This window comes from Pinus tabuliformis, chromosome 2_2 (genome assembly GCF_031772625.1).
Source record: "Pinus tabuliformis cultivar Carrire ecotype Pingquan chromosome 2_2, CPIR1, whole genome shotgun sequence".
Lineage (NCBI taxonomy): Eukaryota > Viridiplantae > Streptophyta > Pinopsida > Pinales > Pinaceae > Pinus > Pinus tabuliformis.
In genome coordinates this window covers 1011863089-1011935177 of record NC_142300.1, presented here as the reverse complement: position 1 = coordinate 1011935177, position 72089 = coordinate 1011863089, and positions in this window count along the sequence as shown.

Here is a 72089-nt window from a genome sequence, read left to right as displayed (position 1 = left end):
GACCAAGGCCTCTACAGGAAGCCCGAAAATCGTTGGAGAACAGGCTTCTACAGGAAGCCCAAAAACGGAGACAAAGGCTTCTACAGGAAGCCCGAAAGTGAAACCACAGGCTTCTACAGGAAGCCATAAGACAGAGACAAGGGCTTCTACAGGAAGCCCGAAATTGGAAAAAGGGGCTTCTACAAGAGGCCCGAAAGTCATTGAGAAACAGCCTCCTACAGAGAGTCTGAAGGCAGAGAGAGGGCCTTCTTCAGGAAGCCCGAAATCTGAAGAGGAGGGGCCCTCTACAAGGAGCTCTGAGAGAGCAAAACGCAAGAAAGAGAAGGCTGGCATTCTCGAAAAGGAGGCAGCAGCGGCACTGGCTGCCCTTAGTACACCTCCAAAACCGAAGGAGAAAACGGAGAGGGAGACCTCTCTACCATCTGGAGCCAGGAGAAGCAAGAGGATGACCACGGGCAAGCCACAGCCTCCACCCAGCAGCCAAACCACTTCAGGGGACGTCCCTACTTCACCCAGTGCAAGAACCCCCTCTAAAACATCAGCCACCCCCGAAAAGGGGAGCCCAAAAATAACTTCTTGGACACGAAAGATAGGCCAGTCGCCTTCCGAAGCCCGGCTCAAGGAAATAGGAAAGGGGAAGGAAGCATCACCTTTGTCACCACCAGGGGCAGCAAAGGCAGGGCCGCCAAAAACGGGAAAGGAAGAAGCGCCACCCTCGGCAGAAAATGCAGAACCACCAAAATCAGGGGAGGAAAAGCATGCTCTGGGCTCTAGTTCTCGGCCAAAGACGATGAGCCAGGGCAAAGTTGCTCAAGGATGAGCAAATAGTTTAGCTGGGGGGTCATGATGAGCCCCAATTTTTGGTATAATTTGGGCTCATTTGGCCTACTTGTTTTGCTCAAACCATTCACTTTTTACTGCTTATGCATGCATTTCTTAGTTTATTCGTGTTGTTTGTAGGAAGAAGGGAAGACATTTTATCTACGTGACTAATGCATTATGATTTCAGGTTTTTGCATTAAAAGGGAGAAAAGATCACGTGAAAAGGAGACAAGGAGACAATGAGGTGGCACTGCTGGTTTTTAGGAGAGGATGTCCACAGTCTTGGGACCCTCCTCGTGATTCCCACCATAGCTCCGAGCTCCAATCCATCTCCCCACCGAGCTTAGAAGCAGCCAGCTGTTCTACAGGAATAACAGTTATAACTGTTCTACAGGAACAGCAATTATGACTGTCCTACAGGATCAGCAAGTTAAACTTCAGTTGGACAGCCGAGCTCCTAAAATCAAGGACACCTGTTGGATGATCGTTTTTGCATAAGTATGGAGGCCGTAGCCTTTGATAGGTTGTTGAAACTTTCGCATTACTATTGTAATTTTTGAGCACAGCTCGGTGTAGTTCTTTTTGTGTAAGCCAATTTGGCATGATATCAGATTATGAATAAAGAAGGCAGATTTTGATCTAGTTCTGAGTTTTCTCAAGGAGCTATAGCTCTCAGGTTAGGGCTCAACCTGAGAGCAATAGATCTCCTCAGTGTTGTAATGTGTTTGCATTTCGTTCCAGCACTTTGAGTTTGTTTATTTTCACATGCAACTCGAATTCACAGTTTGGTAATTTAGTTGTTTTCATGAGCATAGATAGGACTAGTTTATGGTGATTTGCTTTCAGTTGCTTAAGCTTGATAGGAGGATAGATATAATCTCTTGGAGCTCCAACAAAAAGGGTTGAGAAAGTCTCCACTGCCATCTCTATTTGGAGATTCGAGTGCAGCCTATACCAGCCACAAAAATACGCAGTTCTTCACTTTATACATGCTGCAACATAGTCTCGTTTATGATAGATCTTTCCATGCACTTCACTCTTGCACCATACACCTTGATCACTGCTTCGTGCACATTCCTCTACACGCTTTATCTTGCTGTTCATTGAGTTCAGGTAGCTTAGGTTAATGAATCTTCATCTTGGTGACAGTCATAAGCCATTTGTTTCATTTACACTGCTTTTCATCATTCTATTACCTCCTTCTTCGTCTTGATCACGCATACAACCACATCCTCGACCTCTGCTCCACTCTGTTATCTCCCAAACTCCTCCACTCCTCACGTAACTCCATCCTTTAGACATTTCGTTGTTATCACCTTTCATCCATCAACCCACTTCATACACTCGTTCTCCATCCTACTTCTCCACTCCTGAGCCATCACCAGCCTTATTCCTACCTTACACATCTTCCCCTACCATTCCATCACTCCTCCATCACTTCAAACACCCACGGTAGGCCATCCTGTAGCAATTTGTAGACTTCCAACCCCTGCGGTTCCTGTAGAATCCCTTGCAGACATCCTGTAGGAGGCCACTCACTCGGTTGCTGAGCCTCTGAACGTGAGGAACCTCTGTGGACTGATGCTAAGGATCTCTGGGGACCTCTCCTAGCCTCCCCAACCTTTCCCAAGCTTTCCTTCCTTCCGCATCACATCTGCACAACCAAACCCTAATAAGCACAAAATCACAATCACTCCGTCCACTTAAAGAAAAAATGCAAAAACATGTCTTTTAAGATGCAAGTAGATTAGATTCATGCATTTTCACTTATTAGAGGTAATGGCATCATTGGTAGAATTTTCCCTCACATTCTTTGCATCATAGAGGTTAGACTAGTTAAATTAGGGTTTCCTAGGGTTTCCATGTTTTAATTTGCTTTCAGTTCATTTTTGCCAAGTAGATTAGTCTTCTTTGAGCTAGCTTTCGTCCATCATTGATAAAGCTTCTTCTGTGAGCCTATAGAAGTTGGCTTGAGCCCTAGCGGACTTGTGCCAGCTGACCAAGCGACAGCTGCGACAAGAGCTAGTACTTGTGCATACAGCACCGTCGCTTCCAAGTTTGTACGAACTACCGGGTTGATAAAATTAAGAGACAGGAAGCCCCAGGAGTTGTAGCATTATTGCTACAATACTGGAGCTCACCAGTAGGTCCATTAGATGATGTAGAGTTATAAAAATTTTCCATTGCTGGCAACATAAGAACCATGCTTTAAATAGCTACCACATCTTATATTATAGTGTACATGCCCGTGTAAACTCCACAATAATAACTTCAGTGCTTTATTGATTAAAGAAACAAATATTTATACAATCATAATCTCATTACTAGACAATTATGTTTGGATGGTACCAAAACAAAATCTACAACTAACTATTTACACTAACAATCCAAAAGGATTAGTTAGCATTCCCCCTTAATCCGAAAGAATGTCTGACATGTTAAGTAACATTCTTAAAAATTGACCGCACCTTAAAAAACTTTGTTCCCAAACTATTTCCAAATTCCTCCTTTACATAGCTGTGAAACTTTGTTTAAATAATGTGGTTCCCAAAAAATATTTCGACCAATGATCAAAAGAAAACATCATATTTATTTAAATTTACATAAACACTTTATGTTGGACACCATTCAAAACAGTGAAAACAGGTTCAAATTCACCTTTTCTATGCTTTGTTCGTTGACCTCCAAGATATTGACGGAGATATTTCGATGGAAAATTCTCCACTTGGGTTATACTTTGATCATCTTGTTATTTCATTTATGTTCCAGAGGCGAAAGCAATGTACCCTACCATTATTGGTCGACGCTATAGGTGTTCTGGTCAATCTATGATTGAAAACCCTCAATTGGTAATCAAAATAGTATTATTCTGCTAGATCAGGATATATAGCACAAAAATACTATGCAGATTGCGCTTATTCGACAACTGTTGAACACTAACCCACAAAACTAGATTCTGACAACACATAGGCAAGGAAGTAGAAAACAGGAACGAGATCAAGAGGCATGTGCGGTTTGCAGAGGGCATAAAGAAAATAGGTTAGTGACATCCATACCTTATTAATGATATTCACACATATTAATTTATGTAGCGCACACATATTAATATGCTCGCACTTTGACTCGATCTTTGCCCACGACGCAATTGGTCATCACAACCTACTCACCCAATGGGAATGTCGCTTCGGCTCTTCAAATTTAACACATTCCAACTTTCCTTCACAAACTTCACACAAAACCTCCTTAGCAAAAAAAAACACCAGACATGGAGTTTGTAATCTTCAACGGGGCTCTGACACCACTGTACAGGGCCATGTAAACTCCGCAACAATAACTTCAGTGCTTTATTGATGAAAGAAACAAATATTTATACAATCCCGAAGGTTTAGTTAACATGTAGGTGACAAGAAGATCTCATTCCTAATAAAAGTGTCTATATGGCACCACGACCTGTTTGATATGTATAGACAAACTACGGGACTCCATGAAGATGGGAAATGCACTGTTTCTGAGTTACTCAACAAATGCATATGTAGAACTTTATGCACTGTGAATGAACCCATGGAAACTCTCTGTGATACATTAAGAAAATATCTCTTTAAGCAAATTATGTCATTAAAAAACTACTATCGAAGCAGCCGATATATAACAATAGTAATATTCTTCTACTTTTTCGTCCTTTGGGTTGAGGTAAAAAATTATAGATAATTTCCTAAATGAGATAATCATCAATAATAGGGAATACAAATGAGAGTAAGAATACAACATACATTTTTAATGCCACTATATTAGAGATAAGCAAAACAATTTATTAAATTCTCTTCATCAAACAACATAGAACTACTAAAATGAGGCAAAAGTAACATGTACCTATTGTTTCCTCTTAGTAGAAATTGCCCATTCTATAAAATCAATATTTCTTCACAATGGTTTTAAATCTTTCATTAGTAAAATTAGTGGTAAGTTATATCTCACTCAACTTTCATCATCTCAATATTTCAATTATTATTTTGATTGTGTATTACCAACTTAACACAAACATAGTAAACAACCTAAATATAATACAACAATTATTATTTGAACTCAAAGTACAACTTTTCCAATTCAAAAAATCCAATTTAACAATATTATCACACTCTCTTTGCACCTTTTGAGGCAATTTCTATTTATTATCTTTTATGATTTCTAATGTATCCATTCTCTATGTGAGTAGATTTTTTTTTTTTTTGTCATATGATACCTATGTTGAGCCATTTACATCAATTGAACCTATGTTGAGCCCATTTACATTAATTTCAATTGGTAGAAATTGTCTTGTAAGAGTGACATATTGGTAGAGTAAGTAGGAGGTCACAAGGGTGAAATCATATTTAGACTAGGTGTGGAATTAAATTGTGTTAGTTACATTTTCTGGGCCAGATTTGCATAGTCATTCCTTCAGCCGAATTGAGTTGTGATGTTTAAAAGGGGGGCTGACCCTAAACTATTCCAACTAAATTAATATGGAATGAGTGCTAACCAAGTCAACTTCCAACCTCGAGTGGGACCCAATCAGTTGGTCGGCTTTGGATCTACTTGGCATGGAAATCAGCGGGCTGGTCCCAACCTCCAACTACTGATTTACCTCTGACCCCTTGTTTATTGGACGAAAGAGAAAATTTCTTTGTGCGTCCATTTGATCATAGTTGGATAAAATTTACTTAATTGGTTATAAAGATCACAAAGGGTCTCTCACTGCCAGATTTGGAAAACAACATGTGACTTCCTCTGCATCAAGATGTCCTTGAAGTATGTTTGGAACATCCCTAACACCTGCTCATAACATCTTAGGGATGGCAAGGAAGTCTCTGAGTCTCCATTAAAGTATCCAACAATTTCTGGATCTTTCTTAAGCATCCACAAATCCCTGGAACACAGGGATACAGGGTAGGCTATGTTTTTAAGGGGACAGTGCCTGTGCAACATAGGTAAATACTAACTTATGTTATTCATAAATATTAATAAAGAGAGTTTGACATCCACTTCATCAGTGGTCATGGAGGAACACTAATGAAGATCACATTCAACATTTTGTTCTCGCCGAGGATCACTGACAAAGAATTCATTTTTTTTCCCTAGTGGATGACATAGGTTAACTCTATAAGAATGAATGGGTAAGTTTGAACAAAGTCCTTCAAAAACTTCCTCGCGCGTTTGTTTCATCATATGGTCCAGCTTACTCATCGAACTTCGCACACCACTTATTTATATGTGAACCTATGTACATTAACCACCTCACAGGCTTTGAGAGACTTTGTAATTAGAGAATGGGAGAAACAGATTTTATTTAGATGATGATGATAATATTAGTGCTTATGTGCATGGATGTCTCCTTTTTGCGTGCCTCCTTTTATTCCGACACCAATATCCAGTAAGTACTCAACTCACAACCCATATTCCCATACCAACCAACGTGCAGATAACGTTCAACATTTGTATTCCCATTCTCATCCTTCATATGACCACATGCCTACTCAATTAACTTTTCTCCATAGTCATTCTGGCATTGAATGCACGGTGGAGGAAGATGAGTTCGTATCATCATCAATGAATCACACATATGATAAAACAAACCTGCATGCTCTCTTGTCCTTCAGACATACCATCACATTTGATCCAGTTGGCTTGCCCTCCAACTGGACGGTAGTAAATTCCCACAACATTTCCTCATTGTATGACATCTTCTGTAGACTACACACCAAAAGGGTAGTTTCCATTGACCTCGTTGCTGATGCTTTTGGTTCGCCATGGTTGGAGGGTTGCCTTTCTCCCTCTCTTGGCAACCTCTAATTTTTTTTATATTTTAAATCTTTTTGGTAATTCTTTCGGTGTGAAAATTCCACCCCAATTTGGAAAAATTAAAGCATTGTAAGTACTTAACTTTTCAGAGAATTCCGATAGAGTTGGGTCAGTTTAAATTGTTAAGAACATTGGGCCTTATCTATAATTTTCTTCTCCGCGATTCAATTACAGTTTATCTGGGCGAGCTTAAAGCGATGAGAATATTTAATCTTTCATGGAATAATCTTTGCAGTTCTATTCCAATCAAATTGGTCTTGATGCAGAAATTGAGCACCTTCTTTTCGATGGAAACTATCTCTCTAGAAATATACTGTGAAATTTGGGTAAGTTGACACACCTTACATGGCTATCAATTTCAATCCTCAACATTTTGGTTCTATTCCTTCTAAAATTCTTCAGCTAACCCTCTTTTACCTTTAAATGCACACAGAGCATACCTAAATTATCTCTTCCTCATATTGGACTAACTACCATAACAAAAGACATTACCAATTTTATTAAGTTGAACTAGATAGATCTCTCCCACAATATACTAATATTGAATGAATTTAAACCTATTGCTAATATCATTAAATTAAGGGAAATGTATCTTTATTCAAATCAATTTAATGGTAGGTTTTCTATAGAAATCACCAATTGTCAAATGGTTTACTTAGATCTTTTCGATATTATTTTATTGATAGGATACCCAATGTCATTATCAATTCAAAGAAGCTTAAATTGCTTTTACTTAATTTTATAAGTGCAATTCCAAAAATCATAAGATAACTTTATTTGTTGGACGACCTACATTTGTATTTAAACCAATTTAGTGGATAAATTAATTATAGCATTGATCAGTTAAAGGTTCTCATTTATATGAGTTTGAGTTTATATATTAATAGATTTTACAGGAGTATCTTGATAATATTAATGGTTTGATTTTAGTTGAGATTTTAGAACTATCTAAAATCAACTCGGACGGGCCTATTCTTACTACTGACATATGCAATGACAATCTTTTGAATACTTTCTTTGCACATTCTAATAAATTTCTAGATTTCAATCCTCATGGTTGGCCAAATTTACAAATCTTGAAATACTAGATGTAAGGATCAAAAGATTTATGGGTGGGCTTCCTTTATACCTGGCAAAACTTAGTAAATTAAATATTTTAAGCGTTGGTTATAATAATCTCCATGGCAAAATTCCTCAATTTAATAAGTTTATTTGATTCAAATTTTCCGATTAGTTTTCCGAGTTGAGTGGGTTCAAGTTGGTTATATTTGAGTTGAGTTGAGAAAACTAGTTATTCATTGGTTATATCCATGGGTAGAGAAAGCTAGAACCAACATGTCTATTTGACTCATTCATTTGGAATTGAGATTAAGTTTTATGTTTTTCTATATCAATACTTTTAAAGCTCTAAAGATGTAATTAAAAAGATCTTATATTGAGTTATTATGAAGTAAGTGTGTCTCCATTATAGTAGATTATGACGTACATAAATGATTTCACTATATGTACATTATGGAAATGATATTACCATCAAATTTTCAAATATAAAAAAAGTTAATTTCACTAAATTTGGTCTATTAAGTACTTTCATTAAATTTGTTCTATAACATACCATTTTAGAGTAATAAATTTTAACTTTTGATTTCAAAAGTAACATTATAGATGTTTTCAAGAGTGTAAACTTTGATTCTAAAAGTGTGAATATTTGTTTCCACAAATAAAAATTTCAATTATAAATGTAACACCCCTCCATTGTATGTAAAACTCTACTAACCTAAGCTAAGAAAAGCTAGGTCTGATGTGTAACAACGAGAGTAAATAATTTATTATTAAATAAAATAATTTAATCACTTGGAAAAACGAGACACCAAGAGATGAGATTCCTGCCAACTCCCATTGGTGAATGGGAAGGGATAATTCTTTCATGATAAGGCTTCTAGATCCAATTCTAGATAAGCTTGATGGGTTGGAGATAAATATCCATTAAGTTACCTACTTGGAGAAAGATGCTATGTTTAAGAAAAACATAAAAGCCTTGCAAAAGAGAAAAGCAACCTTTAATGAGGAAAAGCTTTGCGGGAGAGAAATCCAAGATTTTATGAGAAAAGCCTAGACAAATGGATAAAAAAGATCCATAAAAGTGGGAAGCCACTAATCGAAACCATATCATGAAAGAGTGTATTAAATACCCTTTGAAGAGATCAAAAAGGGGCCATTTCTCCATGGCAAGAACTCTTGGCTTGGGGTGAAATGGAGAAAGCCAGTTCTAGGTTGGGTGGTGGTGCTCAGTTTTTCCAAGTGGCATTTCTTTTAGATAGTCTAGTTTACATGGGATGTTTTGTATGTTGGCTCCTTACTCTTTATGTTTTCAATTCATTTAGCATCTGAGATAATTTTCTTAGGTTTTCTTTGCTTATGAGATGATTGAACAAATTGCATGTGACTACTATGCATGAGTAGAATTGCATGTCTTGTCTTTGTTTCTGAGATGCTTATATAAGGATGCATGTGACAATTATGACCTATAAATGTAATCCAAGTTAAATTTAGTGAAGGAACATAATATGTGGGTTTTATGCAACAATTTTTATGTTGACACATCTTTAAACTTATGTGCTATCTCAATTTTAAATATGGTGAATAATTATGCATGAGACACTATGTATGATGAATAACTATGTTTTAAGCTGTGAAATTGTATAGCGTGTGATTTAGGTGGATTACGTTATGCATTATGCATCATGGGGTGAATTGCATCCACTAAGGCTCATTTAGTTAATAATTCATAATGCTTAAGTTATATGTCAACAATACTTTAGGCTATACCAGTAGGACTATGAGCATGCTAGCTACAATGTATTTATGCTAACATTTCCATTATTGGCTGTATGGTGTTATCAAAGGACTGGAAATATGACTGCATAAGCTTACCATGTTGAATTCCCATGACCGATTCTTTCTTCTGAATTGTAATGTATCCACAACAAATTTTGAATGGTTAATTCTTACTATAGTAAATAAGTATATTAATGGAACCTAAATGTCCAACCGTGGAGCCAATAGGTAGTTAGTGGTGTGGTGCCAAGGGGGTATGTGAAAAATGGTATCAGAGCTCTCAGTTCCAATATTGCGGCCTATGGTCCAATTCACTTATGTAAGATATAAATGAATTGTAGGTCCTAAACTAGTTTTACACAATACAAAATTTTAATGAAGGGTTCTGTTATAAATTTCTATAAGACAAATGTTTCAAAATCCACAATAGTTGAAATTAAAAATGATTTATTGTGACAAATCCAAAAAAAAAATGATTGACCAAGGAGATTCGAGGACAGTTTGAATTAGGTGTGGATAAATTTTAGAGAGATTTCACTACTTAAATTAGTTTCCAGTTAATGTTAATAGTTCCACTGGAAGATGCGTTCTACATCAAGAATCGCAGGGACAACCTAGCTATGTACCCCCTCCAGATTTTGTATTAATCATTAAATGCATAAGCAATGCCCTCGATAAATCCTCCCTTTGTTGGTCGTTGGCGAGGTTGCTGCTGAATTAATGACTCAGGTTGACAATTGATGGGATGAATTGTAAAGCATGTTAGCATGACCATTGATGGGGTAAGGTCAAGAAGATGTGACTCTCCATGCACTAATGAAAAAGTAGTGCCTTTCTCAAGCCAAATCCATGCTCACAAGCTTTACAAAAAGGAAAAAATTGCACCTTTGAGCCTTAAGGAATGCTTTAGAAGCATGTTTTATAGGTAGATCTAAGCAACAACACCTTTTCAATTAAAGGTATGGAGAAAATGAATTAAAGAGTGATGTTTCCCTTTCGATCCACAATATCTCTTGTCTGCATGTCTTATTCGCTGATCTGGAGGCATGAGTTGCCCATAAAAGAAGTCAGTATTGTTAACGTGTCTTCTCGATTGATTGGAAGATTCTCACTCAACTGCTCGATCAATTTGAAGAACCAACAGAGAATAAGTGATTTTCAAAAGCGCTGACATCCGAAATTAATCCCCTCTTGTTTATGTGAGCATGGATTAAGTTTTCTCTCTGTTAAGGCTTCTTCTCAATACAACCTTGTAGTATCTTATAAACATACAAATGAGAGCCAAAGAGTGGCAGTGGCCCAAGACCTCTCCCAAATCCTTTTACATTCTCCCACAATTTTTCTTACCAAGGTGATCGAGATGACCTCTGCTATCTCCAGTTCACTCTACCTCGGCATAGATGTTGGCACTAGCAGTGCACTAGCAAGGATCTTTGATGAATATGGAAATCCTTTAGGTTCAGCCAACAGTCATTTATAGATATGGAAGGAGGGCGACTGTATGGAGGTAAAAAGGTAATAACTACACAGCTCGTTTTTCAACATCAACATATTTAGTACCTTTCTTCCTCTATCTAATCTGATAATAATTTGTTGATGTTAAAATGGTTAATCCTTCTCAACTTGTATAACAAGAAAATTTTCTTGGGTTAGAATCTATAGAAATTTGTTGACAACTAGTAGTTGATATTGTCACCTTGTCCAAATTAGAAATCATCAATAGATATATGGCATGCAATCTCTGCAGAAACTAGAGAAGCATAAAAATTGGAACAAGTGTCTAGTGAAAACATTCCAATGTGGGTGTTTCTGCTATGTGCTCTCTTATTGCTGTGGGTGCAGATGACTCTCCTGTTACTATTTTTGGAGTGGTGATGCAAGATGAAATGTAATAGTTTGGATGGATCATAGAGATATAGAACAGGCAAAGTGAATCAATGCATGAAATTCATCTGTGTTACAGTACGTTGGTGGTGCACTTTCCCTAGAAATGGAACTTGCTAAGGTATCATGCAGTAGAAATTGCATTGAAAGTTAGGAGTAGCTACTCAACTAATCTTCTTCTACTTATACACTTTATGAACATTGAAGCTACAAAATATCATGAGGGTCACAGTCTAATTTACATGGGAATCTTGTGATACATTTATTAAGTCATTTGGTCTCTCCACTAAAGGTCTAGGTAGTGATACGTTTCTAAATCAGTTATCATAAATGTGCTGCTTTGCACATTGGTGTAAAATCCATGACGTTGTTGGAGTGCTTCACGAAAGGGTTTTTTAATCAAAGAGGTTTACCTTTTCTTATTTGAGTCTAGAAATTAGACAAAATTATTCAATTTTTATCTTCATGAAGAGGCATTGAAGTAGTGGATAATTGGTGGAACCTATTATCATACAATTTGGGTGTTGAGGGAATGAGACTATTCTAACACCAAACATGCTATAACAAGCCATTACATTGATTTTTTTTCAACATTGTAGTGAGCATATCAGTTCTAAACGAAAGGTAATCTTCTTTATAATTTGATTGAGAAATATGTTCCTAAACCACTAAATGCAAGCTATCAGGAAAAATTTAAGGATTTTATTTGATAAGGTTGTAAAATATTCCAACCATTTTGTGTACCTCAAATTTTGTCCAGCATCCAAGAAGCCAAAATTAGAGCATAGGCGGTTATGTTTTTGTATACCGTAAGGAGAAAAGAAGAGTTCTAGGGTCTTAAAATAAACTTTTTAAGGTTACAATCAAATCACTCAAGGCTATTAGTATAGATCTAGGCGATTTATGATAGTGGGATTTGATCAACAAAAGAGGGAATAAAAATGTAATTCCTGTATATACACACAAATTTATTGATATTCAGGATCTCAAGATCAATCTAACAACAATCGAGTCAAAATAACTCTTGCAAGTGTAAATACGATACAATGAATTTGAAAGAAACTAATGTAGAGAAGATTTACATAAAATATTTATTGCACGGTGTGACTCAATAGAAAACTATTTAGGTTTTCCTATATTTGTAATGAGATTTCACACTACCCGTGGCATAGATTCACTATGGAAATGACACATGTATGAAACCGAAACTGTGGATTGTTCTTTTAACACTCCTTGATTCACATTGCATGCTATCAGAGGCACATTAAAATATCGGTAGTTCGTATTGAACATATATGAAATTTTTTGTCTCTATACTATCTGGTGTGGCTATATTTTGTGGTGGGATCATTATATAGGGAAATGTCATCGATCTAGATATTAGCAATCACATAGATCATTTTTTCTAGACTAGAGATTCTCATCACTCTTCAATAAACCCATTATGTAGAATTATTGTAATTATAGTAATCGGTATACTCTCCCAATGGTTCGAAGAGAGTCAAGTTTGATAGGTTGGATTTAATCCTTGCACTTTAAATTAAGTCTAAGTATTGTATTTCATACACCATGGTGGATAGCTATAGTAGCGTTGTGGAGAGGAGAAAACTGGAAAGGTTAGATGGGAATAAACAACTCTTCAATCTGGTTATATAAGATAGAAATTTGCAGGGATAGGGTGGAATTGAGAGTAATACAATGAAATAACAAAAATTCACATGTTAATTAATTTCCATAAGTAGAAATGGAAAATTGGTCACTGTTCTATTTTTCCTAATTATTAAGTGTTGTAAATTATGTAGAAGGTAAATTTTTATTTCATTATATGTTCCCCAAAACTTAAGTTATCATTAAATTCTCTTAGGAGGGCACAAGGACTATATACCATGAGCCATGAGGTAAAAGTGGTTTAAAATACTTTACATGATAGACCTTGTTCATATTTGAACTTGATAAATGAACAAATTGTAGTGTATGATTATTGGATTCAAAGTTTGGATGAGAAATTCTAGTGATGTGGTCATCATGGGGAATAAATAGACATGGGAGTGTTGAAAAGAGTAATGGGGAATAAAGAAAGTTGAATACTATGTTTAATTTTGTACCAATAGGTCTCTTCTGTCATACTATCACCATATTACTTTACTCATATTAAAATTAAAATTATGAGTTGCATGATTGCTATGCAAGGACATACCTTAACTAGAATGTAGATGATACTTATAAGAGATCTTAAGGGAAGAAATGTTGAACTCTTATGAGGTAAATGGAAAACAGAAAAGATAAAATGACAAGTACAATTTCCATAGATCATGGACAACACAAAGAAAGATTTCAAATAAAAGTATATATATGGACATAAATACATTAATGGTTAATTAAGTGGGTCCTTTTACTCATGGAAGACAGGTCCTTGTAACCTACCAAGATTAGGTAATTTTATTATTGTGATGATTGGTGCATCTACATGTAATGATGCAATTCATTTTTGATATGGTTTTGACAATAGATGAATCATTTAATTCACCCTTAGTAGGAAAATTCTCCACATATACACTATTAGAGGGAACTAAACCTTAGCAAGGTATTATTCAGATATTCAAAAGAAAAATGCGTAATTAATTGGACATGCATAGTTTGAAACCTACAAGTTCCATTGAGTAAAGAAATATCTCAATAATTATAACTAACGTAGATAAGAGGCCCAAATAATATTCCAATATAGATGGAACTAGGGTCAAAGTTATGAACGAAATGCACAAATGCAGTACAACTCATAGTATGCATGTTGGAGGAGACATCATACATTAATAAATTCTGACTCTAATAAGAAAGTCAATGGGACTGACATCAAAAGTACATCTAGTATAAATAGATAATGGGATTGTGGAAGCAACTCCTAGTGCTTCTTGGTTAATAGTAGAAAGACAATATTAACCTTAAGAGCACATAGCCCAACTCTCACTCAAATTCTAATGTGTAAAAAATTGTAACTTAAAGTGTGAAACCTCAAACTCCACAACCTTAATGTACATATCCGTTCTTTTATAGATAGGGTTCTGTTAACATCTCTCAAATAACAACCTTTCAAAAATATGCTTCCAGTAGAATGATGGAAGATCTTACAAATGTACTTCTCGTAGAAATTGATAAGGTAAAAATGATCAATGTGTTTATGCTTTATAGGAATAAAGTATATTGCAGATTGAATATGATGGTGCTTAATGCATTAGAACAATTCATAGTAGCCTAATGATTAATAGGAATTGTACACTATATTCGGAACATGACATGTCCGAATTGATAAACCAATATTTATTAAACCAAAAGGTGTTGCAGCAATACAAATTATGATAATAAAAAGATCTTAGTCTGGTAGTAAAATAATTCATGCATGAAGTAAAAAGGAACATATAAAATTTTCTAGACGAGGAGGAAGGAGGATAACAAATCATGTAAAATATTGTTTCTAATTTAAGAAGATGATGGCTAAGTGGCACTGGTAATTACGATTGTTGTGCACAAAGATATTGCGTATCTAGCAATCTATTCAAACAATTTGGAAGAGGTCTGTCGGTCAGATTGGATTAATAGCATTGTCTGGTTCTGCATAGGAAAACATAACAAGTATTGTAGAAATGACGTGGGAATTCAAGGTAATTGATAAATGAGTTATATTCTCTTGTAGTCAGGGGGTGATTTAGTGTTTAAGGTGAGGTGTAAACATATAAATGACCTAGGTTCACACCTAGGTACGCATAGTGCCTAAGAACTTGGAGGGTGTGAAATTGAGAATATTTTAACATTCATTTATAACTCATGTATGTGAAATGTATGTATTAGCGTACTGATTGCTCAATTGGTTCTAGGAATATACTAAATTATTCATGGCCAACAAGGTGTTGGAAGAAGTGCAAAAAGAGAAACAGTAAATCATATGACATGATTAGTTAAGTGTGGAGTATTGTGAGTATCAATCACTTATTTTCTTGCTTAAAGACAAAGTTAAGACTATTATTAGGCTTCAAATATAAAATTGAAGTCCATACTAGACTAACTATCATAGTCAATAATTTACTTTATGATTAAGCAAAGGTCATATTTTGTTGTTGTTAAAACCTTGTCTAAGTGACAGATTTAATTGCAAAACTCAAAGTTATGGTATGATAAAGTGGTAGAATGCATGATTACCTCTATGGTACTATTTTATTAGCATTGTATTGCAACCACAAGATACATGAAAAGGATTAGCTAAATAAAATCACTTGAATACTTTGACATAAGAATTATTTACATATGCTCTGGTTGCAAAAATTTAAGAGGTCCATGGATTTCCTTATTCTCAAGTCAACAAACCGATCATGGTTTGATCAGACTTTCCTAAAGATAATATGAATAATTGAAGGAATTATTGACATAATACTAACATCGTTGAAAACAAGTGGATGAAGTATATGCCATGCAGGTGATGCTATGAACATTGATATTGGGTACACGTGTATAGGTGCTAATGTGTACAAGTGATACATATGGTACTGCTATGGATGCACGTATTGCATGATAATATATGACATGTATAGTTGTGTGTGTGTAATGCACACTATGTGCAGGTGCACATGGTAGAAGAGAAAGCACTGGGTGATTTTTTGGTGAGACAACCAATCTAGAGTGTCTATAGAGGCAAGGCAAAGGTGGAAACTAAGAATAGGAAACTAAGGATAAGTATCTATATTTTTCTTCAGTCTTAGTATACATATGACATATGATTTCACTTTATGATGGTTACATATGGGTTATTATTTTGATAGTTATGTTGAGCTAGCTTAATATGATATTTTATACATGTTGATTTGTCAAATGTGTTAGTTTGACTTGTTGTGACTAATGCAGGGAAATTGCTGGAAGCAAGTGTTTGGCAAGAACACAAAGGCATTGGGAGAATGAAATTTAAATACATGCATTTCTTCAAATACTATGAACATGAGGAATTATGTTTAAATGGTGGTAAACATAACCTGTAGTTACTCAAATAATAGTACTGTATATCAAGTTATGATATTAACTGTGGTAAACAAAGTTGAGTTTCTACATCTGAAATATCTCACAAAATTGATTGAAACAAATGTTACAGGTTATAACGGAAGGAAATTTGCTGGCAGAACTCCTTTGTAACCTATATATATATAATAAGATTTGAATCAGATGGCATGGCCATGAGAGCTTGTAAATTCAGAAAATAGCTACTTGTGAATGAAGAAATAATATTGTAAGATGCAATAATACACCGAAGATGGTGTAAATTTAAGGGGCGAGTATGTAACACCCCTACATTGTATGTAAAATTCTTCTAACCTAAGCTAAGAAAATCTAGGTCTGATGTGTAACAAAGAAAGTAAATACTTTGTTATTAAATAAATAAAACAATTTAATCACTTGGAAAAGTGAGACACCACGAGATGAGATTCTTTCCAAATCCCATTGCTGAATGGGAAGCGATAATTCTTTCATAATAAGGCTTCTAGATCCAATTCTAGATAAGCTTTATGGATTGGAGATAAATATACGTTAAGTTAGCTAGAGAAATATGTTAAGTTTAAGAAAAACATAAAATCCTTGCGGAAGAGAAATGAAAGATTTTATGAGGAAAAGCCTCATGGGAGAGAAACACATGCTTTTTAGAGAAAAACCTAGGAAAATGGATAAAAAAGATCCATAAACACGGGACGTCGCCAATGGAAACCATATCATGAAAGAGGTATTAAATACCCATTGAAGAGATCAACAAGGGGCACTTGATCCATGGCAAGAACTCTCGGCTCAGGGGTGAACTAGAGAAAACCAGTTCTAGGTTGGGTGGGGGTTCTCGGTTTTTCCAAGTGACATTTCTTTCAAATAGTCCGGTTTGCATGGGATGTTTTGTATGTTGGCTCCTTACTCTCTATGTTGTCAATTCATTTAGCATCTGAGAGAATCTTCTTGGGTTGTCTTTGCTTATGAGATGATTGAATAAATTGCATGTGACCACTATGCATGGGTAGAATTGCCTGTGTTATCTTTGTTTCTGAGATGCTTATATAAACATGCATGTGACAATCACCAGTAAAAAATGGCTAATTAGTTACTAAAAAATGAGTAAAAATTGCATATAAACAACCATTTTTCAATCGGTAACCAATAGTAGCTAATTTACACTATGTTATAACGCGACCCAATTTTAGTCATTTTTAGCTTAGTCATTAATTGGTTGTCTCAATTTTATCATATAGTAGTATATTTAGTCATAAAGTTGGTTATTAATTTAGTCATTAATTGCCACAATTAATGATCAAGTATACAACAAAATATATTACTACATGATCACCCGAGAAAATCAATTAATGACCAAAGAAATATGACCAAAATATTGGTCGTGTTATAAGAAACTATAAATTAGCTACTAATAGTCATATATATGCAAATTTTAGTCATTGTTCGAAGCCAATTAATGACCAAAGAAATATGACTAAATTTCAATCGTGTTATAAGATACTGTAAATTAGCTACTAATAGTCATATATATGCAAAACTTAGATGTCATTTGTAATCACAAATTTATCATTTGCAGTAGCCATTTATCTTTTTTTGGTAGTTTCATATTCATTATATAAGAGGTTGATTTAGTAGTTTATATTCATTTAATTTATTTTCATTAATAAGCATTAGAAATGACTAATTTAGGCATGTATTCATTTTATTTCTGTTCATTAATCAATATAAACTTTTGTAGTTTTAGAGTGATTTTATGTATTCCTTATTAATCAACATAAATTAATTAGTATGATTTTGAAATTAAATTAAAAAAACTGGCATACAATGTGCATGTTCATCTAGTATGAAAACACAAAGTTACATATGTTAATTATAATACTAAAGTGCTACTATAAATAATTTAAACTATAAATTATATTATATAAAATGTCAAGTATTACAACATGAGTTTCCAACTTAATATTAGTTGAAATACAATTTACACATGAAATATTGTTTCATCACTTCAAAACATTATCACTGTGTTGCCAAGGCATTGTAAGTGAATTCAAAAACTCTTAAGACTTGACCATCAGTGTCTATGTGTGCCTTATGTAGGATATTGGCTCTAAGAGTATCACTAGACCTATTTTCTTCTATCTCCCTTTTTGCATTTGGCGCTCCAATGTTACTGTTCTCCTCTTTCTTCAATTCCTGCGTCTTACAATGAATATTGCTCAGTTCCTCTCTTGAAAACAAAATAAGATACAATGTAGAGTATAAGACATGAAATATGATGAATAATGGAATATAAACTAAAGTAGAATATAACATATTTATACGACATATACCTCAACATCAATAATGTCAATGTGATTTTTCCCCATAAAAGTAAGAAACTCGAACAAGTTTTCTTCACTTAGGTGACAGTGGTCACTTTGTGGCCAGATGACTTGTATAAAAAAAAAAATGTCATCATTGTTATAGACATTTTTGGGCACTGCAACCCCAATCATAAATGTCCATAAACCAAGGGCTCTTAAGTCCCTAAAAGTGTTGTTCCAACCTCTAAAAGAACAAGGTCAACTGATTACATCTTCTCCCAGAAGTTCTCCATGAAAAACTACTCAGAAATGGTCAAAATTGGACCATCTCTCCTGCTCCATGGTTAAAGTGCACTGCATCCCACCTAAATGCACATGGGAGGTGCAATGCATCTTGAAAAGCCCTTCTATGGGGTGCGATGGGCGAGAGTGGACAAATGGCAGGGTCAATCTGCAAGGTGGAGGATCATGGAATCTTCCAGAAACTTCTCCTGTGACACTAGCCTCTCTGCATTCGCCCAGGGATGAGTAAGAGATCATCAATCTCCAAGTGGAATCAAGAACTATCAGAGAGAAGACACTAATCAAATCTCAAGAGCTGACTCACCCCCCTTGCAAAAATTTATATATGGATCCCTCATCCCAAAGATCCAGAGGCTGGAATTTTGTATCTTGTAAGGAAGTGCTGTTGGTTTCTTGGTGTAACATCATAGTGTTGGGTGATCTAAGCTTTTCATGAGGTGAAGAAGGGCTTTCTAGCTGAGAGGATGACACTGGGTTAGAACAATTTGTTGTAATCCTCTTTGCTATTCTTGATTATTAATAAAGCTATTCGAGTTTTCCTCCACATTCTTGTATGATTGATGATATATGCATTTGTGTGGTCAATATATATATGGTCCTATATTGTTTATGATAATAGATCTATGTTCTTGGATAGTATTATGCTGCTTTGATTCTACAGGTACTCTTTGAAGCTGGGTAAACGAGGAAGCAAGTGGCAAAGATCTATCAGAGGGGAGAGGAATCAAGTAAGGAACCAAGCGCAAGACAGAGGTTGGTCTCCTTCTTTCCCCTCTTATCTATCTCTCATAAAGGAAAACGAAAGTGGTTTTAGTTTGTTTGTTTCTAAGGTAGCTACCAGCCTTAGTGGGACTAGCAGCTCTGCATAGACACTAGATTTCCCAATAACAAAATGGCAACTCCGCTGGGGATCAAATAGATTGTTTGTTTGTCTATATTTGTTTTCTTTATAAACTTACAGACGGAGCCTAAAGTCAAGCCAGCTAGCCTTCGAACTGCATTTGCTATGCAAGTGCAAAGTAGATCAACGTTGCTTCAGTCTATCTCCAGGTTTTATTTATGAACTGAAAAATCGATTTACAAGCTCTCTAATTGCCCTTGTGGTGGCTCTAGTAACCTCTTTAGATCTACCCCTGTGATTGATTTACTGATTACCACTTGCTCGACCTAAATCCCTGAACTGAGCTGCAAACTGTGACCTGGAACACAGTTAAAGTCTCGTCCCTGGTCCAGCGCACTGTCTCTTCTTTGGATTCTGGATGCATCACGCTTCTCGAGTGTAGTAGGTGCGCTGCATCTCTTTTTCCCTGTGTTACAGGTGCGCTGATCAGACAAGGTCTTTTCTGCTCTTAGATTTTGGTTTCTGTTCTCACTCTTTTCAGCTCTATTCAAGAGTTTTGTTGCCTGTGGTCAGTACACCTCCGTTGAAACCCCCTTCCTTGCCATTATTCCGCCTCCATTGTGCAAAGGACTGTAAATGTTTTTATGTATTTTAAGCCATTTTCAGTTCTCTTTTACAAAGAAGTAGCGTAATTGTACTGTCGTTTCTTGATTTGAAAGTGTCGCAAGTGTCATTTTTAGTCATAGAAGAGAATCCGATTGTTCTTGATAGTCGATTACACTGTTACTCTTGTATTTGATTTGAATTAAGTATTTTTTCAAGTGTCGAAAGCAAGTTTTCAATTCCAAATCGCAAAGTGTCGTCATTGTCTTCATTTTGTCTTTAAAAGAAACTTGTTAGTAATGTCGCTTTGAAAAATAATTCAGATTTGCGCTTAGCTTTCTTTTTATCATTCACACATTAAGAAGGCTGAAAAAAAATACATGCATGTGCATTTGCATTTAAACTGTTTGTTGGTTTGATTTAGGACAGTGCATATAGTGTGTGCTCTCTGCTCTATATTGAAAGAACGTCATCTCTCTTTCCTTAGTAGCTAGGATTTTCATTGCAAAAAGAAGATTAAATGATTGTTTATCATCTTAGATTGCATTTTAGGAAATTGTATATCTACATCACGCGGTGAACCTGAAAGGCAAATTTCTTAAGCAAGATCAACTCTAAAATAAATTTAATGAATCTAAAAACACTTTGGAACCTAACGCACAACATCTAGAAGTCTAGGCTAGAGACATATTCCAGCGTCGTAAAGCCTGGTAACTATTGTTTTCATTGTTGGTTGGGTGATTCCTCCACTTTGAGACGATAAGTGCCAGTACGGACTTGTGCTCCCATGTACCATCGAGTATATATTGGGAGACCACAATAGGCTTTATCCTTTATCCATAGGAAGCCGTGTCTGCCACCCTATCGATCGTAATGCACTGAACACAGCATTCGGGAAGATTTATTACCGTACTGTAAAAAGTATTTTGCAGTTTTGCGATTGGTTTGGAAGTCCCTCTATCTAGATTTCTAAAGCAGTCTCTTTCGTTCCTTTTTAGATTCCGTAAGGGAAAAGGTCCATCTGAGCACTTGTCACTTCAAGCTCATTAAAAATCGAAGGTGACTAGAGTCATCTTTTGTTTTTTTCTCAACTCTTAAAAATTGAAAAAACAAGTTGTGTCAAAGTGTCTAAAATTTATTTTAATCGGAATAAATATCACCTTTCCTACGTTGGTCTTCGGTTGATAAAAATGGAGTCCACCAACCAAGGAATTCCCCTTGGGGGAATTCCTAGTCCTTTCTCCTCTTGGGGAGATGTTGGTGCGCCCCATATGGCCACATTGTCGCTTCCAGGATTGACAATCGGCTTTCCCGTATGGCTCTTCTAAACTTCTGTCGTTCAGAACACCGTGATTCTTGAACAATCAAGTCAGCAACTAAACAATACCAGAGCTACCCCCCAACCTTCTACTTCGTCCAATTCTTCCTCTCCTCCTTCCTCTTTGCTTGATGAAGTTGGTAAAGCCAAAAATCAAGTAACCGAGAAGAAGAAGGAGAAGAAGAAGAAAGAGAAGAAGAAGAAGGAGCCAAAGGCGAAAAGGGGCAACCAAGCATCGTCTAACGAAAATCCACACACTACACCGTCCAGGCCTAAATCGCCATCTGTCATTTGCAAAGCAGACCACTATCATCAAGATTGTCCTTACATCCCTCGAATCTTAAGGGATTGGTCTCCTCGTTTGCACAATCCGGTGTCGTCAACCTCTATTGATCATGTTGAAAGTACACCGTCAACTAGTGAAAGTGAAGCCCCTGGAGAAAAGGGAAAATGTAAATTTTCTTGTTAACTGTGTGAAGGCGATCATGCCGTCCACCATTGTCCCTTCTTAGACAAGGCTAAAAGAGTTTTGGACGACCATCCAGTTTCATCGTTATGGCTTCCTCCTGGATATAAGAAACTCTTGCCGAGTCCGTCACTAGTTGAGAATCCGGCCAACACACCATTGTGGTCGGCCGAAGCACCTATCACTAAAGATAAACCATCTGAATCCACACCAAACGAAAGTCAAAAGGTCGAGGCAGCAGTTGACCCGGTCTTGCCTTCAGAGGATCCAACTTCAGATGATACAATCATCGAAGAGAATAAGAACGACACCGTTCAAATTCTCTTCGTAAGCACATACTCTGATGAACATGGGGGCAGTCTACCCGTTCCTTTACCACAGGAAGCAAGTTCGTCAGAGTCATATCCGGCCATTTATTTGGTCCCACCCCCAAGCAACCTGGTTGTTTCCTTCGATTGGAATCTACTAGGCAGACCCCGTTTACCGACTAGTGTACCATTTCGAATCATTGCTCAAATATATATAATGGTCATGGCCGGTGCCATCATAGATGAAGGGGTTTCTATGAGTATCCTTTCCTCAACTGCTTGGAAAGCGCTTGGTTTTCCATCGCTTTTGCCTGAGATGAGAAATCTAACAGGCTTTGACAAAGGAACCAGTCGACCGTTAGAGATCCTTTCCGATGTGCCGATAACATTGAGAAGGAAAACCATTCACATGAACGTAATGGTAGTCCAAGGACCCCTGGATTATAATCTACTCCTTGGACGAGACTATATTTATTGCATGGGATCCATTGTCTCCTCACTCTTTAGAGTAATGTGTTTTCCGCATGAAGAAAGAGTGGTCAAGCTCGTAGACCAGCTTTCATTCCCCAGTTCACACATAGCAAATAGTCATATACCAACCCTGAATGGTCTTTTCACGCAAGGAATGTCTCATCAATCCCCAGTCCATCCTCCTGATGAGCGCGAGTGATTCGGGGGATATGACTAAAACCCAAGGGGCATGCACCCTGGCCTGTTTCGACAGGAAAACCTTGGGTATAGGGTAGGTTTCCGCAAAGGATATATGACTGGTTGACACACCCATCCATTTTGGAAAATCGGGTTAGACCAGAATAAGATACCTCTGTTAAGGTAGGCCTTTCCCGATAGAACAAATGTTTTGTCTGCAAATTGAGGGGTAACTTGGAAAAGGTAGGCCTTTCCCGATAAAACAAATGTTTTGTCTGCAAATTGAGGGGTAACCTGGAAACTCTACTTCACTATGCCTGGGGGCATGCAAACCTTTTGGCATGCAAGTGAAGAATTCCTAACTTGCATAAATAAAGTATGTGGGGCAAAGCTTTGAAAAATTGCCATTTTTAAATGGGACATCCTTATTATACAACTGGATCGAGCAATTTTAACGTGGAATTCAAGCTCGTTAAAAAAAAACATAAGCAATGAGCAAATGTTCCCCCAAAGTTTAATCTCATTAAAAAATGAACCATTTTCTGGTAAATAACCTTCGTGAGTGTATTATCATCAGCCTTTGAAGCCTTTGTCGTGTTCCCATCATCCCCTCCACTCTATTTTTGGCCGATCATTCACCTCCATTTGATTGTTTACCCCTTTTGAGGAACAACTGCGAAGAGTGATCCTGTTAGCCATCCTTGTGACACTGCCGTGATTGGAAAATTCCAAACCTTACCTGGAATTAGCTGCTACCCAAAATTATCACTCATTCCTCAAAAAACGAGTCTCCTTTAAGCTCTTTTCAACTAACTTGTAAAATATGAAAATATTGTCGAGCGATTGGCCTCTCCAGCTCGTTAAAGGGACCGGAAGTGCTATCCCTCCTTTAGATTTTAATCTTTTTGGACTTAAGGGATTATTACACAAAAAGATCGAGCGCTTGTTTTGTTCGACTCCTTAAAAGTACCGAAAATTCATCCATTTTGTATTGTTTTATAATTTTTCAGACTCAAGGGATTATATGACGAAAAAGGATTATTGGAGTTTTCTTTACGTCCCTTTTTCAGACTCTCTAAAATTGAAAAGGACCGAGTTATCCTTGTCGTTAAACTCGTTAAAACCGGATAGTGACAAACTTGTCCATACAGACAAGAACGAGTTTCACTATCGCTAGGCTCGTTAAAACATAGCGATGGGTTTGCCCGAAGGGAAAATTATAGAACAAGCATATGTTATCCTCCTCAAGCTTGAAAAAAATAAAGAGGTACTGGTCAGCAATGACTGGGGAAAAATTGGGAAGAAAACTTGAAGAAGCTTTATTGGTAGCAAGTCACCCTTGGACATGACACTTTCACTCCGCATCCGAGTCGGGTTGGGTTGTTCCATTCACCGGTCACATCACCATGGTTCCATCACACCATCCATATTTGGGGTTAATAATACCTATCCGTCATGTCAGTGTCGCCGATATGTTCAAGAGAAGTCTCTCAGAGAATTCTCCTGTGTCTCACCCACTGCAATACATTTACGCTCCATTCTTTCATGACCGCCACCCTGAACCTTATATCACCAGATCGTTTTTACCTCCATTAAAATCATTTGCTCCGTTCCGTGTCATTGATGTGGGATTCACTAAGGCCCTCCTGTTGCGGATAGCTTCTTTTCAACATCAGCTCATTATCCAAGAAGTCGATCTAGGAACAACCCTTTCAGTACTTTGAAGCTTGCATACCTCAATGGCAAGTTTCTCACTTTTGGCGACAGGTTTACATCAATGGCCTTCAACCAAAATATTTTGTGTGGTGTTCGACGCCAAGTACCTTATTCACACCACGTAAATTGTACTGTAGTACCTTGAGGGTCATCATCATTATCGGTGATTCCTCTCGCGCCTGTTAACAGCACACATCATTGGCTGGTAATCAGGCGATGTCATTCCATGTTCGACTCCAAAACATCTCTCACATGGATCGACTTGTACTTTGAGTGAAGATCTAACGAGATTGAAGACCCCGGATCTAGTTTCATCCATCCGAGCTGCGATATATATTCAGGAAAATAAAGACATCAAATGTACATCATTACTACACAAATAATCATCCAACCTAAGGGATGATGGCTCTACCAGAATCATCAGTCTACACTCAGATGATTGTCTGTCTTATGTACATGAAAATGAATTTATAAAGATGAGCATGGGAATGCCTGCCTCAACTAGATCATGAAAATATTATGAAGATAATGTATTGTATTGTACCTTATTACAGGTCGCCCTCCAGCTCGAAAAAACTTCAGATCCTCATGATAAAGCATTTCGCCCGACATCAAAACAGATTAACGACCTCATGCTTTAGGGGGCAACTGTTATAGACATTTTTGGGCACTGCAACCCCAATCATAAATTTCCATAAACCAAGGGCTCTTAAGTCCCTAAAAGTGTTGTTCCAACCTCTAAAAGAACAAGGTCAACTGATTATATCTTCTCCCAGAAGTTCTCCATGAAAAACTACTCAAAACTGGTCAAAATTGGACCATCTCTCCTACTCCATGGTCAAAGTGCATTTCATCCCACCTAAATGCACATGGGAGGTGCGATGCATCTTGAAAATCCCTTCTATGGGGTGTGATGGGCGAGAGTGGACAAATGGCAGGGTCAATCTGCAATGTGGAGGATCATGGAATCTTCCAGAAACTTCTCCTGTGGATGAGTAATATATCATCAATCTCCATGTGTAATCAAGAACTATTAGAGAGAAGACACTAATCAAATCTCAAAAGCTGACTCACCCCCCTTGCAAACATCTATATATGGATCCCTCACCCTAGAGATCGAGAGGTTGGAATTTTGTATCTTGTAAGGAAGTGTTGTTGGTTTCTTGGTGTAACATCATAATGTTGGGTGATCTAAGCTTTTCATGAGGTGAAGAAGGGCTTTCTTGCTGAGAGGATGACACTAGGTTAGAACAATTGGTTGTAATCCTCTTTGCTATTCTTGATTATTAATAAAGCTATTCGAGATTTCCTCCACATTCTTGTATGATTGATGATATATGCATTTGTGTGGTCAATATATATCTGGTCCTATCTTGTTTATGATAATAGATCTATGTTCTTGGATAGTATTATGCTGCTTTGATTCTACAGGTACTCTTTGAAGCTGGGTAAACAAGGAAGTAAGCGGCAAAGATCTATCATAAGGGAGAGGAATCAAGTAAGGAACCAGGCGCAAGACAGAGGTTGGTCTCCTTCTTTCCCCTCTTATCTATCTCTCATAAAGGAAAACGAAAGTGGTTTTAGTTTGTTTGTTTCTAAGGTAGCTACCACCCTTAGTGGGACTAGCAGCTCTGCATAGGCACTAGATTTCCCAATAACAATCATAGAAAAGAAAACCTTAATAACTTAGTATTTAACCTTCAAAGAAATATTAAGCACAATCATGCCAACTTACATGCTAAAAATCTCTAGATGTGAATAATTTGTGAAAGCAAATAATCTGAGGTGCGATGTCTAAGCCTTGTCGTTTTATTTGCACCAACATTTCATTCTCTAACACATGAACTTGGTCAAGTGAATAGACAACTTTTGCTCAAATAACAACATGAAAGTAAACGTTTCTAATAGTCGTGAAGTTTTTTTAACACAAAACAACGAAAATGATTTCAATTAATATCGTGTAATACTAATCTCATCTTCAAGATTTGGATGTTGTTTAAATGAACATGATACCAAGCATTTTCTATTTCATAGTTAAAAGACAAAACAAAATCAAAGAAAACATTCAAAATAAAACCAAATAAAAAAGAGACGATATCATGGAATGAACATTGCAATTATAAAAAATATGTATACTTGTCCATTGGCATCTTGTCTAACATTCCTAAAACATCTGCTTGCCCAAAATAACTATGAGGTGAAAGAATCACAACATTAAAAACCATATTAATCCCTACTTGAAACATTTCCAAAGTCAATGGCTCAAGTGCCTCAACTCCTCTTGTATTGGCAAACCATATGATGTATAAAGTGAACTGCCATAAGCTATTTTTTCTAGAAAATCTTTCATATTTATATTTGGAGGTAGTTCCTGCACAATAATCTATTTAAAAATAATAAGCAATCATTTATTCATGAAATTGATATGATGGTATAAATTTAAAACATCATACATAAAAAAATGTGTAAAAGATTATCAAATGAATTGCAAAACAAGCAGCTTGGTTACTAATGGCAACACAACATGAACACAATATGAATTTAAAAAAAAACCGCAAATGAATTCATACTATGTTACTAATGGCTAATTAATTTCAAAACAAGCAAATTAGAAAATGGATTCATATTGTGTTTCCAAGGCATTTTTCTTCTCTTTCTTCAATTCTTGCTTCTTCCCATCAATACTAAGTTCCACTTCTGAAAATGAAACAAGATACAATGCAAACTATAAGATATGAAATACAATGAACACTAGAATATAATATATATAATATATATATTTTATAATAGCAAATTGTCAAGAAAATTATAAAGATAAGCATACTCAAAAAATTAATAAAAATCTCATTTATATGTTGAGTCCCATATAGCCTTGCATTTTACAACGTCCAAATTAGCCTTATAGATTTTTTGGCTACTAAAAAATTGAAAACAATAAACTTATTGTTATATTCATTAAGAGTTTCCAACTTAGGGCTAAATTCCACTAAAATTATCCAAAAAATTCCTCCCCTACTTTATCTTAAGGGCTGACTTTTTCCATGATATGTATCTTGTTGTCCTCTTATGTAGAACATGGTGGTAGTTATGTATGTTTTTTTGTACATAAATCATATGTAGAGCATGGTGATAGTTATGTAGGTTGTATTTGTACATAAATGAAAAAAAGATGCCAAAAATGCTTGAAATTAACTAACTTGCAAGGTATTTTTCGTATCATTAAAAATTATAAGTGGTTTTATTTCTTATTATTTTTCTGTCTTTTTATAAACAAATGCATAATCAACAATTAGGGAGATTGGAAGCACCCGTATAGGTTGGAAAGAGAAATACATGATTTGCAAATATTTCTAGCAGTTTTTGAGGCATTTCTAAGGTGTTTTGGTTTACATTTCTAATGGTGAAATATTGGTGGGGGAGGAGTTTCCTACTACTTAGTTGTTGAAAAATTCATTCCCTCCTATGTTAGACTTTTTCTTATTTAAACTTTCTTGGAAGGAATATGTTGGCTTGTTAATAATCTTTGCTTAAGTCTTCTTTTCACTAAGGTTGCACATAACATGCACACACAAAATTATTGTAGAGTGTGTGTCTGTGAGACCATGTTTGAGAATTTATGGAAGGAAGTTGGAGGAAATTGACCATGACTCTCTTGAAATTCAAGGTAAAGGAAAGAGCTCAATGATCACATATTGGTGCCTTGGGGGAGGGTGGTGGTGGGGCAAGCTACTAGCTTGTGCCAGGAGTTGTGGAGAGATGAGGTTCACAGTTTCAGTGATCTACATTTGGAAATATATGAGGTATTTCTCAAAGAGAAAATAATATACATCATGATAAGATATACTCATCCTCATTATAGACAGACACTCTCAAGGTCACAATAGAAACAATAGTGTAAGTGGAGGAGGAATCTGAAGGAATCTCTTCCAAGCTACCATTTACATATAAGGAGGCAATATGCATCAGAGATGTGCTTTTTTAGGTTGATAAGACTATCAATAATAGTCTCTTGGTTTGGAGCTATTATTGTCTCTTCCATTAGAAAATAAGATCATTTTCACTAAGTTTTATAGATAGTGTTACTTCTCCTTTGATTAACACTTCCACAGATGTAAGAAACATATCTCACCTCCCAAAACTCTTCACATTCAACTCATCTCATAGGGACACTAAGATTACCATTGTTACTTGTAATTTATCTTTTCTCCTTAGCACACATTCTACATGGGGTATTGCAATTTTGATAGCATTATATTCCAATGAAATTATCACAAATAGTTTGAAATTTCTTTGTACAGAAACTCCACCATTTACCATTTATGTGCGATTATGGATTTAACTCAAAGTTCAAATTCAAAACATATTGCAAGTTTCAATAAAAGAAACATCTTTGAGAATAAATTATAACAATACATTTTCTCTTTATTGTTGAGATCAATTTATTCGTACTTGTTCATAGTGCCATCCCACAAAAGTGGGGCAACATCAAAATTTGAGTGAAGCGATCCTAGCCAACAATTGAAACTTGAGATAGGCCCAATGCTCCATGCAAGTATTAATACAACTTCCAGCTTCCAGTCTATAATATTTCTCTCTGCAAATTAGACAAAATACCTAACAAAATTGCTAAAAATAAACAAGGACAAAACACCCATCAAAATTGCTAAAATAAACCAGGACAAAACACCCATCAAAATTGCTAATAAAACACCACTGAGGCAAACATGGTGCAGAAAACAATGATGGAAATGTGCACAAGATTTAGTGATTCTGTGCTTTACCATTTGTTCCAACATTTAGTGCATTTGGGATTCAAGAAAAAACATAAATCAAATGAATTTGGAAATTTTAAATCACTAAAAATCCATCATCAACGTTCTAGCAATTTTATTTAGAGAAACTTCAATATAACTGCAAACAGTTCATGGAAAACATAGAGAAAAATGTAAAGAAAATTCAATGAGACTGCAACGAGTCCATGGAGAATTTACAATAAAAAAAATTGGGAATCTATATTGAGACATTGAACTTATATTGTTGAAGCTCACTTCTAAATTATGCTAACCAACCTACTAGGGAAAGAAATACATAGTGGAGGAGTTTAGCCAAGCACTGCATCCCTTACATTTCATATGTGTAGGGATCAGTTTACACAAGTATATCACTTAACTATATGTGATGTGTCTCTCTTAAACTTAAACACACGAGTTGATTTAGAGGGGTTACATGTTATAACTACACAGCACAATGAACTATGAAGGTAATTTCCAATAGAAATAAATTGTCAATATTAATTTTTGAAATTAGATGATTTTTTATCTATGATGTCCAATCAATCATATTAACCATATTTGATGGTCAAGATGCATTTTTCCAAGATGTTTTCTGCTCATTGTTTTCATTAATGGTGCTTCACTTGCCACTTTTTGAGGTACTAAAACTATCTGTATTGAGAATTATAGCTTGGACATGAACTTATACACAGGCTTAGTGTGCATGCAAGTCCCATCACCAACTCTGACCTCTGCAGTTTTGGTGTTTGGAATCAATTTGCAGGGAGTCCCACCCATGTTCAAATATTTGGAGGCATCATCCATATGCCCATAGTGTAGGAGGATACAAGAAATATGAATGAAAGTAACATCACCAACTCCAACCTCTCGAGTTTTGGTATTTGGAATTTATTTTCAAGTAGTCCCACCTGTGTTCAAATCTCTAAAGGTGTCACCCATATGTCCATAGTGTATCAGGATACAAGCAATATGAATGCAAGTCCCATCACCAACTTTGGCATCTGGAGTTTTGACGTTTGGAATCGATTTCAAAGTAGTCCCACCCATGTTCAAATCTCTGGAGGAATCACCCATACTCCCATAGTGTAAAAGGATACAAGCAATATGAATGGAAGTCCCATCACCAACTCTAGCCTCTAACATTTTGGTGTTTGGAATCAGTTTGCAAGTAGTCCAACCCGTGTTCAAATCTCTATAGGCATCACCCATACACCCGTAGTGTAGGAGGATACAAGAAATATGAATGCAAGTCCCATCACCAAATCTGGACTCTAGAGTTTTGGTGTTTGGAATCGATTTGCAAGTAGTCCCACCCATGTTCAAATCTAGGGAGGTGTCACCCATACACCCATAGTGTAGGAGGATACAAGCAATATGAATGCATGTCCCATTACCAACTCCAATGTCTGGAGTTTTTGTGTTTAGAATCAATTTGAAACTAGTACCACCCATGTTCAAACCTCTGGAAGTGTCACCCATAAGCCCATAGTTTAGGAGGATAAAAGCAATATGAATGCAAGTCCCATCACCAACTTTGACCTCTGGATTTTTGGTGTTTGGAATCGATTTGCAAGTAGTCCAACCCATGTGAACATAAGAAGTAGTTTGAGATAATTTTGAAAAATAATTCTATTTTTTGAAAAGTAATTCTAGTTTTTAATTCACTTTAGTAAAAAAATTGAAATTCTTATGTTTAGTAGTTGAGCCTAAGATTTTATCTCATACATAACTTAGACTAGGAGGAATCTTAAAAATAGATTCTATGCTAAAATTATATATATAAGGAAAGGTAGAGCCTTTCAAAACACTTTGACAATTGAGTGGGTTGAGAAACATAGAGGGAGAGAGAGCAGGTAACTAGGAAAGAGATGTTTCCAACAACACTCACTCCCATATGGTCACATGGATAACATAATACAAATTTGTACAATCATATAGGTAGTATTGTTTGGATCCATACAATTATATATACATAACATACATGTGTCCATATAGTCTATATGGGCAAGCCAAACAACTATATAATAATCATTTTTCTTAGTCCAATGTGTACTACTATCCATACATGTGTTTGTATAGTTTGTATGGGAAGGAGAGATCTTATTAAAGTTTTATCATATTTGTGACTTGATATGACCTAAGGAACTAGTGAAACCAACAATTGTAGCCAAACAAAATATAGGAGGGCAAAAGAAAATCCCCTTTAAAATGAAATGAACAATGAGTACAAGAGCAACATGAAATGAGATAAACATAGATGAACAATAGTGTTGTCCCGAGAAGCAAAACCCTAGAAAGTGAAGAAGGGGTAGTAAAAGAAGCATTGCCTGAACTAAGGAGCCACTACCACTAGAGGAGGTAGACATTCCTTCTCATCATCCAACTTAATGGTATGGACATCAACACCACGTGTCTGCCGAATAATTTCGTTTAGAAATATGTGTGGACTAATAGGGTTGTGGTGAGTAATCTCAGATGACATCAAACTGCTCTTGATTACTGGTTGAGGTGGAGGTGGAAGAAGAAGTAGAACCACTCCTCACATACAAGGTTGAAGAACTCCTACTATATGGGGAGAAACTGGTAATGCTTCTCTGAATAGGCATTCTGCAGTGGTGATGCTTCTAAGAAGCTTTGTTTCTCATAGGTGCCCTCAACGTGGCACAGTATGGAGCTTGGTGGTGTGGGCCAGGGAGAAATGTTGGATGGTTCTTTCATTGTCCAACCAAGTTTCATGAAGAATTTCAATCCCCCATTGTCCTGGATCTGATGAAAAGAGGAGGTGTTGTGGGTAGCTTCTCTAGAATTGCTCTGAAATAGGCACAATTTGAGAGAAAATGTATATCTAATTTGTAAGGCAAGGAATTGTTGATTGAAGTGTTTGAAGAATGTTGATAAAAAAATTTCCAAGTCTATGTAGATGGAATAAAACCTCCCTCTTATCTCATTTAGACAAGATATTTAAACTTAAAGTTCTCCATACTCTCTACTTCAGGCAAAGAGAAAAGTCTAAAAATCATTTCTGTTAGGGGAAGATGTTGATCTATCTCAACCCTCAAATGATGTGAGAACATTTGAAGCTATCGAGAGGAAACGGAAGCCCAACAGATGGAACTGGAGATAGTATGGCCAAACAAAGGAGATAATTTTGCCTTCTATTGGTTAGTTCTTGTCCCATATTTTTTATAGATAAGTGATTAAAGATGTATAAAGGAGAGAACTACACCTGTTTATATTCACTTCTTGTTCCATATTCCCACCTCATTCCTTCTTGAGCAAGACATTTATTTTTTCTAATCACTACCCTAATAATCATGACTGTGATACTGCATTAGTGCCACCATACACAAGACTTCTTGTTGTTGTCTTTTATAAGTTATGATTTGGTTTTTGGTTGATGGGGTTCCCATCTCATGGGTTATTGAAAGTGTCTTTGCATTCATTTTCCAATCCTTTCCTATAAGATCCATCAGAATTGACTAGCTATCCACTTTTCCCTCCATGCCAACTTTACCTCTACTACCCAAATCACCCATTGGGCATCAATTCCCAAGCTAGTAGGTGTCATTTTCCAACTAGTGTCTGGATATGAATTTGCATGAAGTCCACATGACCAATCCATGTTGAGGGTAGCCTACATCTAGGTACATGCAACCGGATCATTAGTCACTTGGAAAGTCCAATTTAAAGTTTAAACACTACGATTCATAACTTGGAATGTAAACACATTGTCTCATCTATATCAAACTGTAATCAAGATAGCTAATCTTTGTGTGTAAATGGACTTTGTCATTTGACTCCAACGAACTGTAGGATCCCCTGGTATTTTTCTTCTGCAAGTTTTGGAGAACATAATCATTGGGAGCAAAGAAAATGGCATACAATATGCAAAAAACATAGGAATTCTAAGAAGATCCACTTTGTCCTCCATGCCAACTTTACCTCTACTGTCAACATCTACCATTGGGCATCAATGCCCAAGCTAGTAGGTGGCATTTTCCAACCAATGTCTGGATATGAATTTACATCAGGTCTTCATGACCAATCCATGTTGAGGGTATCCTGCACCTAGGTACATGCACCCATTTCAGTAGTCACTTGGAAAGTCTAGTTTAAAGTTTAAACATTGTGATTCATAACTTGGAATGTAAACACATTGTCTCATCTATATCATACTGCAATCAAGATATATATTCTTTGTTTTTACATGGACTTTGCTATTTGATTCCAATGAACTGTAGGATCCCCTAGTATTTTCCTTCTGCAAGTTTTAGACAACATAGTTGTTGGGCACAAAGAAAATGGCATACAATGTGCACAAAACATAGGAATGCCAAGAAGTATGAAGTTGATATAAGTAGCAACATTTTCCCAAAATATAGGAATTCTCTTGCATTAAAATTCAATGCATTGCCAAAGTAATTCCAATATTAGCAAACTACTCATTCCCTTGAATGATTACTTATCGCTCCATTTGTGCTTAGAAAAGGATAACGTAATGGACTTCAGAAATAAAAACTCAGATATTTCTTATTTTGTTGAATATTGTCCATGTCACAAAGAGGAAGATCCAAACAATTCCATTCTTTGTCTCTCCATTCTTGGATTATGCACAAATCTGACAAATCTACTGCTAAAGAGGCAACAAGATATTCACTATTGACCAAGTGGTTGGAGAATAGTTGCAATGAACATCCAACCATGAAAACACATTTAGCTCTAATACCAATCACAATGAATATCTTCTATCAACCACTAAAAACTCTTTATTGCCTTGTTAGACATCAAAATAATTTCTTAAGTCTTTGCACTAGCCTAGGAAACAAAGCACATCAAGTTGCATTCTGAAAAATGCTTTCACAACCCTCAAACCACCTTCATTTCCACTATCCTTTTATTGAAAGCACAAGATCCCACTAAAACCGCAACATAAAATAACTCATTGCTGCACGTTGTCTAGCCATGCATCACGATATCAACATATCAACACCTTTCCCAACAGTTCTTCATTCATTTACTTTTTCTTTTGTCACAATGGACAAAGTTGTATGATTTCTAAAGTAGACAAATTGACCACAACTATGTTTGGATGTAGATCAACATGCACGTAGAGGAAGGTTCTAACTGGAAGTTAAACCCCTGCAATCATCAAGAAATAGAAACTGCTTCAAATTAGATATATTGACAAAGAGTTGCAATGTTACACTCAAAAAAATAAGCAAAGTAGCCTCCAACCTACCATTAAACATATCAAAATGACTGGCTTAAAGCCTTATACATCACTAAATAAGATTTGAAGCAAGATTCGAGATATAACAATTTCCAATAAAATTCAACAAATATAAAAGTGGATTGTAAAAGCTACTATAAAGAACCCATCTCAAAGAAACAACAAGGTTTACATTATTACCACTGAAACAATATAAATTGTCGAAATTGAATTCCTTTGATCTCACACTGGTTGCAAAGCCTAATAGAATTAGATTTCTATATGCATCAAAATATTATGATGTTAAAATTTATATATATAAAAAGAATCATTTGCACATGCTAAACTCTAGGCTCCAACCTATCTAGGGAACTAAAATAAATATTGCACGATGTACAAATCTTATATTAGCCAAAAACAAATACAGTAGAATTGATCATAGTACTATATTGATATCAACATTATAAAGAGAGAGTGGATCTTCTTGAAAACTGCGGCCATATTTATATTACGATGAATAAATATTTAGAATATTTGTTTTTCACAAAATTGGAGACCGAAGATAAATATAGCTCTTTAGATTACTATATAACCTATTTTCACTAGATGAGCAAAAAAATTATAGTGCTTGGCATGCACACCCCAAACTGATCATTGAAGTTCGAAGGTAAGATGTGACCACACCACTTTATATTCATGAATAATCTCTGAGATGCCACCCAAACACTAGTTTTGTTTTGATTAGGCAATTTGACCAAAACCCAATTGATATAAATGATTTTCTTTCAAACGTAACTCCATCCATTAGAGAAAAAAATTTGGGGTGAAATTGATGGTTTCAAGAATTACTCCATATGCTCAATATGCACAAAGGGCATTTAGTATGTTTCAAAGTTGATTTTGTTGAGGTGTTTGCTTCAATTTCCAAAGGTTTTGATCTACATGGGCTAGATACCCATAAAATAAAATTGAAGACATTCCTTCTTGTGTTAATGTGTGCACCAAAATATTGGTATTTCAAGATCAATTAGCTTTCACTCACGCTGAACTTTTCAAAGTTTAGTGTAGATTTTACTTCTTTATTTAATAGATCTTATCCATTTATCTTGGCCCTATATACAAATAATTTTATCATTATTGGAATTTTTTAATAACTCATGTTAGTGGTGTAATACAATTTTGACTAGTGAAGTTGACATGAAGGACATAGGAGGTTGGTAGGTTTTTTATGAAGTTTCCTTGTACAAGGTATATACACCTTGAGGATTTTAAAGATATTTCAAAGTACAGAGGGAAAAAATGATCCAAGGTTAAATTTTTCAACTTCAAGGATGGTCAACATAATGATGAAGCTCTTAGCAAAGGAGAAGTTCGAGGACACAGAAGGAGAGATTTGATTTTGTCAATAACACTTTATTTACAAAGATGGAGTGTTAGTTTTTCCCTATTGCATTAGATACTTCTTTCTCCCATGGTGGCATAGAAATCATCTTTAGTAGCAAAGACACTACAACAACAGGCACAATAGTCTATATTTATGTAGGATACTTGTGACTCATGATAAGGGTGCAGTTGAGGAGAATGACGATGCAACACTAGAATGCGGTCTAAGGTACTACACTGCAGTTATGTAGGAGATAGATTGAGAAGGTGCATGGATGTTAGAAGTTTTTCCTGTTGCATTAGTTATTGTTCTCTTCTATAGTGGCATAGCAGTGACCTAACAAAGGCACACCAACAGCAACCACACTAGTTTGGATTCCTATGTAGGGTACTTGTGTTATCATAATAAGGGTGCAACTGAGGAAAATGGGGGTGCAACACTAGATTGTTTGTGATGCTAAATTGTAATTGTGTAAGAGAATATTGAGAGTTCACACACATTCCTTCCAGCATGCATGTGTGTTAATTTATCGTATGTTCTATGCTTAGAGCAATTTACTTCTCTTTCTTATTATTATTCACAGATTAGCAATCATATGTGCATAAGTAAACTGCAGATAGAACATTAAACGATCGATAGGAAATAAGCCAAGACAAGGGACACAAGATGTGGCAGCTAGCCAGGGACAAACCCCAATATGGGGAAACCCTTTGATCAAATCTTCTTTTATCTTCAATAATTCAGCAAAGAGAAATAGTACAAAAATATCTAATTTCTATCAGTAGTAGCAAACCCTAGATCAGCAACATCAGCATTAGCGACTTCATCATCAAAACTAGGGCAGTCGATATCTCGCAAACCGACCATCAAATCAGCTTGATTCCACCACCAAAAAATGTGGCCTTCAGAGGAGGTCTAGATGGACCTATAGCACAGTTCTAAGGAGGGAGTCTTCAGGTCAACACTAGTCAAACTTTGTTTCTGCAGTTGCAACACTAAATTCTACGTCCTTCCTTCCACCTGTGTGAGAGAGAGTCACCTACTGCACAGCAGAGAAGAGACTCTTTTCTACGCTAGAGAGAGAGAGATGTGATGAGTTGAGTGAATCTAAATGAGGAAAAGTACTCCTGTATTTATACACATCTGATGATAATTTAATAGGTGTGATTGTTTGGCTTCTGAGCCTACATGAGTTGTTGGTAGGCTTGATAATAATTCCATAATCAAAATAAATTCATATCTCCATAAATACTTATTGAAATCGGATGATCTTTAGATCAATCCTACACCTCTCGACGAGAGGAGTCTAATAAAAATATTATCAACCATGAATAAGATGACCCAAATGGAGTTTTGCCCTAGTTGCCAATTTTAACACTCCCTCTCAACTAGGGAGAACTCCATCTGGAATCTGTCTGTCGGTCACTACTATTCATCCATAAAATGCACTTCCCTATACATCTTGACCCTTTCCCTACTCTACTTTATTCTACCTATTATGCTTTGTCTTGTTCTGCCCTATACTAATCTGTATTGTTCTGCTTTGTTCTGCTTTGTTCTATTCTGCTCTGCCTTTGTCCAAATTATGAAGAAGAAGAAATGATCAAGGATGCATTATACTAACTCAAATTCAGTCTCAGAGTATGTACCACTAGTCCCATACTAGTCTCAACCAACCCGAAGTCAGCGTCATAGTGAGTACAACTCCTACCACTGGTCCTAGACTAGTATCATCCTCTACTGACTTGAAGTCAGTCTCAGAGTGCGTACCACTGGTTCCAGACCAGTCTCAACTAACATGAAGTTAGCGTCATAGTATGTACCACTCCTACCACTGGTCCCAAACTAGTATCATTTATCCTAGATCAATGAAGGTCATCCTAGCATAGGGAGTATGGTAGATACAATGATGCTTCCATCGGTACTACTATGGTCCTTATCCTCATTTCCCTGCTCATTGATTAGATGAGAGGTACTTCCCATGAGTCCTAGAATAAATGGGTAGGATGCCTCGATAGGAGAACTTAATCAATCCTGTCCTCACAAGAGAACTAATCATCCCGCCACACAATCGCCATGGAGAACACATCATCCAGGCCTCAGAGGAGAACTAATCATCCTGCTAAATAATCGTCATGGATAACACATCATCCAGACCTCACAGGAGAAATAATCATCTTGCTACATAGTCGCCACGGGGTGTACATGTACACCACCAAGGGATAGCGAATCACCCTGTGGTCATATGTCGCCCCTAGAAGCACCCTGCACCGCCCCCCCCCCCCCTGAAGCTCCCAGAGCTCAATGGATCATACAAGACCCTCATCAGAGGATCTTTGAACAACACCAAGTTGTTCTCAGAAAGTCAGGAATTTGACTTTCCCTAGGGGCTTTGTCAAAATGTCGGCGACCTATTCATCTATACCAATATGTTGGAGCCTTATAGCTCCCCACTGCACCATATCTCGAATATAGTGGTACTTGATATCGATATGCTTGGAGCGATCATGAAATACGGGATTCTCTGACAAACGAATCCCACTCTGGTTGTCACATAGGATCACAGTGATATCCAGTGTAAATCCAAATAGCTCACTGAAGAGCTTCCGCAACTGGATTGCCTCACAGGAGGCCATTCTAGCAGCAATATACTCTGCCTCGGTAGTGCTCAATGGAACCAACTTATGCTTCCTGCTCATCTAGGATATCGAAGCAGATCCCAAGGTGAAATAGCACTCGAAAGTGCTCTTACGATCCACCACACTGCCAGCCCAATCAACATCATCATATCCAAGTAGTTTCACGTCTATGGCAATGTATGTTAACCCATAAGTGATTGTGCCACGAAGATATCTCAACAAATTCTTGGCACCAATCCAATGTATGTGGTGAGGTTCAACCATATGTTGACTCAATGTGTTGACTACAAAACATATGTCTGGACGGGAGTTCAGCAAGAACATTAATGCTCTGACAAGTTGATGATACTCAGTGGCATTTTGTAAAACAAGTCCAACAGCACTACTGCTTAAATTTTTGAAGTCAAGCTCCATTGGGGTAGTTACGAGCTTGTAGTCCACCATACCAAATCTTTCCAAAATCTTCACCACATATTTTCCTTGAGATAGGAAAATTTACCCTGGCTTCTGCCAAACTTCAAGTCCTAGGAAATGGTGCATCAGTCCTAGGTCCTTCATTTCAAATTCAGAAGCCAACTCCCTCTTACATTTGTGAATGAGATGGTCTGCACCTGTTAAGAAGAGGTCATCCACATACAACACCAGTATGAGAGGTTTGTCATCTTCAACCTTAAAGTAAAGGTTAGGATCAGCTTCACTCCTAGTGAATCCCAGTTTCATCAAGTAGCTATCGATCCTCTCATACCACACTTGGGGTGCTTACTTTAGCCCATAGAGGGATTTCTTCAACTTGCATACATGAGATTCTCGATCATAAATCTCAAATCCTTTAGGTTGCTCCACATAAACCTCTTCTTTGATCGAACCATGCAAGAACGTGGTCTTGACATCCATCTGATGTAGGTTCCATCCTTGACAAGCCGCAAGGGCTATGATCGAGTGGATGGTGGTATATCTAGTAACAGGTGCAAATATCTCATCATAGTCTATACCTTCCTTCTGGGAGAAGCCATGAACGACAAAACGAGCCTTATATTTTTCCGTATTTCCATATGGTGCATGCTTTATCTTGTAAAGCCATTTAGAAGTGACAACTTCCTTGTCTTGGGGTCTAGGAAATACTTCCCAGACATCATTCTTCATAATACACTGATATTCTTTGGTCATAGCATCCTTCCATTCTTGATGCTTGACAACATCTGAGAATGATGAAGGCTCATTTTGTATGATCGTGCTCATGATGGTCAAGTATCCCTGATACCTATTGGGTTTCCTACTTTCATGGAAGGTTCCTCGAGGTGTAGTGTGTCCTTCAGCATCATTGAGTAGCCCCCTAAGCCAAAAGGGCCTCTTCCTAGAAGAGGAAGGCTCAAGTGGATCAATAGGATCCATGGATTCTTCCACATCACGCATTGATTCATCATCCTTTTCTTTCGGTTCCCTGGTGCCGACTTCTTGAGAGCTCCTCAAAGTTGGAAGATTTTCCACCTTTCTAAGAGCCATATATTTGTCAAAGGTGACATCATGTCTAATCATGACTTCCCTTTGACCGGCAACATAGATTCTATAGCCCTTTGTATTTTCACCATAGCCCACGAAGATTCCTTTCTTTCCAAATGCACCCAATTTATTCCTTTTCTCTTTCGGCACATGAAAATACACAGGGCTTCCAAAGATTCTAAAATGAGATACGCCAGGTTTCTTATCGATGAACATTTCTTCGGGAGTCTTGGATCCCAATTCTTGATGATGGCATCGGTTTTGTACATATACAGTAGTGTTTGCAGCTTCGGCCCATAGAAACTTCAGAAGTCTTTGATCATGGAGCATGGCACAGACAGCTTCCACAATCGTACAGTTCTTCCTTTCTGCCACACCATTCTGTTTAGGAGTATATGGTGTAGTAGTCTCCCTCTTGATGCCAGTCTCTTTACAAAAATCATGAAACTTGTTAGATTCATATTCGGTCCCATTATCAGTCCTTAAGATCTTGATCTTCTTTACGGTTTTATTCTCGATCAAGGCTTTGAAGTGTTGAAACCAAGAGAACACTTCATCCTTCTTCTTCAAGAAGTATATCCAAGTCTTTCAAGAATATTCATATGTAAAAGTAAGGTAATATAAATATCCTCCCAAGGAGTTCACATGGATCATACCATATATGTTTGAGTGAACCAGTTGTAATATGTTGGAGGTCTTGCTTTGGCTTGAGGGGAATGGTCCCCTTTTGAGCTTTCCTTCGACACATCCTGGACATACACCTTCTTTATGTACTCGAAATTTGAGCATCCCTGTTACCATTTGTCTTACATCAAGTAGAGCTTTATAATGAAGGTGGGCAAACCTTCGATGCCAAATTTCAGACTGAAGAGATGTGTCACAAGACATGACACCTAGTGGACTTCCACCAACCTGATATAATGAATCAACTCAAAACCCAAGAGTGAAAGAATCTTTAACATTGTTTTTCCATATGCGTACCTTTCCATCGCTGAAGTTCACCTTGTAGCCTTTGTCTTCCATTGTCGAGATGGACACCAGGTTCTTTTTGAGGTTAGGTACATATAATACATCCTGTAAGTAGATGTGTTACCTTGATTTAATTTAAAAGAGACATTGCCTACACCTTTCATGGGATATTTCATATTATCTCCTAGGACAATTTCCAGGTTAGTTTCTTCCTCTATCAGATTATAGAGAACTTCTTTGTAGCCAGTGAAGTGCCTTGAGGCACCACTATCAATGAGCCAAATTCCCATTGAGTCCAAAGGAGCAGAGGTAGATAGAGCAGCTGGTAGATAATATTCATCCTCCTTATTTTCAACAATGTTGGATTCATACCTGGAATTTGTAGCCTTCTTGAATGGTTGACCTCTTCCTTGATTACTAGCACTCCTTTTACCTTTGCTATTGAATTTTCCATTCCTTTGATTGCCATGAGATGGATTTTGATCATCGTCTCAGTGTGAGTCCTTTCTATCAAGGCACTCCCTTGCATAGTGACCTGGTTTATCGCAAATGTAACATCGTCCTTTTCTTCCACCCTTAGGTCCAGCCTTTCTTTTTTATTTAGTCCCGGAATTTTTCCTTTTCTTAGCATGAGAAGAAAAAGCAGCAGGAGGACCTTTAGGCATGGGCATTTCTTGCTCTTCAACCCTTGTTTCTTCTTGAATGCATCTAGCCATTAATTCCTCGAAACCAAGAATTACATTATTGTTCAGAAGAGTAGTCCTGAACACGTACCATTTGGATGGTAATCCTCCAAGAGTTGTGAGTGTCATTTTCCTATCAGTAATAGTCTCCCCAATAGATAGGAGATCGTTCCTGATCTCGGTGATTCTTAAGAAGTATGCTTGCATACTCTCATCTTTGCCCTTCTTAATTTCCTTCAGCTTATTTCTAAGAAAACTTGATTTCCATCATTAACTTTAAATAAACTCACTAGTCTATCGTAGATTTCCTTGGAGGTGTTTAGGTCAGAGATGTAGGCCACCAAGTGCTTGTCGATAGAGTCCCAGATGATCTTCTTTGTTTTGACTTCACTAGTTTTCCATTTGTTCTTGGCAGCAGTGGTTGCATTTGATGGAGGCTCAACAATATTGCCTCTCACATGGTCTAATACTCCTTGATCTTCTAAGGTTAGATCGATAAACATCTTCCATCCGTGATAGTCAGCTTTCTCACGGAGCTTGTCTTCGGCAGGAAAGAGTGATGAGGACCCCATAGTTCTTTTAGGATAGCCTTGCCAATATTCTCTTCAATGATTGCTCTTGCTCTTGCTCGGGCTTTGTCTTCACCTCAACTCTGATTCCATGTTAATTTATGGTATGTTCTATGCTTAGAGAAATCTACTTCTCTTTCTTATTATTATTCACTGATTAGCAATCACATGTGCATAAGTAAAGTGCAAATAGAACATTAAATGATCAATAGAAAACAAGCCAAGAAAAGAGACACAAGATGTGGCAGCTAGCCAAGGACAAACCCCAATATGGGGAAACCCTTTGATCAAATCTTCTTTTATCTTCAATAATTCAGCAAAGATAAATAGTACAAAAATATCTTATTTATATCGGTAGTAGAAACCCCTAGACCAGCAACATCAGCATTAGCAGCTTCATCATCAAAACTAGGGCAAACGATATCTCACAAACTAACCATCAGATCGGCTTGATTCCACCAACAAAAAATGCGGCCTTCAGAGGAGGTCTAGATTGACCTACAGCCCAGTTCTGAGGAGGGAGTCTTTAGGTCAATGCTAGTCAAACTTTGTTTTTGTAGTTGCAGAACTAAATTCTATGTCCTTCCTTCCAGCTGTGTGAGAGAGAGCACCTATGGCACAAGAGAGAAGAGACTCTTTTCTATACTAGAGAGAGAGAGAGATGTGATGATTTGAGTGAGTCCAAATGAGGAAACGTCCTCCTGTGTTTATACACATTTGATGATAATTGAATAGGTGCGACTGTTGGGCTTTCGAGACTACATGAGTTGTTGGTAGGTTTGATAATAATTGCATAATAAAAATAAATTCATATCTCCATAAATACTTATTGAAATCGAATGATCTTTAGATCAATCCTACTCCTCTCGATGAGAGGAGTCTAATAAAAATATTATCAGCTATGAATAATATTACCCACATGGATTTTGGCCCTAGTTGCCAATTTTAACAATGCGCCAACCTTAACTATTAGAAAATTATATATTACAGAGCAATGGAACACATAAAATATATTGCAAAAATATAAACATAGAAAACACATAAAACATGAGAGACACAAATATACGTGGTTCAACCAATTTGCCCTACGTCCACGGAGAAACATCCAGTCCTTCCTTTTATATTCTCCAACAAATGGAAGAGATACAACCTACAATAGATCTATTGTAATTCCCTCTTCGCTCTCAAACAATCTCCTCTCTCTTTCTCACTCAGAATACAAATCTACATAAACGCAATACAATTCCCTCATATATAGCTAGGGGTTTCCTTCTAGGGCAAAAAACCCTAAATTAAACATGACTTCTACCATCAAATCTCCGCCTAATGAACAACCTAGATTGACTACGAAATTACAACATTTTACAAGGCAATTTTACATCTATTTTTAGCTTAGGGGGTGCTGCCCCTAATCCCCTGCTGGGGGGGGCTCCAAATAATTGTCATCACCCCACGTTGATCCCCCTAGCAGTGTACAATTCACAGGTGATGTTGTCACCACATTACGAACTGGGGTCCAATGTAGCGATACCTTTGAATAAAGAAGATAATCAGGGTCCACACCTAACATAACCACTTCTAGTTTTATGGTTGTTTTTCCAGATTGAGCATTTCAATTTTAGAATAAATGCCTTTCTTCTTTTGGAATTTGAAATCTAGATTTAGAAGTAGGTTTTTTTTAGCTTCAGTTAGCTTTCTCTTGAAGGTATATTAAGCACATGAGCTAGGAAAACTTCCAATTTTAGGGACATCACACTTCCCTAGACAAATTTAGATAATGGTTTAGATTTAGACAAATTTAGCACCCATAGAGATGGGTTATTTTTTCTTCTCCTCTAAGCTTCCTCATCTATATTATATAAAGAAGGCAGGGCAGAGGTGGTTATTTTTGAATGCTTTTAAGCATGATATTGAGTTGTGCTAGTGATTCTGATAGTACTTTTGAGTTGTAGCATTGTGTCATTTTTCCAGATTGAATAATAAACATATTGCAGTTTTGGAAATTCATTTTTGTACACTATGTCCTATATTTTTAGTATGATGTTTTAGTAGATTACATATACAAAATTTGTAGTTTTGATAGCCCTTAAAGTTTTATGTTTTATCTGCTTGGGTTTTCTTATTGCAGACTCTGCCTACCATGGTTAGAAAATTTCCATAAGTCAGACCTTTAACAAGAGTATGGCCAGAATTCAATTTAAAATATACATTTTCTAAGATCATTGGATCTCATGTTTTGTGATATGCAAATTCAAAATTTGTTGAACATGTGTAGGAAAGATACTTAAGTTATGGGTAAGAATAAAAACCTGGATGATGATGAACATGACTGTTGTAACGAGGAGTAAGATCCACACATCATAGATATTTCTGGGTATTGCTAGAGGCATTTTAATTGAAATGGTAAGCACTTTCTTCCTTCTTCACCCTTCCTCCTGATCTTGCTTGTTTTAGGACACCAGGAAATTCCTTTATCCAACCATTGCAAATCCCTACATCTAATAAATATATTTAAAATAATGACGCTTTTGAAAAGCATCCAAAGATAATAATCTAGCCTTAGTTTTTTTTCCTGGTATGCGTTATTCAATCCCTGCTCTTATTTTTCCTTTTTATATAAATATTGTAAGAGAAAAGATATGAGGAAATTTCATTTGATGTTGCCTTTTGGTATCAAAGACAGAGTGTGAAATATGCGTTTGTTGTCATGGTTTGAGCATTGTAGCTAAGTGGAGGCCTACACTAAAAAATAGAGAGAGAGATTGCAGTAAATGATGCATCATCTGTTGCCTGCACTCTTGTCTAAACCTGTGTTGTAAGGAGGTGTTTCTGTTGATTGGGGAGTGTTTTTTTTCCTCTGGGGCTGCGTTGTGCTAATCAACAACCCTCGATCTCTTAAAAAATCTTTACATAAAATTTAAATAAAGAAACGGGTCCCTTAATAAGATTTGTGTGTCCATAAATAAAATTAGTATTAACCCATCATAAGAAAAATCCTTTATTAAAAGGCTTAAGGTAAACGAATTATTTTAAAAAGCCTTTTGAACGGAAATAAAAGTGTGATTTTAAAATATTATAAAATTCTTCGTTATTACGATAAAGCGATCGGAAGATCGCATATTGCAATAAAAAAGGAAACATACGCAAAGCCACATTCATTCTCTCCAATCCGAAAAGGCAATTGCAATCAGATATCAGAAAAGCCAAATGCCAAGAACAATATAATGGAGCCCCTTAATTCCTCCGATGCGATAAAGCATATCGCAATCGGCAAATCAACAAGGATAACAACAATCCAACACATAATTGAAGGCAGGCTCAAATCCTCCGATGTGATAAAACATATCACAATCGACAATCAGCGAAATCACATTGACAGAACCATAAAGCCCAAGTCCATTCCCGATTGCGATATATTTATTAGGCATGCATCTCTAGGATATATTTAAATTGGTTTGCATGCATTATATCACTTATTCAGAGATCGAAGATATTCAAAGCAAGTGTTAAAGCCTTTCCCTTGATATTCCTGATCGCCAATTTGTGATTTATCAATGATCATCCATCAAACAAATCTAAGGCACGCTTCAATTAATCATTCGGCATATAAGCTACGTGACGGGCATTTAAAACCTTCTTTACCATGATTGACAGGTTAAACGGCTATTCAATGAAGCAGTTAAGGGTAGATCTTTTATCTAGATTTCATCTGTAGCAACCTCTAACTATATTCCATCATCACCTGTTGATCGACGTAACTCTTTTCTTATTATCGTATCGGTCTGTTACATCATTTCTCTGTATCACAATTTTTCAATCGTTTGTGCAGAATCCCGTTGAAACTAGAAATTTGAAGAAAATCAAAGAAATCTATAGCAGTGACTCTTACACTAGTAGCTCAGCCAAACAAACATCCAGGACCAAGTAAAAAGGGATTAATATTAGACATGACATGTCTCGGACTAGGGAATGCTAGCTGGGAAGGTATCTATAATCTAATTGAAATTGAAGAGCCCGAAGAACTATCAGAAGAGGCCATAGCTGATTCAACTAATAAATTTGAAGGAACTCTTAAAGATTTGGCATGCTCCTTTCTTCACAGAATAGCCACGAGAGCTAAATTCCTCCCACATACTAACGTCATGAGATGGGTGGTGGAAAAAATGCCAGTTACAAACAGAACCTTTTGCATAGATGACGGGAGGATATTCGGCGCATTTCAGCAAGATGATTTAAGGAAAATGTATCACTTACTTGAGCCTGAAAAGCAGTAAAACAAAGCTTTCCTTGAATAATTTACAAACGGAAACAAGTCAAAATCAACCCTGATTAAGCAATGGAGACATTTTCCCGAGAATCACAAGCACGAATCATTGGGTAAGTACTCTATGGACTCATTGGCTTCTCCTTAGTGTTATACCAGAGCTATGATGTGTAGGATGTGGGGAATACATGACTCTGCTAAGTTTACTATAGAAATGGTCCCTCTAATGGAGGCAGCAAGGATTGGGCCAATATTTTATCTGACAAGTTAGCCACGACAATCCTAGAATACAGAGAAAATGCATATCAAAATACTAGGACTATTCCCACATTCTATTTCAATCATTCATTATGGATACTGTTTGTTTTAATTCCAAATTTCCATTGCTCGGGTGGAGATGGACCCCCGCAGACCCTAAACCAATCCATATCTATCATGATCAGTTATGGAAGGCTAATTACAAAAATCATTTGTATAAAATCTGCAACGGTTTTATTGTACCTATTTATTACTCCATTTTTTATAAGCCTGCTCCTAGGGTATCCCTAGAAGCAGAATCAGATTTTACAGCAGTCGAAAGTTGGTTTGGGGAAGAAAAATTCACTTGTATAAGGTTTTTTGGTAGCCTTACAAAACCTCATGTCCTTCCCCTGTATGTGCCCAATAAACTGTTAGCTCGGGAATTGGCGTATCAAATAACAACAAAAGGGACATCCAAAACCCTTAGAAATTCCAACAAACAAGCATGGCCTACATTCCCTTTAAGATGCGGTGTTTTCACTCTTCATGATTATAAACATGCAGAAAAGGAGGAAAAAAAAATACAAATGTTGAATCTTGCAACAATTCCCAACAGACAATACAATCCAAGAAACGTTGCCTATAATGTTCTTGAACAAGCCAAACTGGCAAAGTTTGATCATGAAAAGGATCAATTTGATGATCTATTTTCCTCAGTCGAATCTTTATTTCAAGTTAAATCATTAGCTAGAATCAAATATCAATATGAAGGATTAGAAGTGTTTAATAGGCTTAGAAAGAAGAGGTTGCAAACTTTTCCTCTAGACCTCTTAGTCACAACTCCTACAGTCTAGTCATCTGGTCAGAATGAACAAATAGTTACTGATAAGACTTCCGATGTGGAAAGATCTCCAAACAGGAATAGCAACAGGAACAGCAATAGCAACAGGAACAGGAACAGGAACAAGGAAAAGATAAACAACTCATGAATACAGATACTTTGATTGATCCCAAGCTTTTTAAAGAATGGAAATAGTTCAATTCAATGATAAGCAATACTGAAACCTTACAGGGATTCAGCATGCCTGAAGTGACAACTGGTCACAAAACAGCAACTAATACGTTTCCAACTGAAGGAACCAGCGGCCCACCCCTCACTCAGAAAGATATGGAGATAATCCTAGAAAATCCATCTAATGAAATCATCCTACATGTAGAAGAAATACCACCTTTAGATGTCTTTTACAGCCCCAAATAGAAGGCTGTAGTAAAAAGACAAAGGAAAAAGAGAGTTTGATCAATATTCTCTTTTACCTGCACAAATGGAGATGGCTAATGTGGTATGGAGAGAGGAAATTAATCCTTCTGAAGACCTTACGAAAATCTCTCAATATGCTGGGGCATACTTGCCAGCTACTATGGATAAAGCATCAAAGGTTAGCAATTTACTCAAAGAAAAAGATCAGACAATTGTTTCACTGGAAGCACAGGTATCCGAAAAGCAATAGAGAATAGAGCAATTAGAATAACAGTTAGCAGCGCAACAATAATCAAATAACCAGCTAAATGAGAAATTGCTCAAGGAGAAGCAGAGGATAGACCAACGTGTAGTGCAGAAACAAAAAGAATTATCCTTAGCATTGGCCAAGTTGAAGACAATGAACGAGCAATTGAGAAAAACTAAAGATGAGCAAATCGCTCAATTGACTCAACAAATAGAAAAGTTCAAAATTTTTCCTGAACCAGCAGAGTTCACATCTAAAGCTCTCCAAATCAATAAGGCATTGATTAAACAGTTAAATCTACTATGTCATAATATTTCTCTTGATGAGCCCCTTTATGAGATTTCTTCATCAATGATTGACAAATCAGTTGACGCAAGGCAGAATTTGGAACAGGCCAATGAGACATTAACAAATTTTCTTGCTTGGAAAGAAACCAATGAAGGGCAAGCTGAAATCTGCCGAGAATTCTAGAATCACACAAGGAAATTCTTTTCCTAGAATGGCAATCCCAATTGATGAAAGCAGAAAGAGAAACTTCAAGATGTAGATCAGCAACTGGTAATTTGATTGAATTAATTAATGATACTCTTTATCTATCTAATTTAATTTCAGAGTGCACTCCAGGTAAATTGCCATCAGCTAAAGCATTAGAGCAGTCATGTAAACAAGATTTAGAGAAGAAGGAAAGATTAATTATGGGCATCCAAAGTTTAACTTGGGACACCTTTTGGTTCTTCCTAGTTAAACCATATAGTCAAAAGGTAGCACTAAAATGTTTAACCGATACAATCGGTTACATGATTCCCGAAATTCACGATGCTACGTATTCAGCCCAACTGCATCCATGTCTGAGTCACCCTCCAGAATCGCAACCAATACTTGCTATATGCCAGCTCAAGCCAAAGGATGATTGGCCGAAATAGTGAACCATTCTACCGACTACAAGCATACCTATTTCAAGGAGATTTTCATGATTTGGTTATAACACATCATAGCATTTTTATTTCATAATCAACTAGCTTAGATAGTATTTATAGACCCTTTCATGTCTTTAGAAAGGGTCCTCAATTTTTGTATAAAAGCTTGGATCGGGAGTCACACTATTGTGCTTTCAATATATATTTTTATGAATACTGGGCCTATATTCTGAATTTAAATGAAGAATACTTTGATGAGATATGCACTATTGCTTTTTGTGAGAGAATTTCTAAGTTGGAAGACAGAATCTGAATGCGATTGATATCGGAAGGAATTCAAATTACATATGGTACTATTATCTATGTCTTTGCTCCATTCTTTTATATGAATCGGCATTTATTCAATCTTGCTATCATTTGATATATGTATGTGTTTTAACAGCAGTCCTTATACTTATCACTATTGAATGTTATTCTTTCAATCGTATTTATGTGAATGATATATGAAGAATAGTGTAATAATGTTTTAATCATTACTTTGTTCAACTTCTTGAACAAAGTAATTATCATATGAATGAATGTCTTTATTTATCAATGGAGTCATCTATATGCCTATTTGTAGATAAAGATCTCCAAAAGTTGCACTAAAGTGGAAATTTCCTAGGATAGATTAGTTGTTTATAATTTTGTTTCTTATAATAATTCACCCATCAGTATCATTAGATAATAGAAAATCAACCACTTATCCATACTATTTACAAATCATTGGGAAACTGGTCGCATTATATCCAGTCGGAGCCACCACACAAAATGGAAAAGGAGCTGCCTTTAAGGTCCAGACTGGGTGGTTTTCCCCTATGTTGATGCAGCGGTTTTCGAGGCATCAACATTTTTGGCGCTAGAAGGAGGGCTTGAACTGTGAATGGCGATAAAACCTGAACCTACAACCCATTCTGAGAGTAAATATCCCTCCACCTCACCTCTGACTTCTCCTTTGCATACTGGAACTCCATTATTCAAATTAGAAGAAGAGGAGACAACTACCACTTCTCAACCCCAACATATCCCAAGACGATTAACTCCAAAGTATCCTGAAGTTCAGTCTCTCATCCATAAACTTTAGGGCTTCTCAATATCACCACAGAAATTTGAGGTATCTCAAGGTAGTGTGACTTCACAATTCACTCCACCTCACCCCCTCACTAGACTTCAAAGCGGAAAGCTTGGTATTGAACCTACTGAGTTGCCTTTACCTAAAAGGAAGAGTGCAAGAAAAACAACTGAAGGATTTGATAGTGAAACTATCTCATCATCATCCTCCATTTCATCTTCTCTAGTGTGAATTAAACCATCCACTCCTCCATTACAGATTGTTGTTCAACGGGGAACTGGAACTTCAACATCTGCTTCTCAACCTCCTCAAACTTCAATATCTACTCCTTCCCAATCATCTGGAAATTTATTGGCACTATCATTAGGTAGTAGTTCGACAATGGCACAGAATCCATGGAATAATCCTGGTGCAGTCACGATGCCTGCACCATTACACCCATTGCCAGCACATCCTGAAAAATGGTTGTTGAAATTTAATCCAGATGCAGGCATACAAGCCGATGAGCATATTAACAACTTCATGTTGGCAGTTAACTTAAAAGGAGTTACAGAGAAAGATGTCATTGTCAGGATTTTCCCTACCTTACAAGGATCAGCTGGGTCTTGGTATTTTTCCTTGCCATCAGGATCCATTACAAGTTGGAACATTTTTCAAGAACAGTTCTTGACTAAATATGGTGATGATAGATCTCTATCAACGTTAATCAATGATCTTTCCAATCTAAGGATAGAGTCTAAAGAACCTATAAAATAGTTCAATTCACGATTTAATAAACTCTTGAATAAGATTCCAACTACCTCTAAACCTAGTGAGCAAATCAGAAGTGAATGGTATATAACATCTTTACCTTCAAATATAACTATCTTTGTAGATAGAGCTGCAATACCAACTCTAGCTGAAAATATGAAAGAGGCACTTGTTGTAGAGAAAGGCATTATTGCTTTAGAAAGGAAGGCTGCTCTTGAAGACAAAAAATCCAAAAAAGTCTCTTTCAAAGATGATTCAAGGAAGAAAATGCCTCAAGATCCATATGATATGGAAGGCCTTCAAAAGGTTCTCAAGACTATGTCAAACGAAATGGTAGAAATCAAGAAGCAAGTAGTTGAGACTTCAACAAAAAGGCCATTTAGAAACTTTAAGAAACCTGAATCAAAACCACCAAATGCTATATCCAATGTAGACTCAGATCCCGAAGAGGAAGAAGAAGAAGAAACGGTCCTATCATTTGAAGAGCCTGAAGATGAAGAAACTGTAGAATGTCATGGGATGTGGGACTTTATTTTGACTAATTCCGATACAGAAAATGAACAGGAAGCTTTCCCTGTAACTACCAGGAGTAAGGGTACTCCTGAACCTGTTCAAATAACTCAGAAGAAAAGGAACACAAGTACTACTACTAAAGAAAAAGTTCCCACAAAGAAATCCACAGCGATTCCTTCCCAAAATCAGCCATCAGCTTCAAATCCACCTCCAACATCTAAAACATTAGTAGTTATAGATTCTATGGACTACAACATTATTGAAGACATGAAGAAAACAAAGGCAAATATCACTATGTTTGAGCTTAGTAAACTCAAACATCAACAAAAATTGCTACTTAAGGAGTTAGACGCTTTACCTTCTTCTCCTCTTCCAAATGTTGTATTGTCCAAAGCTTCTAATGAAATAGGTAAACCACCTCCTAGAAGAGTAGAAGTTATTGATGCTCTTTTAATAAGAGATAGATCGAATTCCCATACTCTTCCTTTCCTCTTAACCTATGAGATATATAATAGAAATCTACACAATTGTTTGATTGACTCAGGGGCTTCCTCGAATATAATGCCAGCTTCAGTTTGTTCCAAATTTAAAATTGAACCCCAAATGTCTACAATTCATATTGTTTAGTTGGATAGAACTAAGGTCCAAGTTTTAGGAGAAATCAACTCAGTTCCTATTAGGTTATCAGTTGATCCAAGGGTGGTTCATAGAATTGATATTTTAATCTCTAATATACCTGAATTCTATGGTTTTATTTTGAGTAGAGACTATTCCGAGAAACTTCATGGTTATATTTCCACCGATTGGTCTCACATGTGGCTACCTTACAAGGGAAAGCCAATTAGATCAAGATTGATCGAGAGAAACACATGACCCATACTGTTACTGAGTTCGAACAAGAAAATCAACCAATAGCATTCAATAACAACATTTTGGGGAATTACTCATCTGAATCATTCTTCGGCAATTTTACTGCTCAACCATCGCCCTTCTTAGTTAATAATTTCAAATCTCAAATTGAAAAATTTTCTCAAACAGATACATCAAGGTGTGTTAAAATTGCTCAGGAAACTGTAAATAAAACCATAGATAAATCTTTGTTTTGGTCATTATATTTTGATGGGTCTAAATCTAGTGAAGGTTCAGGAGTAGGATGTATCTTAGTTAGTCCCAAGGGAGAAAAGACCATGTTATCATGCAGGTTGGAATTTGAATGCACAAACAATACAGTTGAATATGAAGCCTTGATTCAAGGACTTTACAAAGCAATTGGTCTTAAAGTTCAATATTTTAAAGTGTTCGATGACTCGGAAATTCTTATAAAACAAGTCAAAAATACTATTCATTGCCTTTCTAGTCACCCTAAACACTATCAGTCCTTGGTACAGGAGCTTATATCTCAATTTTCAGCATTCAATATTTCTCCCATCCTTAGATCCCAAAATGCAACAGCAAATTTACTAGCTAATGTTGCTTCCAAACTCCTTCCATCTAAAGATTACAACCCCAATAGATTCTCAATAGAGTTAATTTTTAGACTATCAATTTCTGATAATGTCACTAACTGGTGAGTTTTCAATCACGATGAAGACATTTTAAATTTCTTAACTTCTGACAAATCCTATGATGATCAAATTATTGATGAAAGTGACCATGAACTTCAAATTAAGGAAAAGCTTGAAGAAAACTGAATACCTAAACTAGTGGTTAAGCTTGAAGATCTTTATGACATCAAAGACAAGTTTAAACAGGTTACTAATTCAAAGCTCCAAAGTTCTACTTTGAGATTTGAATTGATAAACCCTGGTACTGAGGAGAATCCACAAAACATCAATTTGGGATTAGGACTTTCTTCAGAAGAAAGAATTGCATTCATTATATTATTGCATAAATATAAAAAAAAGTCTTCACTTGGAAATATGATGATTTGAAAACATATGATACATCTATCATACAACATACTATTCCAATGCTTTCTGAACAAAAACCAGTACTATAGAAATTAAGATTCATCCTAACTTAGAGAGTCAAATAAAAGCTAAACCAAACAAACTCTTGAAAGCTAAGATAATTTTTCCTGTTAGACATTCAAACTGGGTGTCCAATATGGTGCCAATAAGGAAGAAAAATGGTGACATTAGAATTTGTATTGATTTCATAAATCTTAATAAAGCAAGTCAAAAGGATAACTTCCCTTTACCTACCATGGAGCAAACACTCCATTTAGCAACAGGTTCTGAACTGATGTCCTTCTTAGATGGTTTTTCAGGGTACAACCAAATTTTGGTCCACCCTGATGATAGACTTAAGACTACCTTTAGAACCAAGTGGGGAACTTACGCCTATCAAAAAATTCCTTTTGGATTAATCAATGCTGGAGCTACATTTCAAAGAGTGATGGACATAGCATTCAAAGGACTAATCAATAAGTCAGTAGTTTTCTATTTAGATGATATTACTGTGTTCTCTAAGAAAAGTTCAAATCATTTACATGATCTAAAACAAATCTTTGAACGCTGCAAGAGGTATGGTATCTCACTCAATCCAAAGAAGTCATTTTTTGCTCTTGATCAAGGTAAGCTCTTGGGCTTCATTGTTTCAAAGGATGGTATTTATATTGATCCAGATAGAATCAAAGAGATTTCTAATATTCCATTCCCTCGTAATAAAAAATCCATGCAATCATTTTTAGGTCAAATTAACTTTGTAAAAATATTTGTTCCAGATTCCTCCCAGATTGTTTTGCCATTACAAACCATGATCAAGAAAAATTTAGTGTTTAAATGGGGGCCTGTAGAAAAAGAGGCATTTGATTCTATCAAACAATCAATCATAAATGCCCCTACTTTAAGCACTCCTATTTTGTCAAATCATTTCATGTTATATACTCTTGCATCTGATTCATCTTATGCAACAGTGCTGACGCAAATTAACGATCAAAACTTGGAAGCACCAATATCATTTTATAGTTCAAACCTTCAAGGTGTTGAACTTAATTACTCGGAAGTGGAAAAACAAACCTTTGCTGTATACAAAGCCATTAAACACTACAGACCCTTCCTCTTAAAACCTCACACAAAAGTTATAGTCCCTTTTTCAGTAGTAAGATAGTTACTAGTTCAAAGGGAATTAGGAGAAAAGAGAGCAAATTGGGTCACAACATTACAATAATATGACTTGGAAATCAAACCAGCAAAGATTGTCAAAGGCCAAGGTTTTTGCAGGTTGTTAGCAGGAGCTTATAATATTCAGGAACCTGAAGGTACAAAAGATACTGAAGAAATCAATCAGATAAGTACCACTAATCCTGAATCCCAATACACAAATTTGATTTTCTATTTGAAAAATGGATATGCTCCTTTTAATCTTTCCTATGAAAAAAAATGTGCCATAATATTGAAAGCAAAAAACTTCATAGTTGTAGATGATGTATTGTTTAGACGAAATTATGATTCAATTTTGTTAAGATGTTTAGAAAAACCTGAAGCGCAAAAGGTCTTGCAGGAGCTACATGATGGACCATTAGGAGGACATTTTGGAGCTGATACAACAACTCACAAAATTATTCATGCTGGGTATTACTGGCCCACCTTGTTCAGAGATACTCATGAATATGTAAGGAAATGCCAAAGTTGTCAAACTACTAGTGGAAGACAAAGGAAACCAACTTTCCCTTTGCAACGAGTCAACATTGAACAACCTTTTGAACAATGGGGAGTGGATATAATTGGAGAAATCATGCCACATTCGTCCAAACAACATAGGTATATTCTCACAGCAACTAATTACTTTACTAAGTGGGTCGAAGCAATTCCTTTGAATACAGCAAACTGTGAAGCAATCATTGAATTCATAGATCAATTCATCATTACCAGGTTTGGTGTCCCAAACACTCTTATTTTTTATAATGCATCTTACTTCTCTGGAAATTCTATATTTGAGGTTGCTATCAAAAGGGGATTTAAATTGAAGTATTCTGCAAACTACTACTCTCAGGGTAATGGTTTAGCGAAATCCACCAATAAAAATCTTATCAAAATCATTAAGAGAACTATTGAGCAGAATCATAAAAACTAGCATAAGTCTTTGATATTTGCACTTTGGGCTGACTGAATAACACAGAAGGCCTCAATAGGCACTTCTCTATTTAATCTAGTGTATGGAAAGGAAGTTGTCATACCAGCAAACTTAGTACTTCCATCACTAGCTTTAGTGTAGTTTATTGAAGAAAGTCCCTCATCTTCTATTCAACTAAGACATGATCAGATCCTGAAACTAGAGGAAGAAAGGGAGAAAGCCTGAATTATACACGAAAAACATCAGCATATTATTAAGTCATCTTTTAATGCAACTTCAACTGGCTCAAAAAATTTACAAGTTGGTGATTTAGTTTTGAAGTGGGACAAAGCCCATGAGGATAAAGGAAAACCCACTAAGTTCCAGAAAATGTGGCTTGGACCATTCCAAATCAATGAGAAGATAGGCCCTTCTACATTCATATTGCAAGATCTATCAGGAAAGAGAGATTCTCTTCCTGTCAACAGCCTTATTCTGAAAAAATTCTTCAAATTAGGAGGTAATCCCTTCTCCCTTTGTAAATATTCAATTTTTAGCAGGATTTGTGTGAATAAATTAGTTTCTTTAAAGTCCTAGGAAATAAAGTTGTGAAAAGCCTTCCATTGGTCTTTGCTATATTGAAAATGTTACTCAAAAGAAAATAGTTTTAATATTTACTTTTAAGAAATGGAAGCCTTAACAGAAAAAGAAAATTCTAGGAAATTAGGTGTAATTCGATTCTGAAAACCCCATTTTATTTTTGTGAAATCTTCTCAAAACTTAAAAATACTGTAAATCATTTTGAAGTTTTAGAAACCTGAAAATGGTTATCAAGAAAAAACAGAGACTGATTCAATATTAGCATCTTCAACTCTCACCCTGTCATCCATATTCTCTTAAGGAGAAAATTATTCATCCCATCCATCAAAGTTTATAATTACTCAGAGTGTAATTCTAAAATATATTTGATATAAAAGATAAGAGGTCTTATTACAAGCTTGCTTACCATGATCATAGGGGAATAGTTTAACTAACATTACCAACATTGCATACCAAAACAGAGTAATGGCTTATAATTATAAGACAAGGGGTCTCATCACGAGCCAGCGTTTTCAGTTAAATTACAACCAGTGAATGGCATTATCAATAGTTGGCCACCAAACCAGAACAATGGCTTTTTATCTTACAAAATAAGGAAAAAAGGAAAATGCAATACAAAAATATGGAAACGTATCTTTTGGATTCATTCTTTTTAATTATACTCTGAAATGGATGGAATAATGAATGATCAAATGGTTAAAAGGTAACCCTGTCGAGACTATAGACGTTTGCTGGTAGCAGAGGCTCTACCTATGAAAAAGGAGTCATTATAAAAGCTAAGTTGGAAAAATCTTTTGTTTTATCATTATCAACCAATTGAGGGTTATTTAAAACTCAGAATCTATTTAATTTTAAGAAGAGAAAGATATAGAAAAAATAGTTATCATTACATTCAGAATCTATGATTATCTATGTTGACCTAGGTTGTCATTGATGTCAATATGGCAATATTCTGGATACTAGAGGATGACATGAAGCCAAGGGGATGCAGAGCAGATTCATGAAGAGATAGGAGCAAGGCCATCAGGATAGCCAAGCCATAAGCAAAGAGGAGTTAGATCAAAGCATATCACGGAATATCAAAGCAAGAGAGGCATTCATATATGCAAGGAGGTCTTTGAAAGACACTGCCAAGCCAGAGGAGCCACATTGGAGCAAGAGGAGCTACAGGAGGAGCCATATATATATATATATATATATATATATATATATATATATATATATATATATATATATATATATATATATATATATGCCAAAATAGGCATATCAGAGCAAGGAGGCATATCGGAGCCAAAGAAGAGGAGCACACAGAGCCATTGGAGCCATAGAGGAAGCAGACAGAGCTATAAGAGCAAACAGAGGATCCATATATATATAACATATATATATCCCAAAACAGAGCCATCAGAGGAAGCAGATTACATAATCAGGAGCTATCAGAGGCAAAACCCATCTATATATGCATTAACAGCTATCGGAGCAACAATGCCAAAGGAAGGACTATCGGAGGAGTAGAGCTATCGCATATGCCAAGAGTAAGGTACATAAGTGGAGGAGCATAAAAACAAAGTTAAAACAACGGAGCATATAAAAAAAGTTAAAACAACAGAGCAATATATATATATATATATATATATATATATATATATATATATATATATATATATATATATATATATATATATATATATATATATATATATATATATATATATATATCTATATATATATATATATATATATAGGGTTGTTCACCCCTGAAACCCTCCAATTGCGATAATAAATGCGTGGACCCATGGGACCATTGCAATACGTTGCAACTTAGTATTGCGTCCATCACGTCGGGATTATGTATCGCAAGTGGTTAAGGCCCTGCCACATTAAAACGCCGATTGCGATATACAATTGCGGACTCGATGGTCCTTTTATATCACACCTATTGTAATATCGCATCTGTCACAATCACATATGTTATGAAGCCTTGCCACACCCAAGCGCCGATTGCGATAAGGTTGTGGACCCGACGAGAATATTAACTATGGTTTAATACCAAATCGCATCCGCCCATCACAATGCTACACAGAGGGTTGTTTGACTAGAAGCGTCGATTGTGATAAAGCATGTGGACCTGATTAAACATTATAACATCGCTTAATATAATATCGTGTCTAGTGGTAGATCGGCCATCGGCCATCGGCGGTGTCATGATCCCAACATATAAAGGACCACCGGGAGTCGCAAATCGCCAATTGTGATTTAAGGAGCGGATCCGATGCAGTTTAGGTGCAGGGGTAATAGTTTTTTGAAGTCTGCCCTTTAGTTTTTTTCCTGTGTTCGATCGTAATTCCTGTGTATTTGTATATATTGCTTGCGCGGGGTTTGGAGATAGAGATACATTAAGGAATGCTCCCAATAGCTTAGAAGACTAGAATCAAGTTGATAGCGATTGCGATAGGACGTGGCATGTCTGTTACACTGTAAAGCCCTGTGTATTTCAAATAATTATGGATAAAAGGAGCGTTGTTATAGGTTTTTACTTGTAATAAGTATTCTCTGTGTATGCGGCCTCTCTTCCTCCTGAATGTGTCCTCTGAATATTGGAACACTTGGATAGACAGAAGAAACCAAAATTCGGGAAGCTGAAGAAGCAAGCAAGCACAGAAGAAATGATAGCGACCGAGGAGGAAACTGACAAGATAAGCGAGCGTTGAGGAAGCCGAAGAGCCTGCGGAGAAAGGAAGCCAAAGGTCAGGGGTGTCAGATATAAGAAAATAAAGAATTGTTAGAATGTGTTGCTTGGTTGTTGAAGGTTGTTGAATGCTATGGAAAATAAGCTGGAGGAGACAGAGGGAGCGAGAGGATCTAGTAGAACAGAAAGAGTGTCGAAGGGCCAACACGACAATAGACAGTCGAAGGGGAGAAGTAGCCAACAGAGAGCATAAGCTTGAATAGAAAGTTGTTCTTGATGCAGAGCTTAGTGCAGCTAACAGTAGACTAACTAAAGCTGTGTGAAGACATTATCAGAAGTCATGAAGGGTACTGGACACTCTGTGTGGGCAGTATGAAGAATTAGGAAGACTACTTCATAAGAATATTGGTTGTCATTGATGATGTAGCTTGGAGACTACAGAGAAACTATAACCAGGAAGAACTCAGCAGAGAAGAGTTTTGAGAGTAGAACATTATTACCAAAAGTTCCTTGACAAGAGAGGATTGGAATCCTTGAGGCTGGTGCCTCAAAAACAAGAAGGATAGGAGTCCTTAGGGTTGGTGCCTCAAAAGCAAGAGGGATAGGAGTCCTTGGGGTTGGTGCCTTATAAGTAAGTAGGATTGGAGTCTTTAGGGTTGATGCCTCAGAATTAAGAAGGATTGAAGTCCTTAGGAGTTTGTGCTCCTAAGTCCATGATTGGTGTCTTGGCGAAATAGAGTTGGTGCTCTCGAGGTTGGAGCCTCACCAAAATCCAAGTTGGAGCTTGGCAACTGATTGTAACCATCTATATATTGTATCTATTTTACTGCACAATTTATATTAATAAAAGCATTTATTCTTGTTGTTCATCTTGTGTTATGAATATATATGTTTTAACTGGTAAAACAATAGTGGGGAAAAGAAATACTGATTCACCCCCCCTCTCAGTATTTCCAACAATTGGTATCAAAGCAGGTACCTTCATTCAAAGCTTAACAGCTTGAAGGTTGAACCTTAGAACTCAAATGGCGAAGTCAAGGAAGAAAGTCTCCAATCCTCCTAAGGATGTGTCTCCCTCTACTACTAAAATAGAAGACAATCAATTTGAGGAGGCTCAATGGGAACTTTAATATATGGGAAGCAGGAATGAGGAATTTCTTATAGACTCAAGGCATTGAAATCTAGAAATCAGTGATTGATGATAGCAGGATGGATAGAGAATCCAAGGAGTACAATGCAAAAGCAGTAAAGGCAATCTTGAATTGGCTCCCTGATTCTGTAAAGAACAATCTAGGAAAAGATTCATCAGCAAAGGGCATATGGGACAAACTTCATGACCTTCACTCAAAAGGAGCATTGACCATGACCATCAGTCAAGAAGATGATGGAAATCTAGAAAGAAATCTAGAACCCATCATAGAAGCTGAACATGAGAATGATGACATCAAGGCTAAAACAGACCTAGAAGATGAAGAGAATGAAAAAGATTTTGTGGAAGAACTCCTCACTCAACTTATGACTGCCATGGAAGAGATTAACAATTTGAAAAAGGAAAATGAGAAACTTAAGAAGATAGCTCTAGATGGTGACCAAGATCAAACAAGGAAGAAAGTTGACCTCATCAAGCTTCAAGTACAAGAAAGGGATGAAGAGCTTGCCAAGCTTAAGAAGGAATTTCATCAAAGTAAAAGAAAGCATCATGAAGAAGTCATATCCATGACAAATCAACTGAATAAAGCAAAGAAGCAGGAAGATACCTTGTCAAGTCAACTTGAACAAAGGCATAAGAGCTTGAACAAACTTGAAGAAGAGATTGGTCAGTACAAGGTAGAGGTCTTCTCTCTCAAGTCTCAACTACAAGAAGCAAGGAAACAAGCACAAGGAGTTGAAAAGACCATGGAAGCATTGGAAGGATAGGTTGATGAAGCTACTCGTATCAAGGAATAAACTGAGGAAAAACTTGCTAAGAAGAACAGTAAGTGTGAAAGATTGGAAGAAGAGATTGTCTTCCTCAGAACAAAGGTTGAAAGTATGAACAAAATCTTGAAGAGCTCTCAAGCCTTGGATGACATGCTCAGCTATCACAGATGTCCATCTAATAAATCAGGTCCTGGGTATGTAGGTGAACCCTTAAACAAGAATGAAAATGCTTTAAACAAAAGAGATGTGAAGAAGCCAGAAAGAAATGGTGATGCTCCCAGTTCCAGTAAAGGCAAGGAGAAAAATCAAGGCTACAATAGAAGAAACCCTGTTCCAAGAAGAAATCCTGCTCCAATAAGAAAACCAACTCCAAGAAGAAATGTAGATGATGTCAAAGAGGCGAGAGGCAATGGTTATCATCAGAGGATCTCAAGGCAGAAAGGCTTCAGAAGTACATCAATGAAACCTCCATCTCCCAGGTACCAAAGTTCATTTTTTGGTTATTGTCATTCTTGTTCAAACTTTGGTCACATGCAAAAAGATTGTAAAGCATATCATAAAGATAAATGTTATGGTGCCCAACCATTCCATAGAGATAGATATTATAGTCCCAAACAATATACAAGAAACAATTTTGTAAGAAGAAATCATGAATTCTTATTCATGAACAATGTAGAATGCTTCAAGTGTCATAACAATGGTCATATGGCACATGATTGTAACTTAACCTGGGCTCTTACACAAGCTAGAACCATGAAAAATAAGAAAGTTACACAAGTATGGAGAAGGAAAGAAATACAGTCCGAAAGTCCCTTGAGCTCTCCAGCCAATCTAAGCATTTTATGAGAAGACTCTGCCCAAAGAGATGATGCATACAGTTAGAGGGAGCCTGTAATTCTTGATCACTATTGCAGAAGATGTTAGTGAAAAGGGTCCTGATGAAATCCTTGTTGAGCTATATTAACAATCATTCTTTGATGAAGATCATGTCTCAGGAGCACTCCATTGAAGCATATGATTCTGTAACCATTCTTTGGACTGTTGTTAAAGAAATAGGGCAAACAACCATGGTGTTGTTATCATAGAAGTTTATGTATTAACTCAGGAATTTAATGTGAGAACAAAGAAATTCTGGACACTAATAGAGGGAGTCTTCAAACAAATAGATACATTTGGAATGGAGTTTGAAGTAAGAGCAACTGGAAGCATATAACAAAACTGAAGCATTGCATGAAGATGCAAATCAACAGAATAAATTTAAAGGATAGTCACAGATTGGATATCTGAATCTGCAGAGATATGTACAAGAACACAAGGAAAAGATGTCTCATAGGAAGGAGAAGGTTGTGCAGTCAAGCATAACTTAAGTTGATACAGATCACTTAAGAAATATAGCAATAGTAAGGCACAACCCCTCTCATTTTTGTCCAAATGCAATGATGATTGAATACTAGATGGTAGTAACTTAAGGGGAAGCACAGAGACACAAAGGAACTCAGATCTGGAGAAAGATAGCAAGAAAGACAATCTCAGGAGCATTTTCTCTTGATTCGGACTATGAAGGCCTCTCAATGTTACCTGTAGTGACAACAATATGGATTGAAGCATAAAAAACCTGGACTTGGACATTGGGTGTATGGCTGTTTACAATCTGAATGAGAGCATCAATCCTTCTATCTTGAGTAAAAAGAAGAAGAGCACTATGACAGGGGGAGTCATAGACCCGTGAAGATCTACCATTCATGAAGAACAAAAGTAGTTTGATAGGGGGAGTCCCAGAACACTCCTTTTCCATTGATGTCAAAGGGGGAGAGAAGAAGAATATTACCATCAATAAAAAAGAGGGAGATTGTTGACCTAGGTTGTCATTGATGTCAATATGGAAATATTCTGGATACTAGAAGATGACATGAAGCCAAGGGGATGCAGAGCAGATTCATGAAGAGACAGGAGCAAGGCCATCGGGATAGCCAAGCCATAAAAAAAGAGGAGTTAGATCAAAGCATATCACAGGATATCAGAGCAAGAGAGGCATTCATATATGCAAGGAGGTCTTTGAAAGACACTGCCAAGCCAGAGGAGCCACATTGGAGCAAGAGGAGCTACAGGAAGAGCCATATATATTTATATATGTATATGCCAAAATAGGCATATGAGAGCAAATAGGCATATCGGAGCCAAAGAAGAGGAGCACACAGAGCCATAGAGGAAGCAGACAGAGCTACAAGGGCAAACGTAGGAACCATATATATATATGCCAAAACAGAGCCATCAGAGGAAGCAGATTACACAATCGGGAGCTATCAGAGGCAAAACCCATCTATATATGCATTAACAGCTATTGGAGCAACAATGCCAAAGGAAGGACTATCATAGGAGTAGAGCTATCGCATATGCCAAGAGTAAGGTACATAAGCGGAGGAGCAGTATATAAACAAAGTTAAAACAAAGCAAAGCAATATCTATATATATATATATATATATATATATATATATATATATATATATATATCGCAAAGTTCAAAAGGGTTGTCACCCCTGAAACCCTCCGATTGTGATAATAAATGCGCGGACCCATGGGACCATTGCAATACGTTGCAATTTAATATCGCGTCCGCCGCGTCGGGATTATGTATTGCAAGTGGTTAAGGCCCTACCACATTAAAACGCCGATTGCGATATACAATTGTGGACCCGATGGTCCTTTTATATCATGCCTATTCTAATACCGCATCCATCACAATCGCATATGTTATGAAGCCTTCCCACACCCAAGCGCCGATTGCGATAAGGTTGCAGACCCGACGAGAATATTAACTATGGTTTAATACCATATTGCATCCGCCCATCGCAATGCTACACAGAGGGTTGTCTGACTAGAAGTGTCGATTGGAATAAAGCATGTGGACCCGATCAAACATTATAACATGGCTTAATATAATATCGTGTCCAGTGGTGGATCAGCCATCGGCCATTGGCGGTGTCATGAGCCCAACATATAAAGGACCACCAGGAGTCGCAAATCACCGATTGCGATTTAAGGAGTGGATCCAATATAGTTTAGGTGCAGGGGTAATAGTTTTTTGAAGTCTGTCGTTTAGTTTTTTGCCTGTGTTCGATCGTAATTCCTGTGTATTTGTATATATTGCTTGCGTGGGTTTTGGAGACAGAGATACATTAAGGAAAGCTCCCGATAGCTCAGAAGACTAGAATCAAGCTGATAGCAATTGTGATAGGATGTGGCATGTCCATTACACCGTAAAGCCCTGTGTATGTCAAATAATTATGGATAAAAGGAGAGTTGTTACAGGTTTTAACTTGTAATAAGTATTCTCTATGTATGCAGCCTCTCTTCCTCCTGAATGTATCCTGTGAATATTGGAACGCTTGGATAGATAGAGGAAACCGAAATTCAGGAAGCTGAAGAAGCAAGCAAGCACAGAAGAAATGATAGCAGCCGAGGAGGAAACTGACAAGATAAGCGAGCGTTGAGGAAGCCAAAGAGCCTGCAGAGAAAGGAAGCCAAAGGCCAGGGGTGTCAGATATAAGAAAATAAAGAATCGTTTGAATGTGTTGCTTGGTTGTTGAACGTTGTGGAAAATAAGCTGGAGGAGACAGAGGGAGCGAGATGATCTAGCAGAACAGAAATAGTGTCGAAGGGCCAACAGGACAATATATAGTCGAAGGGGAGAAGTAGCCAGCATAGAGCATAAGCTTGAATAGAAAGTTGTTCTTTATGCAGAGCTTAGTGCAGCTAATAGTAGACTGACTAAAGCTGTGTGAAGACATTATCAGAAGTCATGAAGGGTACTGGACACTCTGTGTGGGCAGTATGAACAATTGGGAAGACTACTTCATAAGAATACTGGCTATCATTGATGTTGTAGCTTGGAGACTACAGAGAAACTATAACTAGATAGAACTCAGCAGAGAAGAGTTTTGAGAGTAGAACATTATTATCAAAAGTGCCTTGACAAGAGAGGATTGGAATCCTTGAGGCTGGTGCCTCAAAAACAAGAAGGATAGGAGTCCTTGGGGCTGGTGCCTCAAAAGCAAGAAGGATAGGAGTCCTTGGGGCTGGTGCCTCAAAAGTAAGTAGGATTGGAGTCTTTGGGGTTGATGCCTCAGAAGTAAGAAGGATTGAAGTCCTTGGGAGTTTGTGCTCCTAAGTCCAAGATTAGTGTCTTGGCGAAATAGAGTTGGTGCTCTAGAGGTTGGAGCCTCACTAAAGTCCAAGTTGGAGCTTGGAAACTGATTGTAAACATCTATGTATTGTATCTATTTTACTGCACAATTTATATTAATAAAAGCAATTATTCTTGCTATTCATCTTGTATTCTGAATATATATGTTTTAACTGGTAAAACAATAGTGGGAAAAAGAAATATTGATTCACCCCCCTCTCAGTATTTCCAATAATCTAGTTATATTAGATTTTCTCTATCAATTCAGGTTTTCAGATTAAGAAAGTCAAAGTATTATTTTACTTTCTCAGAGGTAACTGTTTCTCCCAGTGAATCGCCAATTGTTGTGCTAATCAACAACCCCCCATTTCTTAAAAGATCTTTACATAAAATTTAAATAAAGAAATGTGTCCCTTAATAAGATTTGTGTGTCCATAAATAAAATTAGTATTAACCCATCATTAGAAAAATCCTTTATTAAAAGGCTTAAGGTAAACGAATCATTTTAAAAATCCTTTTGAACGGAAATAAAAGTGTGATTTTAAAATATTATAAAATTCTTTGTTACTACGATAAATCGATCGGAAGATCACATATCACAACAACAAAGGAAACATACTCAAAGCCACATTCATTCTCTCCAATCCGAAAAGGCAATCGCAATTAGATATCGGAAAAGCCAAATGCCAAGAACAATATAATGGAGCCCCTTAATTCCTCCGATGCGATAAATCATATCGCAATCGTCAAATCGACGATGACAACAACAATCCAACACATAACTGAAGGCAGGCTCAAATCCTCTGATGCAATAAAACATATCGCAATCGGCAATCGGCGAAATCGCAGTGATAGAACCATAAAGCCCGAGTCCATTCCCGATTGCCATATATTTATTAGGCATGCATCTCAAGGATATATTTAAATTGGTTTGCATGCATTATATCACTTATTCAGAGATCAGAGATATTCAAAGCAAGTGTTAAAGCCTTTCCCTTGATATTCCTAATTGCCGATTTGCGATTTATCAATGATCATCCATCAAACAAATCTAAGGCATGCTTCAATTAATCATTCGGAATATAAGCGACATGATGGGCATTTAAAACCTTCTTTACGATGATTGACAGGTTAAACAGCTATTCAATGAAGTAGTTAAGGGTAGATCTTTTCACTAGATTTCATCCACGGCAACCTTTAACTATATTCCATCATCACCTGCTGATCGACGTAACTCTTTTCTTATTTTCGTTTGTGCAGAATCCGCTGAAACCATAAATTTGAAGCAAATAAGAAGAAAATCAAAGAAATCCATAGCAGCAGCTCCTACACCAGTAACTCATCCAGCCAAAGATCTCAGAACAAGTAAAAAGGGATTAATATCACACACAACATGTCTCGGACTAGGAAACACTAGCTACGAAGGTATCTATAATCTAATTGAAATTGAAGAGCCCGCAGAAATATCAGAAGAGGCCTTTGCTGATTCAACTAATAAATCAGAAGGAACTCTTAAAGAGTTATCATGCTTCTTTCTTCATAGAATAACCGCGAGAGCTAAAGTCCTCCCATATACTGACATCGTGAGATGGGTGGTGGAAAAAATTCCAGTTACAAATAGAACCTTTTGCACAGCTCACGGGAGGATATTCGGCTCATTTCAGCCGGATGATTTAAGGAAAATGTATCACTTACCTGAGCCTGAAAAGCGGTACAACAAAGCCTTCCTTGAAGCATTTGCAAATGAAAACAAGTCAGAATCAACCTCGACTACGCAGTGGAGACATTTTCCCGAGAAGCACAAGCACGAATCATCGGGTAAGTACTCTGTGGACTCATTGGATTATCCTTACTGTTATGTCGGAGCTATGATGTGTAGGATGTGGGGAATACATGACTCTGCTAAGTTTACTATATAAATGGTCCCTCTAATGGAGGCAGCAATCAATGGCTATGTAATGGATTGGGCCAATATTTTATCTGACAAGTTAGCCACAACAATCCTAAAACACAGAGCAAATGCATATCAAACTACTAGGACTATTCCCCCATTCTATTACAGTGCATTCATTATGGATATTGTTTGTTTTAATTCCAAATTTCCATTGCTCAAGTGGAGATGGAGCCCTGTAGACCCTAAACCAATCCATACTTATCATGATTAGTTATGGAAGGCTAATTACAAAAATCATTTGTATAAAATCTGCAACAGTTTTATTGTACCTATTTATTACTCCATTTTTTATAAGCTTGCTCCCACGGTATCCCCGGAAGCATAAATAGATTTGATAGCAGTCGAAAGTTGGTTTGGGGAAGAAAAATTCACTTATATAAGGATTTTTGGTAGCCTTACAAAACCCCATGTCCTTCCCCTCTATGTGCCCGATAAACTGTTAGCTCGGGAATTGGCCTATCAGATAACAACATAAGGGACATCCAAAACCCTTAAAAATTACAAGAAATAGGCAATGCCTACATTCCCTTTAAGATGCAGTGTTCTCACTCTTCATGATTATAAACATGCAGGAAAGGAGGTAGAAAAAATACAAATGATGAATCTTGCAACAATTCCCAACAGACAATACGATCCAAGAAAAGTTGCCTATAATGTTCTTGAACAAGCCAAACTGGAAAATTTTGATCATGACAAGGATGAATTCGATGATCTATTTTCCTCAGCCGAATCTTTATTTCAAGTTAAATCATTAGCTAGAATCAAATATCAAGATGAAGGATTAGAAGTGTTTAATAGGCTTAGAGAACAGAGGTTGCAAACTCTGCCTCTAGACCTCTTAGTCACAACTCCTACAATCCAATCATCTAGTTAGAATGAACAAATAGTTACTGATAAGACTTCCAATGTGGAAAAGATCTCTGAACAGGAACAGCAATAGCAACAACAACAGGAACAGGAACAGGAACAAGGAAAAGATAGACAACTCATGGACACAGATATTCTGATTGATCCCAAGCTTCTTAAAGAATGGCAACAATTCGATTCAATTATAAGCAATATTGAACCCTTACAGGGATTCAGCATGCCTAAAGTGACAACTGGTCACAAAATAGCAACTAATATGGTTCCAACGGAAGGAACCAGCGGCCCACCCCTCACTCAGAAAGATATGGAGATAATTCTAGAAAATCCATCTCATGAAATCATCCTACATGTAGAAGAAATACCACCTTTAGGTGCCTTTTACAACCCCAAACATAAGGCTATAAACACATATTTCATTAAAATTGGAAATTTTTTATTACAAGAACATACTAGAATTGAGTTTTTTGGTTATTTTGAAATTCTAGATCCACCATTCAATTCCAAATTTAATGAAATATGTGTTTATAGTAAAAAGACAAAGGAAAAAGACAAAGTTTGAGCAATCTTCTCTTTTACCTACACAAACAGAGATGGCTAATGTGGTATGGAGAGAAGAAATTAATCCTTCCAAAGACCTTATGAAACTCTCTTAATAAGCTAGGGCATACTCGCTAGCTACTATGGATAAAGCATGAGAGGTTAGCAATTTACTCAAAGAAAAAGATCAGAAAATTGTTTCACTAGAAGCACAGGTATCTGAAAAGAAACAGAGAATAGAGCAATTATAACAGCAGTTAGCAGCGCAATAGCAATCAAATAACCAGCTAAATGAGGAATTGTTCAAGGAGAAGCAAGGGATAGACCAAAGTGCAGTGCAGAAACAAAAAGAATTATCCTTACCATTGGCCAAGCTGAAGACAATGAACGAGCAATTGAGAAAAACTAAATATGAGCAAATCGCTCAAATGACTCAACAAATAGAAAAGTTCAAAAGTTTTCCTCAACCAGCAGAGTTTAGATCCAAAGCTCTCCAGATCAATAAGGCATTGGTTAAATAGTTAAATCTACTATGTCATAATATTTCTCTTGTTGAGCCCCTTTGTGGGATTTCTTCATCAATGATTAACAAATCAGTTGATACAAGGAAGAATTTGGAATAGGCTAATGAGACATTAACAAACTTTCTTGCTTGGCAAGAAACCAATGAAGGGCAAGCTGCAAATCTGCCTAGAATTCTAGAATCACACAAGGAAATTCTTTTCCTAGAATGGCAATCCCAATTGATGAAAGCTGAAAGGGAAACTTCAAGATGTAGATCAACAACTGGTAATTTGATTGAATTAATTAATGATATTCTTTATCTGTCTAATTTAATTTCAGAGTGCACTCCAAGTAAATTGCCATCAACTAAAGCATTAGAGCACTCATGCAAATAGGATTTAGAAAAGAAGGAAATATTAATCTTAGGCATCCAAAGTTTAACTTGGGACACCTTTTGGTTCTTCCTAGTTAAACCATATAGTCAAAAGGTAGCACTGAAGTGTTTAACCGATGCAATCGGTTACATGATTCCCAAAATTCATGATGCTACGTATTCAGCCCAACTGCATTCACGTCTGAGTCACCCTCCAAAATTGCAACCCATGCTTGCTATATGCCAGCTCAAGCCAAAGGATGATCGGCCGAAACAGTGAATCATTCTACTGACTACAAGCATACCTATTTCAAGGAGATTTGCATGATTTGGTTATAACACATCATAGAATTTTTATTTCATAATCAGTTAGCTTAGATAGTATTTATAGACCCTTTCATGTATTTATAAAGGGTCCTCAATTTTTGTATAAAAAATTTGATCGGGAGTCACACTATTGTGCTTTTGATATATATTTTTATGAAGACTGGGCCTAAATCTTGAATTTTAATGAAGAATACTTTGATGAGATATGCACTATTGCTTTTTGTGAGAGTATTTCTAAGTTGGAAGATGGAATCTGAATGCAATTGATATCGGAAGGGATTCAAATTACATATGGTACTATTATCTATGTCTTTGCTCCATTCTTTTATATGAATCAGCGTTTATTTAATCTTGCTATCATTTGATATATGTATGTGTTTTAACAACAATCCTTATACTTATCACTATTGAATGTTTAAGGAATGTTATTCTTTCAATCGTATTTATGTCAATGATATATGAAGAATAGTGTAATAACGTTTTAATCATTACTTTGTTCAACTACTTGAACAAATTAATTATCATATGAATGAATGTCTTTATTTATCAATGGAGTCATCTATATGCCTATTTGTAGATAAAGATCATCAAAAGTTGCACTAAATTGGAAATTTCTCGGGATAGATTAGTTGTTTATAATTTCGCTTTTTAGAATAAATCACCCATCAGTATCATTAGATAATAGAAAATCAACCACTTATCCATCCTATCTAGAAATCATTGGGAAAGTGGTCCCATTATATCCAGTTGGAGCCAGCACACCAAACAAAAAAGGAGCTGCCTTTAAGGTTCAGACCGGGTGGTTTCCCCGATGTTGATGCAGCGATTTTCGAGGCATCAACAGGCTATAGTCACGGTAAAGAGGGTTCACGTAATTAAGAGAAGAAGATGCATATTGAAGTAGCGTGGCATAACATAGATCTGACAAGGTAGCATAGTGAAGACAAGGTTTTATTGGTTCAAATGTGTTATGCATTAGGATTTCTCAGTCCTGCATTTCTCTGTTTTGCTCGACACTCAACAGCATTTCTTGATACTGAGCAACAACATGGAGGAGATTTCTCAGTGTTCTGTGTTATGCTCAACACTAGGTAAGAACTGCGCGTCAAATAATATTCCACATCGCTTGAAATGAGCTTCCGATTCCACATCCTTCATTTTTGAATGTTAGTGGCTCTCAGCTGTATTAGAAGAATTTAGTGCAATTTTGGAGCCTCACTTGGAGCTTCAGATTCATGCGTGGAAGGAGATTGGGTCAGGAGAGGCTTGTCGATATCTTCCAATCTGTGCCAGCGTGAGAGCAGTGGTTGAATTGGAGCAGAGGGCTGAGGGGCCAATTTATTAAATTTCCCCTTTTTTTACTTGTGCACTTATACAAATAAATATCCATTTAAATGTGGCCACAACGAAAAAATTAGCACACGTTGATTGCTATTGTATATTCCCTAACACCCTTCTTGCTGCGTAGCCATCAATAGTTGATTCTCAAGCTTCTGGCCTTGGGCTATCTGATCATGCACAAGATTTGAATCTGTAAAGGCCTAAATCTAGGAAGCCCTCAGCTCCAGTACTGCAAATAACCCATACGTAAGTGCCAAGTGCTGAGCCACCATTCTATCAACATAAAAATCCAATTTCTTGCACACTTGCATTAGGTTATCCCCATCGAGGCTCTGTATAATGACTCCTATGCCAAAATAACTCAGACCTGATCCACTTGACCAAATTTCAGAAATTCAACTATCCAAAATGAGATTTTATAATAACTATCCAAAACGAGATCCCCTGGAGATCAATCTCAAGATGTCGGAGGAATCGCTGTGATCTTGAAAGTTGCAGCAGCTCAAGTGACTTTATTCTTCCTCTTCTTCTGCATCTAGCCAGTGTGGAGAAGTTACCTACAAGTGACATGCGTGGATTACCTATAGCATGGAAGTCAAAGTTAAAACATTGAATCTTTAAAGTGGGGTTTATTTTTTTAATATATTATTTAAAGCAAGCCTTTATATTTTTTTAATTATATTACTTTAGGTTTGAAAATGCATTAACAAATTGGGAAATTTTGTTTTATGGAGAGATAAGGTTTTTAATGGAGAAATACGGTAATAAATTATTT